The 72,089-nt window shown below is 31.8% G+C and overlaps 4 protein-coding genes and 1 pseudogene across 4 annotated transcripts in view; all 5 read left to right on the forward strand.

Annotated features, from left to right (window-relative positions):
- Positions 1 to 15,247: 15,247 nt before the first annotated feature.
- On the forward strand, positions 15,248 to 18,259 carry LOC128166010 (multiple epidermal growth factor-like domains protein 10). Its single transcript, XM_052830929.1, has 7 exons — positions 15,248 to 15,314; positions 15,504 to 15,746; positions 15,860 to 15,994; positions 16,089 to 16,229; positions 16,383 to 16,523; positions 16,657 to 16,797; positions 18,002 to 18,259. Exons 1-7 carry the CDS (start codon positions 15,248 to 15,250, stop codon positions 18,136 to 18,138), a joined length of 1,005 nt encoding a protein of 334 aa, XP_052686889.1. The 3' UTR covers positions 18,139 to 18,259.
- Positions 18,260 to 18,549: 290 nt separating this feature from the next.
- Positions 18,550 to 34,418, forward strand: LOC128164410 (receptor-type tyrosine-protein phosphatase alpha-like). Its single transcript, XM_052828206.1, has 18 exons — positions 18,550 to 18,660; positions 19,128 to 19,210; positions 19,308 to 19,459; positions 19,557 to 19,644; positions 19,753 to 19,817; positions 19,919 to 19,955; positions 21,319 to 21,416; positions 21,583 to 21,711; positions 22,885 to 23,033; positions 23,131 to 23,266; positions 23,528 to 23,686; positions 24,887 to 24,980; positions 25,190 to 25,251; positions 25,519 to 25,653; positions 25,822 to 25,941; positions 26,044 to 26,195; positions 26,359 to 26,494; positions 32,319 to 34,418. The coding sequence occupies exons 2-18, from the start codon at positions 19,174 to 19,176 to the stop codon at positions 32,388 to 32,390; spliced, it is 1,821 nt and encodes a 606-aa protein (XP_052684166.1). The 5' UTR covers positions 18,550 to 18,660; positions 19,128 to 19,173; the 3' UTR covers positions 32,391 to 34,418.
- Positions 34,419 to 40,134: 5,716 nt separating this feature from the next.
- Positions 40,135 to 41,028, forward strand: LOC128166011 (uncharacterized). The gene has a single exon (XM_052830930.1). It carries the CDS (start codon positions 40,135 to 40,137, stop codon positions 41,026 to 41,028), a length of 894 nt encoding a protein of 297 aa, XP_052686890.1.
- Positions 41,029 to 45,602: 4,574 nt separating this feature from the next.
- On the forward strand, positions 45,603 to 55,874 carry LOC128166012 (receptor-type tyrosine-protein phosphatase alpha-like; annotated as a pseudogene).
- Positions 55,875 to 64,469: 8,595 nt separating this feature from the next.
- The window catches only part of LOC128164411 (multiple epidermal growth factor-like domains protein 10), a 12,390-nt gene continuing 4,770 nt past the window's right edge, over positions 64,470 to 72,089 (forward strand). The window contains exons 1-6 of the mRNA XM_052828208.1: positions 64,470 to 64,617; positions 68,684 to 68,905; positions 69,163 to 69,405; positions 69,524 to 69,661; positions 69,748 to 69,888; positions 70,758 to 70,898. Of these exons, the coding sequence (XP_052684168.1) occupies positions 64,554 to 64,617; positions 68,684 to 68,905; positions 69,163 to 69,405; positions 69,524 to 69,661; positions 69,748 to 69,888; positions 70,758 to 70,898 (949 nt within the window). The 5' untranslated portion in view covers positions 64,470 to 64,553. The remainder of the gene's footprint in view (positions 64,618 to 68,683; positions 68,906 to 69,162; positions 69,406 to 69,523; positions 69,662 to 69,747; positions 69,889 to 70,757; positions 70,899 to 72,089) is intronic.

Raw genomic sequence — 72,089 nt, forward strand, 5'->3', positions numbered from 1 at the left:
CGTTTCCGGACAAAGGCACCGAAATGGTCCGTAGCAAATAATCCAGGATAGAAATCTTTAAAATTGACACTTTCAATGTTGTCCTTTGATTTTTGTATTTTAGTTTTATTCCAATTGTACCACTTGAACTATACAGTTTTAAAAATTGCTAATTTTTACTCATGTTTTTGCTTCGTAAGTTTTTAGTTTGAAATATTTTTCTAAATGCATATTGAATAAAAGTTGTGCATAAATAAAAGGGCTTTCATTTGAGACCAGAAGAAAGGGGCTGGCCCCTAAATTAGGGATCGAGGTACCCGGAAAGTCTTTGCTGTATAACTAGAAAACGATACATGCAACGATAATGATGTCGCTGGAAAAGTTGTTCTTCAGTATCTTATCAGTCTAATTGTAATATAGTATTGCTTGGATATTGCCTAATATGAGAGTTAAAAGCTTCACATGAAGACATGCATACCCCATTCCATTTTGCTTATAGGGAATACATGTAGCTTCCTGTGCGTAATAGTGTTTTAAGGTAGCAGTCCTTACTTTTTCTTGTCTAAAAATATCCCTAACTTATCACAGACACGCCTCTATTTGTTTAACGAAAGATCTAACTCTCAATACTCTGCAGCCAGAGAGTTAAATTTATACATAGAAAATAGGCATGAACTAATTTTCAAGATTTCAAATTGATTTTCTAAAGCCCTAATTGGTCAGGAGTTAAGGTAGTGTGAAAATGACCTCCTATCAATATCTGTAAGACCCTGACAAGTGTAAGGAGAAGGGGGGGTTGTTTTATGAAGACTGATTGACAATCCTTTCTTGACTTGAAGCTGTAACGGAAGACCTCCTCGTTGCTTGCAACGAGTTCGGCACTAGTTTTACATCTATTTTCTTCAACTGTTTCCATTAACTTAATGCAGTTCTGAAACAAGTGAAAGTGATATTATCCTCACTATTGGTGCTATCGTTCATACAATCGAGATATAGATATCACAATTCTATTATTAAAGCAAAACTCGGGCAATATTGTTGTTAACATTAAAACAAACAATTCCAGGTTTAAAACAAAATTAAACTTCTTTGTGTTTATAATGAAGTAGCAACAGGGAAAGAAAAACAGATTGTTAACGATATGATAATACGTTTCTATAATATGTAAATCCATCCATTAAATATTTTGAAAAAAAAATATGAAAAGATGTGCAATTTATTAAGGAATTCTAGTAAAAAAAAATCTTGTTTTCACTGTTGAAAATTCGATACTTTGTCAACCTCATCTGTTAATCTATTAAAATTATACGGGTATTATACAATTTTTATTTCTAAAATATTCAAACAATGCAGAATTATAATATTTAAAAAACGGAGAAAATATTATGTTCTATCATCAATATTGAACTTGCAATGTGTCTGATACCCCCTTAAGAATATCGTCTATTCTTTTTTTAATTTTTGAAAGTACAAATAATGCAGGCACGTAATGCTAGACAACTTATAATTTTGAAGAAATTCAAATCGTATTTGAAGGCTTTTTAAGGAAGAGGAGTCGGCGATGATCCTATTGTGCAGGATACTTAGTTATACATGTAGTACTCTTTTTTTTAAAGAAAAAGAAAAAAGATCAATAGTTCCTACAAACAGAAGGATGGATTACAAGTTTAAACAATAAGTCATTTAGGATACTATTTTTTTAAACAACAAATTAAAAAATTTGCATGAAATATCTAAGAAGAAACTTTTAAGTTTACTTTTTGCATACTGACATCACAAGCTAAGGGTGCAAAGAAATATTTATCACATCAAGCCCCTATAGTTGCGTATTGCTTCAGAATATGTAAATCCATGGCCAATGATTCTAAATTGCAATTGCAACATCACATTAAAATCTATCAAAAATGGCATTTGGCATAAATTTAAAATCACTTCACTCATAGGTACCAACACTACAGAAATAATAATATATTCTCCTACTTTATAATACATATAAGTTTGTTAATCTCTACTCTTTTTTCTTCCCCGTCCTTTCTTTTTACCTTTTTTGTGTGTGTCTTTTTTTGCATTTTCAAATAGGGGAAGCAACAGCTCTCTAAATTCCGACGCTCGTCGCATCGCCGACATCAAAGACATGCCGCTGAAGTGCCCCTGCAGTTCGACCGCATTAGAGTTCGCTGGGTCGCTTTGCCGGCATCAAAGAAATGCCGCCATCTCAATGACTGTATGCACACAACATTAAGCAATGCACCCACGTTATTATACTCGGCTTAAAAAGGAGGACTGCTTAGTATTTAATCCCATATATAGATACACACATGCATGTATACATGCGTTTATTAACATAGTTTGCTTATATATTGATTTCCTGAACAGTATAAAACATGTAATTTCTCTCTCTCTCTCTCTCTCTCTCTCTCTCTCTCTCTCTCTCTCTCTCTCTCAAGTACAAATGTTTTAGCATTTGAATAAGAACTAGTACAGGTAACATGCAGTAAATTGGATAGAAGCTAAATGTACATTAGCGTCCAAAAATTATACATATTTTGTATCAAGTTACGGGATAATGTCTATGGATTCAAATAATTTGAAATTCATTGTTTAATGATTGTCTTCTTACTGATTGGAAGTCAACGCTAAAAAGTCATTTTTATTAAAGATGGTGTACTTTTTCCTTTTTTTGTGCATGTCTATATACTGATACAAATCTGTTGCCTGTCGGGATTATGAAAAACCTCCGAAGTTTATACACGTAACTATACAAACGAACGGGTGACTGCAACAAGGTTTAAAAACTGACCACCCGTTTATGAGTGTTTGAGCCTAAGAATATATAGATGTAAAAAAAAATCAACAGTTACATCTTTCAAACAACGCTTATACATTGTTCTAACATATGTATTTTATTTAGAAATTGTGTAATATGTGATATTTAGAATTTAATATTCTACGTTTAATATAGAAGTCCCCGACCGACCCCCCCCCTCCCCCTCCCAATTCATAAAATCGTTTAGTTTTTAGGGCCCGATTTTACTTTATCTTTGATCTTGGGCCTTTAATTTCAACTAAATACCATTCTAGATTACTGTACTAATTACCAGACCCATTCGTTCATTAATAACAGAGCTATGAAGTTTTTGGCATTTGAGTTTCAATTGTCGTGTTTGACATGTACTTTTAAAATTCTAACTCCCAAGCCCTTCACTCAATCCTAATGAAAATTCGTGAAAATGAACCTCGGACCCCATTCTTTTTGTCTGTGAAATATGCAGCGGATTAAACAATTAAGACAAAATTCCTGAAATTAAACGGCGCTTAATGCCTATACGTGGAAATGAAATTTACACATTACACCCACCGACCCCCCCCCCCCCCCCTTTCCTATTCACAAAATCATTTAGTTTTTCTGGCCTGATTTTACTGGATCTGTCATCTTGAACCTTAATTTTCAACCTAGTTCAAGTCCAGATTACTGTACTAATGACCAGACCTATTCGTTCATTTTTAAGAGAGATATGAATTTTTGGGCATTCGAGTTTCGATTGGCGTGCTTGACATGTACTGTAGAAAAAATTCTAACTCCCGAGCCCCTTACTCAATCCTAATGAAATTTTGTATAAATGTAACTGGGACCCCATTCTTATTGTCTGCCAAATATGCAGCGGATTGAACAATTAAGAAGAAATTCCTGAGATCAAACGGCGAGTATAGCCTGTACGGAGACTTAAAATTTACACAGTACAAGGGATGTAAGCAGCTGCGTATTATTTCGGTTGCATGTATATTTCTTGGTTTCTGTTTAGTCTGTATCTACGATAGTGTGTGAACTACTTATGAATGTTAGAACTGTGGAAATTACTGTCATCAAATTTTTACCAAATAAATTTACATGTTACTGATTTCGTTATTTCTACATTTATAAAGATTTTATCAATCCTCCTGAAATAAAACAGTCAAACATAATAGTAAACGACACGAGAAAGCATTCTCAACACTGAAATACATGGGTAAAATGCATCAGTCATTGTTTTAGGACTTCCCCTAATTGTTGTTAACCGAATCCGAGATCCACACCTCAACATTCTATTTTCGATTTATTTAAGACGAAAATCAAGCTCGGGTCTTTTCACCCCCCTCCAGACACAAACACGCATCAATATTTCAAATGACCTCGCACTGTTACCAAACCTGAATAGCCAGACATCTTACACGTTTTTTTCATCTCATACAAAAACTCAGCTCCTCTGCCGGGCGGAAACGCCCCAAATTCAAAGACAAATTCGGGAATCATTTCGCGTCAGCCATGTTTTGAGACACCTGCAAAGGCTGTGTGTTCTAATCTCGCCGAACCTAAGATTTGTTTTTTCTCTCTATTTCTTTCTCTCCTTTTTATTTAATTTTCTAACTAAAATATTCAACATAAAAGGGTTGTTGGATTGTAATACAAGTTGAAAAACACTCTTCAATTAAGACTTAGACAAAAACAGTCTTTTATTATTAGGGTCTTCCGTCTTCAGCGGAAGGCCCTTCTATTCTTATTGTTATTAGGGTCTTCAGTTTACAAAGGCAGACCCTCTTTTTTTTCTTCGGTTTCTTTTTATTACAGGTCATTAGACCTGTTATTAGGTCAAAAGACTTCTTATTCAATATGAAATAAAATAGGGCTGGTCCTTTAAATAAGGGATCCAACGGGGTGTATAAATCCTTCATCCATCGCTCTTTTAGATCACATCTGCATTTCCTGATATGTTTCGTTGATGAAGATAAAAGGCAAGATCATCTCCTCTTCTAAAAATCGGACGGAAGACCTCCTCGTTGCTCGCAACGAGATCGTTTCTAGTTTAATATACCTTTGCATATTTTGTTTGGGTTTTATCTCATTTTCTTTCATTTAGATAGTCGTATGACTCGCAATACAAAAGTACAGAAAAATGTTGAAAAACCATAAAAAAAACACCATATCTCAAAGTTTTGATCATCAGCCATATATAGATTTTATGCCAGCAAAATAAGATCAAAATAAGTAGTTCAATACTATAAATGTTTTAGTGTTATCATCATTCAGTTTTTTGTTACATTGAATCAAAGACTGGTATGAATTTGAAAACTGATAGAGAAAATTCAAAATGGAATATTTTTATAAAATGTTATTAAAAAATTAATGCTATGTATCAATTTAACAACACTGCCATTTATGAACTGTATTTCTTTTTTAAAGAGTTAAATTATTTATAATATTTTCAAATATAGTATATAGTATTTTTCAAAATAATATTCATTGGCCTTTAACTCAAAATTTAGGTCATCGACCTACTTTTTTGCAAGTGAAAAAAAACCACTACAATAAAAGGGCTATATCATACATTTCTTTTAAGTTCAAGCTTGAAGTTTTAGACGTTTAAGTAGTTAGCCCAGAAGGAAGCACCTCGGCTTTTTAGCTCACCTGAGCTGAAAGCTCAAGTGAGGTATTCTGATCACATTTTGTCTATCGTCCGTCTATCTGTTTTTCTGTCTGTCCGTCAGTTTGTCTGCCTGCCTGTTTGTCTGTCTGTCTGTCTGTAAACGTTTCACATTTTCAACATCTACTCCAGAACCACTGGGCCAATTTCAACCAAACTTGACACAAAGCACCCTTAGACTTTGGGGATTCAAAGACCACGCTCTTTTGCAAAGAGAGATAATTAGGAATTATAAAAAAAAATTCAAGAAATCTTCAGAAATCTTCTTCTAACGAACCATTAGGCCAGGAAAGCTGAAACTTTTGTGAAAGCATCATCAGGTAGTCTAGATTCAAAGTTGTGAAAATCATGACCCTCGGGGGTAGGGTGGGGCCACAATGGGGTCAACTTTTTACATAGGAATATATATAGTAAATCTTTAAAAATCTCTATATGGCAAGGAAAGTTGAAACTTATGTGGAAGCATTCTTAGTTGGCGTTAATTCAAGATTGTGAAAATCATGACCCTCGGGGGAAGGGTGGGGCCTTAATGGGGGTCAGATGTTTACATAAGAATATTTAGAGTAAATCTTGAAAAATCTTTTTCTCAAGAACCATTAGGCAAGGAAAGCTGAAACTTGAATAGAAGCATCCTCAGGAAGTGTAGATGCAAGGTTGTGAAAATCATTACTCCTGATGGTAGGGTGGAGCCACAATGGGGGGTTGAATATCTATGTAGGAATATAGAGTAAATCTTGTAAATCTTCTTCTCAAGAACCATTTGGCCAGGAAAGCTGAGACTTGTGTGATAGCATCCCCAGGTAATGTAGATTCAAAGTTTTTGTGAAAACTATGAACCCCTGGGCTAGGGTGAGGCCACAATGGGGGTTGCATATTTACATATGAATATATAGAGTAAATCTTTAAAAATATTCTTCCGTGGGCCTCTTGTTACTTAAACTCTATCCAACATTCTCGAACTCTCTCGTATTTGTATTGTAAATTGTATATTAAAGGTTCTTAGAATTCATATGGTGAATACAGGGGAAAGCCCAGTTCGTTACACTCGCTCACGTAAATGCTAAACAAAACTTAAAACAACACAAAAGTTCAACAAGTTGTATTTAGTTTGTAATAATGGACATGGTATTCAAATGTTACTTTCGAATTTCTGAGACAACAACGTGATAACGTGCGGAAGTTCCGGCACGGACGGATCGTTGTAATTTTGTTTACAAAATCTTTGTCGACGTGCGGAAATCCAACATAGTTAGACCAACATCACACATTCCAAACCTCTATTGTGCTATTGTGCTATTGTGCTGGGTTCCAGAAAGGCCCCCTCCCATAAAAAAAACTCTTAAAGTTTTAACGTCCAGGTTCCAACACAATTTGCCCAACTACACTCTTCAGGTCTTAAACTATTCCTTAGGACAGGCATTGTTATTTTTCGATAACAGAGAGATAGTTATAACATGACAGAAAAATAACATTCACATGCACATAAAGCTGTAAAGATAAGTTCAAACATCTATTGTCCAGCAATTATTTAGTTGTCGAGATTTAGTGAAGTAGATTTCTGATTCAAAGTCGGTGTTATTAACCTGTATGTCCCAAAAAGCGTCTTTTCTTTGAAAAATGTTCTTTAGTAGTTGGTACATTTTTAAATGTATAATACAGTTAAGTTTAGAAATCATTGATTTTACTTTTAATGTAACACAACCTAAAATAAATCTACATTTTAGTATGAGACGGGTCAAAATCCTCACTTTCTTGAATGTCAATGTGTTTTATTTTTTATCTCTCTTAGACACTACAATGTGTTTTATCTTTTATCTCTCTTAGACACTATTAAACGATTTGAAATAATTACAAATTAAATTATTCATTTCTTTAATGTCTACTAATTGTTATGATCTTCATATCAAAACAAGGGTTTGAATTCAAATGTTTTGAGCATAAGAATACATTCAATATTAATTAAATCAGCTTTCAAGTTGGATTTACATAACAGATAGCGGGAATTCAATCATACCGCAAGTATAAAAAAAAAATCTATTATTAGTTAAAAAAAGTATACGTATTTCGGATTTTCTCATTAATATGTACACTGAAGTATGTATCATCAGATATGTAAATTTTTGTCACAAAACGATATTCTTATAATGAACCTAATTCTAATGCATAGAGACCTAATACTCCTTTTCTCGAATTTTTTGCTTTCAAATTACTGCGAATCAAGTAAGTGAGTTGATTGTAATATTGTCATAAATAATGTCGTTTAATTGTTCAACTCTGGAACGAATCTCAGTGAAATGCTTGTTTCATTAAAATGTACAATCGCTTTATTAGTTTAAAATAGAGATAATTTGTGATTATTGTTAAAATATTGGCACATATAAAACTGAACCAGGTTTCAGTACTCTCAATACTTTGATTCATTAAAGGTGGTAATGAGTATGCGGATGCGTAATAGTTTTGGTTACATGACATTAAGCGTCTGTATGCTTACCGCTTAAAAACTAACATATAAGGCGCATCGTGTACCTTACGCAGTGTTCTCACTTTTTAACAAATTCTCCCCCTCTCTCTGATGCACCTTTCCATCACAAAAGATGGTACAATGTAGCATAACAGTATTTTAGCTCTAAACCAATGTTACTAGTACCCATAGTGACTGTAACCTGTCATAAGTACATCAAAGTTTATAAATCATTCATAATCAAGCATTGTAACAAATGTCACAAAGGTTACTGGTTACATATAGAAACGGGTAAAAGTCAGGACTAATTTCTGGCCATATATATGACAGAGATATGTTGGTTTTAAAATTGTAGACAGAAAGCAAACGATGGTGACCAATATTTTATGTAAAATGAGTGTTGGTCTTCAATCAGCTTATTCTTAAGATCACAAGCTCGTGCGATTTAGTTAATGACTTGAAGAAAAAAACAGAGGAATAACTGAAGGTTGTTCCTACGATTCTAAGAAGGTTTTCAAGTTACGAGACCATTGGTGTCGAAAAGGAGAAAGACCGGGAGTTATTTTGCCGTAAAAATATCATTGTAGAAAAAAATAGTATCTTTGCCATTATTATCAGCACATTTACGGACTAGATTAATTGTCTTGAGCATCGAGAGAGTGCCGTAAAACGAGCTACAAACTGGTATGGATTAAAACATTTTTGTAGTCGGAAATGTTTAAAATCATTAAAAAATCGAAAATAATATTTTATAGTTCTAACCCTCTCCGTCATGTAGATTACATTATAAAAATGATTAAATATTTCTGAAATAATGGGTATATCAACAGTTACATGAAAATTATTACGGTGCAGATGATTCTTTAATTAAAACATCTCTAAAATAATCGATAAGGAGTTTTGAAAACGTGCATTAAAAATACGTTATCATTTTAATATGTGAAATGAAAACAATACATCAGACATGGCCAGTATAGAATGACTCTCAGTGTTAGGTGGCCGTCTTATTGTCTAATAGCATACAGGTAAAAATCTCCGATCACCTTGTTCAACGGTAGGTCACACCGCCGTGGTTTAAACATGGCTGCAGCGAGGACCGCGATGAATTAACCGCGATGGTGTAACGCGGAAAGGATTAAATAACCGCGGGGGGAGCGTGGTCAAACACGGGATCCGCGTTGATGGTACTGTACGTCACATTAATTCTCGGTGAAATATTGTTATGGATCAAAATAACCATAGATTCCACCAGAGATCAATCACAAAGAGTAAACTTTAAACTTAATTTATATATATATATATATATATATATATATATATATATATATATATATATATATATATATATATATATATATATATATGTGTGTGTGTGTGTGTGTGTGTGTGTGTGTGTGTGTGTGTGTGTGTGTGTGTGTGTTTACAAAAAAATATTAATCTAGCAAATTCTAGAAATTATATGTATAAGAAATTACATGAATTACCTGGACACTCAAGAATTTTCTAGAATGAATAACTGACCACTTTAGAATAGTCCAGAATATTCTATTATACAAATCTACTATATATAAAACATTATCTATTGTTTAAGGATGACGTTTACTCAGAACGAAAAAAAAATCCGCTAATGATAATGAAAAAACATATATTGTGTGTTATAGACCTTTGCTTGCATTGTTATTTTTCACTTTCAGAAAAGTAGTTCAATGACCTACTTTTTGAGTTAATGGCCATTGAATATTTATTGAAAAATCAAGAAAAATCCCATAAAATTTTACACTACGATTGAGATTTTCTTAATTATAAAAATATTACTAATAATTAAACACTTTAAAAAATAAGATACAGTTTATGAATGGAAGTGGCACAAAAAAAGTACACAACATTAAGATTTGAGCATCAATTTAAAAAAAAAATTCAGTTCGAATTTCCTCTATCAGTTTTCAAATCCCTACCCATTTTTGATTCAATTTTACAAAAAGTTGAATGACGATAATACAAAAACATTTATGATATTGAACTACTTATATTGACCTTTTTCTGTTGGCATAAAATTTATATGAGGTCAATGATCAACATTTGAAGATTTGATGTCTTTGGTCGTTTTTAAGCATTTTTCAATATTTTTATTATTTGTGCCATAAGTTTATTTTAATGAATAAGTGAGGTAAAACCAACGGAAAACATGCAAAATTACGTAGACTTAAATATCAAATCCTAACTTTTAATATTAGACTACTGCCAAAAAACTTTTAGCAGAATACAAAATCTGCAAAATTTAGTCCGAATTTCCTCTGTTTGGCTAAAAGTCAATTTTGGTTTGAGCATAATTCCATAATAACGTAAAACTATTGAATGTTTTGTCAATAATAATTCATTTCATAAACACATTTTGTGTTTAGAACAAATTTTACTCATTACATTGAACTTTTTAACAATCGGAATTTGAGAACTCAAACCCTGAGTAAATTACACCCTTAAGGATTTTTCTCTAATTATGTTTAATAGTGAATATTTATGGTCATATCGAATTTAAAATCAATCAAAAATTAAAGTAGTCTTTGAGAACGTCGTTGAGTTCAATGAATAATTCCAAAGCTTCATAGGGATGAACTGGGATTTGAACACAGGTTTTTGTTAAGTTCACAGGTTCTTCGAACTCTCTTTGCTACATATTTCTTCTTTCCATACAAATTAAAACAAACGTTAATATCTTCAGCATTGTTTAAAGTGTTTTAAAGTCTGGCCCGTCTGTCAGTTTAAGCCCAAAATACAAGACATCTGCTTGGTTTTCCAGTAGGCAGTTCAGCATATCGTCTCTGTGGCCGAATTCCATGATAATTCATGTCATTCGCTATTCTATCCAAAATCAGTTTACATGACGTCCATGAAGAAAATTGCAGACACTCTTTCACAATAGGATTGTCTAAGTCGAACATTCCAATATCCCCGATATCTATGAATAAATTAATCCACAAATAAATCCAAGCTTCTTAAGAACTCCTCACCACGCTTCTATTCTTTGGTCGAACGTGCTTTTTCCATACATAAAACGTTTAACACATTGCAGCCATAGAATCATTTGAATAGAATTGAAGAAGAGGTTTCAAGCAACTAACACTTTTATTTTCTGTTCCCCTATCAACTCGTAAAACTCTTGAAACAAATTTTACATGATGCATACAATTAAGATAAAATTTGACAATAACATCTAGACTGTTATTGGTAAATGCAGCATAATTCTAACCACGTAATTTGTCTACTGTATTACTATATTATAAAGTATATCATCATATATTATTATAGTTCTGTAATTCACAAATAATATACGTAATATGTTATTATTCGAATACATGATTATAGTTATATAAGTATAGCATCCTATCTTATTATACAAATTTATGTAACATGACGTATTATACAAGAAGAGGGTATTATACATAGGCTATGCCTCCAATCCCATTGAATTTATTCAATAAAATATGTTTAAATTTAAAAATTCGTCTACTGTACCTAAAAAGTAACAAATAAATAAAAATTAACACTGATTAAGAAGTAAGTCAATATGTTCTTCCTGGGCTCATAACAATTAAGAAGTAAGCCAATGTCCTCCCAGGGCTTCCGTACGTAGGTACTCTACACTGAGTCATGTATCGCATACTTTTTATAACCTTTGTAACCTTTTAAACGATGAACTCATGTATAGTTTTATAAAAGACCCTTTAAAATTGTACGTAAGCGATGTGTCATGCTCGGGCAAGAGACTCAAAGCCTGCATTCCAAAACCTTTAGTCCTAAATGAGGTTAAATAATTCAGGCACAGTAAAATCCTAATTGAAAATATATAAACATATTATCAACAATTTGTCATATTTGGCGATCCTGTGTCTGCAGTGAAGGCCCTGATAGTGCTTTTTAATAAACTGCTTGTGAAACAACGATTGGACTAAAGGAGATCAAGAAGGTGGAAAGCTTATAAAACGTACAAATTTTGGACAGTCTGAATAAAACCACCCCCTTTCTCCTTGTACTTGCCAGGGTCTAACAGTTTCCACTGGTCGCCTTCACGCGATCTCTACATTTGCATACGATCTAAATACACCCCAACCAATCACAAACATGCTTTTATCTGTTTTACGAGAAGTGTATCTCTTCAAAACTGGAGCTTCCATAGAAAACAAGATTGAATTATTTTTAGGGTCTTCAGCGGAAGACCCTTCTATTATTGTAATGTTTCTTTTTCACTTTTTTTTAATTCTTTTTTTTTTCTTTACAATTTTTGTGCAGAAGATTTCTCGGAGATGGGTGGTCCGATTTTTGTCAAATTTTCAGCATCGATCTATTATCATCTAAACTTGATACGCTTTTTTTTATTTTGTAAAAATCACTTCCGGTTCGGACTTATCCGCCATTTTGTCATTTTTTAAAAAGTTCTTGTCCACACATTTTCTCAAAAGCGAGCAAAGATAGGAAGCTGAAATTTTCAGGAATGATAGATAACATGAACATCTAGCCTCACGAGGAAAATCATTGTCCGGAAATTCCGAGTACGGAAGCTAGCTGGGGTCAAAATATAGGACACATTTTTGACGAATACTCCTTGTCCACACATTTCCTCAAAAACGAGCAAAGATAGGAAGCTGAAATTTTCAGGAATGATAGATGACATAAACATCTAGCCTCACGAGGAAAATTATTGTCCGGAAACTTCGAGTACGGAAGCTAGCTGGGGTCAAAATATAGGACACGTTTTTTACGAATTCTCCTTGTCCACGCATTTCCTCAAAAACAAGCAAAGATAAGAAGCTGATATTTTCATAAATGATAGATGACATGAACATCTAGCCTTACGAGGAAAACCATTGTCCAGAAATTCCGAGTACGGAAGTTAAATTTTAAAACTCAATGGATGTGTAAAAATAACCTCAGACTAATTTTAAAACATATTATCTAAGTTGCACTTTAATTCTGCGTCTAATAAAATCGTTTTCAAAATGTGGGATGAAATTTAATTTTTGTGAAAATTTTAAATTTAATTAAATCGTAATAAAATGACCTCAGACTAATTTTAAAACTTAATATCTAAGTTGCGCTTACAATTTTGTGTCCAATGAAGTCTTTCTCGAATAAATAAGATGAAATTTAATTTTTTTTAAATTTAAAATTTAATTAAATCGTAATAAAATGATCTCAGACTATTTTTAAAACATGATATCCAGGTTGTGCTTACAATTCTGCGTCTGATGACATTTTTTTCGAATTGATCGAATGAATTTTAAATTTTTAAAAAATTTTAAACTCATTTAAATCGCGTTAAAATGACCTCAGACTAATTTTAAAACATGATATCTAAGTCGTGCTTAGAATTCTGCGTCTACTGAATTGATTGGATGGTTTTTAAATTTTTTGAAAATTTTAAATTTAATAAAATCGTGTTTAAATTACCTCAGACTAATTTTTAAACATAATATCTAAGTTGCGCTTAGAATTCTGCGTCTAATGACATCTTTCTCGAATTAATTGAATGAATTTTCAATTTTTTGAAAATTTTAAATTTAATTAAATCATGTTAAAATGAGCTGAGACTAATTTAAAAACAAAATATTTAAGTTACGCTTACAATTCTGCGTCTGATGACATCTTTTTTGAATTGATCGAATGAATTTTAAATTTTTCAAAAAATTTAAACTCATTTAAATCGCGTTACAATGACCTCAGACTAATTTTAAAACATGATATCTAAGTTGTGCTTAGAATTCTGCGTCCATTGACATCCTTCTCAAATTGATTGGATGAATTTAAAAATTTTCAAAAATTTTAATTTTATTTAAATCGCGTTAAAATGACCTCAGACTAGTTTTAAAACATGATTACTAAGTTGCGCTTACAATTCTGCGTCTAATGACATCTTTGTTGAATTGATTGGATGGTTTTTAAATTTTTTGAACATTTTAAATTTAATTAAATCGTGTTTAAATTACCTCAGACTAATTTTTAAACATAATATCTAAGTTGCGCATAGAATTCTGCGTCTAATGACATCTTTGTCAAATTGATTGGATGATTTTTTAATTTTATGAAAATTTAAAATTTAATTAAATCGTGTTTAAATGACATCAGACTAATTTTTAAACATAATATCTAAGTTGCGCTTTGAATTCTGCGTCTAATGACATCTTTCTTGAAATGATTGGATGAATTTTAAATTTTCAAAAAAATTTAAATTTAATTAAATCGTGTTTAAATTACATCAGAATAATTTTTAAACATGATATCTAAGTTGCGCTTAGAATTCTGCGTCTAACGACATCTTTCTCGAAATGATTGGATGAATTTTAAATTTTTTGAAAATTTAAAAAAAAATTTAGATCATGTGAAAATAAATTATTGAACGGAAGACCCACTCGTTGCTCGCAACGAGATCGAATCTAGTTTCTATCTATATTTCCTAAGCAGTGAAAACCCTTCCCTGATTGGTCAGAAGTAAAGGTCGTGTGAAGATGACCTTCTATGCATACCTGTCAGACCCTGAGGAGTGTAAGGAGAAAGGGAAAGGTTTTAATCAGACTGACAATTGGATCTTGTTCACTCTTTAATGTATTGATTTCTGACACATATATTCCACCATAAAATACTATAAGTTTTACTTCCTGCTGTATAATCACACTAGGAATGTTGTTTTAATAGGCTTTTAAGGTGTCCAAACATGTTAACTGCTCGATTTATATTGATATTAAATGTATTTATTGTAATACGGAGCTATGGTAAGGCATTTATTGTCATTTTAATCAACAACTGTAAGCAAGTTTTTCTTAGTATAATTGCCAAACATTCATACCTCTTGAATGCATTCTGATACGTTCTCTTATGCAGATTTTAACATTTCGTTGTATAATTTTAAAATGTTGGTCTATACCTGTTTAAGACTTGAATAATTAATGTATGGCGGCAGGGCCTTCTTTTTATATTTTAATATTTCATTTCCTTCTATGTGTACAAAAAAGTATGATGCAAAGTCATACAGCAAATAAGAGTTTGGCTACTATTGCTATATTCTTATGTATAAAAAAATATATTGTTTCTTATAACATCAAACGCATTTTGATAACATCAAAATAATGAGGTATGTGTTAAAAATGTCCATTAATAAGAAATACATAAACAGATGATTTATCTGCAAATAAGAGTGCTGCCCAGTATAGAATTTTTGAGTCCTGTCCTACATGTGTGGCAACAGATGCATTGGACAGAAACATGGGCACATGTATGCGAACTATAATGGGATTAACATCACCAGATAAATTCACATATTGGTACGTAGACCTTGGAGATATAGGCATTGTGTACAATGTCAGGATACAGTTCAGGGACTATGGAGAGGAATATGGTAAACAGACGTTTTTCTTGGTTATTGTGTAAGATTTTATAGACATGTAATTAATAGTTTTAAATGTTAACAACATTATACCAATTGAATTCCGAACTTGTTCCAACACATAACGCATTTTAGGTTTACGGAAGTGAAAAAATAACAATTTTTTTCTACAAATATTTAATACTCATTTTAATCACAAGCCTCACAGTAACATCTTTATATTATGTAGTCCTCAGACAGAGAGGACGCTTCGCTGGGTTTTCCTTGTATGTGTCCAACACAACTGACAGAAATGACGGGTTTCTATGTTATAACAACGGACCGGAGTTACCTCCCTTGGATTTCAACACAAACTGTTTAACATATGGACAATATGTTATCTTTTACAATGAAAGAGTAAATGGAACAACCTATCCTCTAGGTTATGAAATAAATTCGGTTTTTACAGAGCTGTGCGAAGTAACTGTGACAGGTATTTTATCAATATTTAGAACTGTTAGTAATATATTTTTGATAATTTAATTGCATTTGATTCAATTTCTGTGTTCTAATATGATCAGCATTAATTATCTGTTTAAAAAAAAGGTTGTTCCTCTTCTGGTGTTTACGGAAAGAACTGTGAAGCCTGTCCATACAACTGTCAGGGACATAGATGTGACATCATCAATGGAACTTGTTTTATTTGTACACCTGGGTGGTTAGGACCACACTGTGACAAAGGTAATTTGAAAAAAAAAATAGTAAACCTTCTTAAAATACTATCAATGAAGCTCTGCACAATTTTTTATTGATGTACCTTACCTTTATAAAAAAGCGTGTCCTGCCGGGTATTATGGTCTAAAGTGTGAGTCAAAGTGTGTTGGACATTGTAAAGACAGCAAGACTTGTAATCACACCAATGGTTTGTGTAACAACGGATGTGATGATGGTTGGACTGGACTAAACTGTACAAAAGGTTGTCAGAATATTAATAATAATTATAATGTTTTTAAGTCAACGAAACCTTTTATTTAATGAGAAAGAGTATACAAGTCTAATTTCTTCATTCATGGCATATGCTTATATGTGTTTATTAAATATAAAAAAAAAATTATTTTAAAAATTACAGAATGTCCATCAAAAACCTATGGACCAGACTGTGTGCATAATTGTAGTGGACAGTGTTTACGTGACGTTGCATGTAACATAACAACCGGAAAGTGTGATACTGGCTGCGATTTTGGGTACACTGGAGAATTTTGTGAAACAGGTTTGATAATTAAGATCAAATGAAGACTGAAATATGCGCTTATCTTGACAGCTGATTATTTTGATTCTTCGTTGCAAATCATATGATATACGTGTTATCATTATCAATATCAATGCTAACAAAATGTTTACAGAATGTCCTTTTGGAACCTATGGACCAGACTGTGTGCATAACTGTAGTGGGAATTGTTTAGGTGCCGTTGCATGTAATAGAACGACCGGAACGTGTGACACTGGTTGCGATTTTGGGTACACTGGAGAATTGTGTGAAACAGGTTTGATAAACTGCAGATAAAATTATAGCTATTTCATAAATTATTTTTTTTGCTAAAAAGATAAGCCTCTATAATAAATACATGTATCTTAATCATAAAAAGTATTATGAACTAGTATTGACAATTTTATAGAAATTTATGACAATGTACACGTTTGGTTTCAAAAGACACATTTGTTATCTTAAAACGCCAATTGTTAAAACAATAAAATTTCTAGCTATATTAATAACTACATAAAAGGGAGATGCGCCAAAGAAGTAAGATCCCAAACGTTTGGATGTGAAGCCAAATGCCAGTTTTACCTTTTTTGTTCTTCCATGAGGTAGTAAATATGAATATCTATAACGAGTACAATGTTATTCATCTTTTTTTCCAATATGCTGTAAATGTTTTAAAACGATTTTGAAGCAGGTATCATAGGGCCCATAGTTAAAAGATTAAATGTGTAAACAATGCATATAAATTTTGAGTCACAACCAAAGTAACTACATCTGCAGTACAAAATAATTCAACACTTTATGTTAAGTAAGAGTGGTGGCTTTGTTCCAATTAATTTTCAAATTTTTGCAAATGCGTGTTTCCAATGAGTACTAAATTCGCATCAAATATGGGTTTATGTGTACATTACATCAGACGATCGTGTTGTCATTGCAACATTTTGATTAGCAATAAGTACTCTTCTTAACTTCTTTAGGGACAGTTTAATTAATTATGTTCTTCTATTTAAAGGAATGTAACAATTACTCAATTATACAGACCTTTATGTGTTTTCAACTTTACTAAAATAAAACTCTTTCTAATCATTTGTGAATTTATTTGAAAAATATCTATATTGGTAGATACAGAATCTTTCATGCATAAAAGCATGCTAAAATATTTTTATAAGCTGATTTTAATGGACCATTATCTTTAGACTTAAATCACGCATCATAACGACAGAGAAGTTTTTTAATACACCTAACGGATAATGCATAACAAAATAATTGCATTATATCATGAGATCTCAAAATGATGTCTGTATATTTTCCTCAAATAGCATGAACGTAATACGTGAGCAATTAAAAAAAAGACAAAGTCAAGGGCTAAATTTAGTCTTGTATTATGAATAGTACACTTGGTACCTCTTATTTATCTTTTATCGTATAAAACGTAAACATTGATTTCCAAAGAAACTTCTTAATGTACCTTTTACATTATGTGGTAGGTTGTTCTGACGGTGTATATGGAGTGAATTGTAGTAACAAATGCAGTAAGGGTTGTACAGACGAAAACTGTGACATGAACTGTATCAATGGGTGTAGATCTTCAAATGAAGGATTAAAATGTGATGAAAACAGTTAAGTAAAGTAAATGATTTTGTGCATTAAAAAATGGATACAAAAAACCTTTGTTCATGAATTGTTGATTCTGCAAAAATAAACTTCATTCTTCTTATTATATAGCACTTGTATCGAAAGTTTTTTGTCAAATCTCCTCCTCTAAATCTATATTTTTATGATTAAATGATCTAAATATAATTGAATTATTGAATGCTATCAATATTCAAGTACTTTATTTATAAACAAATGCCATCCCGCTGATTATTTTCAAATTATTTCCTTAAATTTGCATTAAATGATTATTGATTAAAAGATAGTATTCAGCTGAAAAAAAATGTTTAAAAGTTTTAAATAATTAGTCATGGGAAATTCAATTTTATTGATTTTTATCCTGTCATATACCGATTTCTCGTTTTTTCTTTAAAAAAATCATTTTTTTTGAAAAATCAGAATCAGCTGACCCGCATTTTGAGGCAGTTACAGGAGCAGTTGGAGCTTGTGTTTTCCTCTTAGTTTTTGTTGCTATCATATTGTTTATATTGAGGTAAATATTCTTCAAACTTGCATATTCTATCATTGAATATAGACAATTTTAACCAGGGGTTTTATCTTATTATAATTCGGCAGTGTTTGTCGTCGATGTTGTGGTCATACTGTACTCAAAATTAATTTTGTATGAACCCTGAATCAGTTTTGATCAACAGTGGCTCAAAGTAATAAATTGAAGATTACCTTTACTCTGAGCCGGAGTTCAAAGTTCATTATCCGATGTAATAAAATGTAATGAGAAAATACTGCATACAAGGGTATTTTCCCTGTATACGTTAACAATTTTTGATTTTGACATCCATGCACGTTTTGTTTATTCGAGGGAGGTATGCAAATACAAAAACAGATTGTATTTTACAATTTGAACCTTTTTTAAAAAAAATGTTTGTTGCAGTACGATGGCAATTACATCATTTTGAGTATGTATAATATTGTGTATATAGTTTTGGATTTACATCATAGGCAGAGACGAAATAAAAGTAAAAAAACTGATGAAAGGGAGGAAACAATGGGATTTTCAACCATGGATGAAAACTTGATTAAAAGTAGCTATATATGAATTTGCAATGATTTATTTCTATATAAAACTTTAAAAACATTCTGGCATTTAAGAAAATGTCAAAATGTTTAATAAATCTACAGGTAAGAGAAAGACAGCTGATAAGACTGGAATCCAAAATGACGTTTTAAAATCTGATACAAAAGAAAGAAGTGAAGGTCTGATATCAAACTTAACTGGTTTGACAAAATGTCTTTCTGAAATCAAAAGTACCAAGATGGAAGAAGAATATAAGGTATGTTGAACAAAATATCGTAAATATCCAGCAGATGGATTTGACAGAACCGTAGAAAAAAGCCAGATAAATTAATTTATTAAATTCATTTAAACAGGCGATTCCAAAAGGAGAGTTACACTCATGCATTGAAGGGAAAAGACAGGAAAATAAATCCAAAAATAGATATACAACAATATTTCCATGTAAGATTTACTGATGACCGATTGATAAAGAAAATTTTCTTTTATTATAATCAGATAGATAGTAATATGGTTTAATTTATTAACTGTTCGATTATTTATTATTTACAGATGATCACTCTCGTGTTATTATCAATACAGTCGAGTCGAACTACATAAATGCCAACTATATCGAGGTTAGTTAACGTGTATCATCGTAACATTTGCTACATTTTTTAACATCATTACGGTAACCGTTTGTATAAAACATTGATATTTACCTGTGTCTTTATAACAGGATGTATTTGGAAAGAAAAAGTACATAGCAACACAAGGTAAATGATTCCTAAAACTAGAAACGTATATGCCCTGTCATACTTTTTTATTTTTATTTAAGATTTTTAGCTCACCTGAACCGAAGGTTCAAGTGAGCTTTTCTGATCACTTGTTGTCTGTTGTCCGTCAGTCTGTCCCTCCGTATGTAAACGTTTCACATTTTTTACTTCTTCTCTAAAACCACGGGCTTACATTTAACCAAACTTAATACAAAGCATTTTTATGGAAAGGGGATTTTAAAATATTAAAAAAGGGCGTAACCCTCTTTAAAACGGAGATAATCTTTAAACAGTGAGTATAAGGTGTGTGTCTTTAAAAAATCTTCTTCTCAAGAACCACTGCACCAGAAATGTCAATACTTACACAAGGTCTTGTATGTATAATGAAGATTTCAAAATGTAAAACTCGTCTAAGTCTATTTACGCTTAAAAAATACAATTATAAATACTGATCATTTATATCGCTGATTAGCATTACTGATCCAGGGGGCCCCTTGCACCCCAGGTGATGTATATATAGAGAGCCTCTGCGGAGGTATTATCTCGCATGCAAATGTACTGTTTAATAAATGCATATAAAAAAAAATGTAAAACTCGTGACCCTCGGACTAGAACTGGGGCCCCAGTCAGGGTTCAAAGTTAAACAAAGCATTCTTGCGGAAAGTGTTTAAAAATCTTTTTCTCATGAACCACTGCACCAAAAATGGCAGTATTTACACAAAAGCTTGTCTATATAGTAAAGATTCGAAATCGTAAAAATTTTTACCCTCAGACAAAACCTGGGGCCCCAGGTGGGGTTCAAATTTAACATAGAAACACGTAGGAAGAATGTTTAAAAAGTGTCCTTTCAAGAACCACTGCACCAGAAATGCCATTTATTTATATTAAAGATTGCTTATATAGTGAAGATTTCAAAATATAAAAATTGTTACCCTCGGACCAAAACTGTAGCCCCAGGCGGGGTTCAAAGTTTAACAAAGAAATACATAGGAAAATGTTTGAAAATTTTCATCTCTAGAACCACAGCACCAAAAATGATAATATGATCACCAGACTAATACTTGGCCCCAAGAGTGGTTTAAAGTTTTACGTAGAAATAATATAAGATATATTATTGAAATTTTCTTTTTGAGAACTACAAAGCTACAGTTTTTTGAGACTACTATGCAAGCATCTTAAGATTGTGTAGATTCTAAATTGTTATAGCCAACCATAAAACACCGACCAATACTGGGGCCCCAGAAAGGGGTTCAAATTTTAAAATAAATATCATATGCTATGAAATAGAATGTCACAAGGAACTGTTGTTCAGGTGAGCATTTTGGCCCATGGCCTCTTGTTTTGAATATCGATGCATTAATAGGTCCAAAGGATAGTACAATTGCTCAATTCTGGAGAATGGTCTGGCAAGAAAACGCAAGAATCATCGTTTGTCTTACAAATATTAGTGAAGCCAAGACTGTATGTTTAAATTTTTATTTTCTTCATGTTTAAAACAAATAATAGAGATTTCTTTTCGGTTTGTTGTCATGAAAATTTAAAGAGTTCATTGTATTAATTGTTACATTGCATTGCCTTAATGCAGCTATTGATCTACATTATAAGTGCTTTGTAATTGTTACCTTAGAAAAAATGTGCTAAGTATTGGCCGGACCTTAACGATAAACACATGGAAGGGGACATCAGCGTGCGCTGCTATAAAGAGCAACCCTATGCAGAAAATGTCGTCAGGCATCTTCGAATAAAAAACATTTCAGTAAGCTGAACAACTTTATTTGATACTTTCTATAATTATAAATTAAGACTATGCCGAGCTCATTTAGTTTCATTTTAAAAAGAACATATTAATGTCAAACTTAAGGAAATGCCCATGATTTCATTTTTCCATTAATCAAATAGAAACACTTTGATTTCTCTTGTTTTGATTCATATAACCTCTCGGTTTTCAAAAAGAATAACAACATTTGCAAATTGTACATAGGTTTTGATTTGCAAATCTCCCTCGATTAACTTATGGATGAAAATTAAATCAACCAAGACATAATCCTTAAAAGTTAGAAAAACTTATTTGCATCAGGGAATAGAGTTAGAAAAACAACAATACTTAAAAATAATGCATGGTTCTAAATTCAAAAATAAGTGTAAAGATCAAGTCTTTTTTACCACAAATTTTTATCTAGTTACAGCGATCAGAGATAAGGTAAAAGATAAAATAATAAAGTAACGAATGTTGGCGCATGTGTTTAGCTGATTTGTATCCTGGACGTTTCTATACTATTTGATGCATGGTGATATATTCTGGGCGCTTCCTCAGTACATCATGGTTATTATAATTGCTAATTATTCAAATATATATCACTTCAAATTCATAAGATAGGACAAGAGAGAAAAAAAACTCTGAGAAAAATTTAGCGTAACCTTAATACATTTATAAAACTGTTTAAGAAACAAATAAAAATAGTTCTATTAAATGCATGATAAATTCAAGTTCTAATATTTTGAGACCTTGATTGTATGATAAAATGAATTGCTCGACTTTTTACAAGCATTGGTTAAATTGTTTTAGAATTAACCCTTCGCTTGTTAGGACAGCATGTCTAATTCTTGTTTACAAATATAACGATGAAATTTTTATTATTAAAAAGTGTATGGCAGATGAACAACTTTTATCATGAAGTTATCGAAATTATCACCATATGGAGGGTAACGGATTTTAAGAAAGCTGCTCAAGAAAAAAAAAAAACAAAATGTTGTTTATTTGTACATTTGTTGTATTGGTTTGCAAAAAAATTGTTTCACATTTTATTTTAGATTTGATACCGTAAAATATTGGTTATACATGTACTTGAGTCAATGATTGAAATTGTGTTTAGATTGTCAAGTAAAACATTTTAAATTACCATTGTAATTTAACATTTCAAATTTTCAGGATAAGACAGAGCGAGACGTGTTCATGTTCCACTACACTCAGTGGCCAGATCACGGGGTCCCAGAACCTCTCAGTCTAGTTGTGTTCCATCGTCACTTGATGAAAACTGTAGAGAATCATCCCATGGGATACATTGTGGTACACTGCAGGTAATTTTCTCGTAAAACAGGCAGCTACATGAATATACTTATATGGTTGTTTGTATATGTTATGACCGTGTCCTAATGTATTACTTTATTCAAACAGTGCAGGTATAGGTAGGACTGGAACCTTTATAGCATTAGATGCCTTGTATAAGGAAGGGGAGAGAACTGGAAAAGTGAACGTTCCACAGTATGTAGAGAAGATGAGGAACGCCAGGATGAACATGATACAAGGAGAGGTAAGTCACTTTCAGTCATTTGATATAGGTAAGAATTTGTTGTAGAAAATATTCATTAAAATAAATTGATGGGTTTTAAACATTTAATTGATATATATCATATCTTAATCAATAACCAGTGTATCTGTTTGGTTTAAAGTATAAACTGTATTCCTTTTAAAGAAATAATTGAGATATTAATGATAAAATACCATTATATTAATGTTTTTGAACATATAACATTTTTGCTGAATATTTAAGAATTTGATTTATTCCACCAAGGATCAATACAAGACCGTATATATGGCGTTACTTGAGGCTTTCAGAGGACGACTCCGTGCTGTGCCAGTAGATTTTTTTCTAAAGGAATTTCAGGATCATTCTTGCTACTTAGATTATGGAGACGTTTCCAAACATTCGCCGTTTGTCTTAGAGTTTGAGGTACATGTTTTTTTGAAATAAAAGTAATTTGACAGTCCGTATCATAGAACTGGTTCTTTGCTCACCTGAACTAAAAGTTTTGAGCACCTTAAAGAGACAGTACGGCGCATCTTATCAAAAACCCGACTTGAAAAAAATTTCCAATCGGGTTTGGTATTTTTGTACTACTCATGAATGTATAAACTTTCAGAAAATTACAAAGTTCTTCGTGCAATAAATCTTATTATATCATTAAAATTAATAATCATGTATAACCTATCACATAAATACATTGCAACGTGTTCGGGGTTCAGCCTTCTATACTATTACGCATGCGTATTTACTGTAAACAAAACACATGCAGGGCTCGCGAAGAATCTCCTGGACAGGTTTGTTGATAAAAATACGTCTTTTTTACTGCTCACAGGTAAAACCTGTTCAAAGTTTTTAAAATAACCACAATTATTATTTTGTAAGCATGTATTTATCGTGTTTATCATAGGAGTTGCTACAACCTAAATCTATTTTTATAAATGAGGCCCCTTGAGGGTTATATGACATATATATGTCTATTCATTTTAAAATGAACCTGAATTGGTAAACCATTTATAAATTATCGAGTAAGAAAGGATGTGTTTCATTTAGGGAATCGCTTTAACCTCGTTTTCCATGATGACCGTAGTGGAACGACGATCTTGTAGTGTTTAACACGCGTCAATTACTTTCAATCAAAGTCCACGTGGTACAAATAAACGATATAAGATTATTTCGGTTTGTACGACCCTTGAATTTCCGGAAGCTCATAATTACGTTAATTAAGTATGTGAAAGGGTTTTCGTGTATTTCAACTATTACAATCAACGTTATTTCTTATTTCCTAACTATACAATAAGTAAATCTGAAGTTATTCACACATGTGTTTTCAGCTGTACTGTCTCTTTAATCATTCATATGGTTTTTTTTTCTCCCAAAACAGTTTCATAATTTTGACTTATTTGCATTAACCACGCAGCAAATTTGATTCAAGACATTCATTTTGTCATTTTAGAGGAGGTTGTTATTTGGTATGTGCTTATTGTTTTGTTTTTGGAAGACAAGATATGTTTAATTTATTCTAAATCAATGTATAGCCAATTTAAAATTGGTTGTTGATTGTTGACAAACTTATGCTAACTAACCCACTTTTAAATTGCGTTTCTAACACTACTGCATCCCTTTTAGGAACTGTTGTCCTTTAGAAAAGTGTATACACATGGTGATTATAAATCTGGAATGTCGAACATAGCAGCAAACTATGTTCCAAGTGTCTTACCAGGTAAATTGTCTGCTTATACTGTATGCATGTTGTGTGAAGCTTATGGCAAGCAATAAATACATGTTTAACTCTTTTTAACTGTTTTCAACTATCTTTACACTTGTTCAATGTGGGTGTGATCTTTATATCTATGGGTGATCTTATCTATATAATATGTTTGTTGAGGGTCACTTCGCACTAAGTATTTTGCTTGTTTCATATGAATGCAGTTGAGAGATACCTTTGTCCATTAACAACAGAAAATATATACTACAACGCAGTCTGTTTACAGGTAAAGAAATATACAATTATTATTGATAGTTAAAATATATGAGACCTGCATTTAGACTGGAAAATTAAATCTGGCTTTACCAGCTTTGGTGTCAATTTACTTAAATTTCTATATTACAATTACTATATTGTATCTCTCATATCTAAACAATGGCAACCAGATTTTTTGAACCGAATATTAATATAGAAATATAATGCATGATGTCTTTAAACATTATTTGCTTATCTATGGATTGATTTGTATGCCTCAAAAATCATTGAATTGCAGTCGTTTACCCGATGTGACCGATTCATCAGTGCCCAATTCCCTCTACCGGACTATACAGAACACTTCCTGACCCTTGTGAAGACTTACTATACATGTACCATCGTATCGCTGTATCCTCTAGGGGAAGTCAAATCGGTACAGTCTTGCATTCGTTTGCCTAAACTGCATGTATTAACACAAAGAATAATGCTATTTTTATTAAGGTTAATTAATAGCAATCGTTATTTAATTCATGTTCAGATCTATCCTGCTAGTATACTAGTATGCAGTAATAAAAAGAACATTTTAGATCTTATCTTGCAGACTTCTCTCTGGCTACCAACAAAGAATGAACAAAAAACCGTTGGACTTTTTACCATCAAATTGGCTGAGAGTACACAGGCAAAATATGTGGCCAAGACTAACATTACACTACAGCAAAAGGTTTCTCGCACTACGTACTCAGTTATACAATATACATACAAATATAAATAAATTCTGAACAAATGAATATAATATTGCAAAAACCTTGTCAACTATTTACAGGGAGGCAGCAGCATGCGAGTTGCTGTACTGGAGTGTAAAGGGTGGGAAGATGAGTATGACAGCAAGAGTAGAAGAATACTGATTGACCTTGTTCAAGAAGCCAAAATAGAGGAAAGGACCCATCCTACTGGGAGAATACTTGTCCTCTCCAGGTTTGATTTATTCAAGCATACGCTCTTTGATTAGCAACAAATCCCCAAACAGTGATTCGATTCTGTCTTAATCTGTTTTGATAAATACTAGTAGAAGAGTTGATTCGTCAAACTTAATGCAGATCAGAGTAGCAAATATGAAATAATGTAAGTTTGTTAACAGCGATGGTGCTAAACGGTGTGGTCCATTCTGTGCTGTATTTAACGCCCTGGAACAAATGATGATGGATGAAGAAGTGGACTTATTTACCATCACACGACAGCTTCAGACTCGGAGACCAGAGTTTTTGTCTAGTCTGGTAACATAAAACTGTTTTTATACATTGTAGCTGTCGTGATTATTCCATTTTTTATGTTCAGAAAACCGGTGATGCTATTAATGTTTGTATTACATATTTGATGGCTGAAATCGATCATTACAGTTAATGTCACACCAAAGGTTTTTATAATTAGTAATTAACATAGTGTTTTGATATTTAAATTGTATCAAGAAAGCAGCATCTGTGTATGAACAAGATGTATAATTTGTTTATTAAGGTTTTCCGCTCTCAGCGGAAAACCTTACTATTATTCTGAAAAATTTTCAAATTTCTTATTATTTTTTTTTTCTTCTAGACGCCAACTTTGATCCTTAATATCTCGCTCGTTTGTTCACTGATTGTATTGAAATTTTCAGGACTGATAACATGCCGCGTGATGTTGTCGTTGCATATTTTAGTTGAGGAAAATCCATATCCGGTTTTGAGTTATTCCCCTTTTAGTAAAATTTAACGACTTCTTTTGTCCAGGGGGGTTTAGCTATAACGATGACTGGCAGAGTCTCAAAGATGGGCTGGTTTAGAAGCTAATACATTGAATTTGTGCGAGATATATTTCATTTATTATTTAAATGCAAATAAAAGGGGTGGTATAGATGTTGAAACAAAGGTAAGAAAAAAATTCAAAAAAATTCGCGTATTTTCCGTGTTAGTTTTCTACCTGATAAAAATTTGTTATAACATGTATCTTAAAAGTTGTTGGTCTTATCCAGACCTTTCATTCGGTATACCGAAAAAGGGGCTGGCCCATATAATTAGGGAGTTAGAGGCGTCCAAAGTTTCTTGTCAATAACTTAAAAAGGAATAAAAAATTTTAATGCATTATTGAAGCAAAGTTGTAAAGAAATTAATTTTGAATCCTTCCATGGTATTCAATTTAATGTTTTCGTAATTTATAGTCAGTATTTGCAGAAACAATTGTTGTCAGTTCGGTCCATTTTTGTGGGGGTGCGCACGTTTATGAGGTTATGAAAGGACTTCTTGTAATGCACTAACTGATAAATGTAGCGCGCAAAAATAATTCCACATAAAATTCCCAAATGTTTTTATTCATATGTACATTTTCATTTCATAAAGATGAACCTCTCTGACCTTATTTTTGTTGTTTGTTTCATAACTGTGCCCCTGTCTATATTTAGATGCATTACGAGACTCAGGTAACCGATCGATAGGAGAGTCGCTCGCTGTATTCATGGCCGTCGCCTAGACGACAGTGCATGTGCTTGTAGAGCTGGACGTTCACGTTTAACGCCCCACTGTGTTACTTTGAATTGTTTCAATACTGGGAGATGTGTTAATAAAATGGTTCCAATACATGGTAATTAAACTCAAATTTTCTACAATACGTATACACGGCCGTCTTATAAAGCACAATGTGTATTACTGACATGACAAATGTACGCGAACGCGGGATTGCTCCCGATAGAACATTTCTTTTAAAGCAAAAAAAAATACTGATTTGCAATGGACATAATATAATTATCATCGTGGAGATGATTTTAAAAAGTGAATGTAATATTCGTATACGATAATATTTGAATCCTAAGCCGCTAGTTTTAAGTTACTATTATTAGGGATAATAATTATGACTTGCCCCGCGTTTCGCGTTTTTTACTTGCAAAACATCTACAAACGAAAATACCAAACAACCTTCAGCAGCAACTTATAAATTATTTATTCCATACACAATTCTAAAGAGGTAATTTAATAAATTTTATAAATGCTTTATACTTGTACTCGCTATCTTCCATGGAAAAAAGTGGCATGGAAAAAATGTTGTTCAATGTTCATCAAATACGCTGTAGCCTTAGCAATCGAAAATAATTAACAAACTGTATATTGATAGATTGACATATCAACAAACATTCAGACCTGCAATGTGTTTTTTTACAAGTTCTATTAAATGTAGACCTAATGACTGAATTATTTACCGTTTTCCGTCTGCGTTATTTTGAATCACGTGTGTACGTTATGTGTAGCCATATAGATGAACACTTTAAGTGTTTAATTTTTAAAAGAAATTGTGTACATGCAGAGCAATGCAATGCTAGGACAATTAAATTTCAACAATGTATATGGTGAGGCCGGTCGGACTGATACTGGTTCTGCTTGTTCTACAAATAGCGAATGTAAGACGAAGTATTGGGGGTGTTATATTTTAAACAAATATAAGTATTGCTTTCTTAAAAGCTTGCATTACTCAACTTAGTATTTTATCGGAAGCATTCTTAGTTACCTTAGCTGCATATATGTACCAATGCCAATGAACTTTATTCTCAATAAACTGTGTTTACAGTGTAGAGAAGATATATACAAAAATTACATTGTGAAGGAGGATTAGTACATGTACACGCTCGGTCTGTATTCCGGAAAAATTGACTACCATCCGAAATTTTTCATACAAGGTCTACACACTTGCAGCTAACATTACCTTTGAAAATACATTTTAGAATTTGCCGCTGTTTATAAATGTTTTAAAAAGACGCGCAGAATCAAGTGGTAATATGTCGTTTGATATGGGATTTATGACGTCTATTTATATTGTTTTCATTAAAATTATTTCAAGCTTGTGGGTGGAATGAAATCAGTTTCACATGTTATATGATATAAAGATGTCCTCTCACCACTTTTTCTCGCAGCAACTATTTTTTAAAAATTTACATACAAAAATTGAATTATCATGGAGTTGCCCCCCCCCCCCCATTGTGGTAGCATGTAAAAAAAATGATATGAAAATCATGAAATTATGGGTGAAATTTTGACAATTTTGAAAAAATCAAAATTCTTCTTTTTTTCTTTTTTTTGCTTGTCAAGATTTGTTGGATGAGTTTGCCCCCCCCCCCACACACACACTTTCAAAAACGATGCTACGTGTCTGGAAATTACTCATTTCTTTATTCCCTTCTTTAATAAACAAAACAAACCAACAAACATAACCGATCCAGATAAATATAATTACATGTATCAAAAATAAACTTCAAAAACAAACTACACATTCATCCATCACCCACAATATTGCCTTTTCGATATTTGTCATCGTTGTAGACCCGTGTAACAATCTGTTAAGTAGGTGCTTGCACGACAAAGAACCCCTTGCTGATCTACATTTTCATTAACGCATACAAAGAAAAAATATATTTTGATTTATTTTTGAATTTCTTTTGATGTAAAAAAAAAAAAAGAGAACAAATTGGTTCTCAGTCTCTCTTTATGCCTGTTTGTTAGCGGTTAATCCAAGTTCATTTCGAATATCCTTTTGTAATTTAAAAAATGCGATGTAATTTTTTTTTATGCAATATTTCGGATAAAGCAATGAACAGTTGTTTCTTGAAATTTTATTAGACCATAAAATTGTAAAATGGTAACATTGAAAATTGTGCCCGATTTCTTTCTTTTTTTTAAGGTAAAACTTTATTGATTTAAAAAATGATTCTTTGAGACAAACAAATTGACATAATCAATAAAAGTTTGACAATCTCTAACTGCAGGACTGTAGCTTTTAGTCTGAAAAAGAATCGGATGGACGACCTAGGACACAGATCGTCCATCCGAATTTCTTGAAAATTGCCATTTCTTTCGTACGCGGACGCAATACTCACCGAGACTAAATGGTTCGTATCTTAAGTTTCAACTGCTTTGAAAGATAATATTGGTTTTCTGATAATTATGAACATGAATAATTAAATAAAAATGGTTAAAACTACAGGAAAATTACCGGCACCGGTCTTCTCCATGCGCGGATCTAGAAGGGGGGGGGGGATCTGGAACCCCCAACCCCCCCCAGAAAAATTTCTTTCAATTACGTGTACATTATAAACTTACCAAATATGCCTCGGACATCCCTTGGCAAACTCAAAAAACCGTCTGACTTTTCAACCCCCACCCCGGAAAAATTTTCTGATCCGCGCATGTTTCCCCTCCTCGGAATACAAAATTATTCTTCAAAACCCCCTTTAAAATTTCCAGGATATCCGCATATATACTAAGAGATTCATTGGCGCTTGCGTTCGATAAACATGCGTGTAAAACGTTTGCCAATGGTCTTTTTACCTTCGTACCGGGCATAACTATGTGAATAAAATGCGGCGAATCAAGCTAGAGACAACGTGTTAAGATCTGTATTTGCTTATAAACATGTAGTATCATCGTGCAAAATGCACTGTTCAATTATGATTTATTTTTTACTTTACTTGTAAAATTCAACATCTGTTTCGAATATTTTTTTCTCACAGTTTATTTCTTACAAAGTTACTTTTTTATTTAGTGATTGACACTTTTCAGACTTTATATGTGATTTCAAAGAGATAGAGTGTCATGTCTCAAGGACTGTTTATCTCTTAAAACAACATTGTGCAATTATCAGATTTTCATTTCTTGGACATCAAAGACTCATTGAGTTTATTTAATTATTTTATATCTGTGAACCTTTCAGTCAGCTTACTTATATCATTACCTGTCAATTTATACTCATTGTTAAGATTCTTATAAATAGTTATGTACAATTGTCAATGCGCAGTCTGGAATACGGCGGCCAGCCCCGGCCACGTCCGACTCTCCCAGAGTCTTGAGTCCGGAGGCTACTACTGGCCATATCCGACTTGTTTGTAACATGTCTGTCTGTTAAATTGTTATAATGTTGCCATCGTTAAGTCTCGTCCAATTAATGTGGAATCCTGTATCAATTGCCTTTTATTTCTCTGGAACTGTATACTGGTGGACCTTCGGGAATACGGCAAACCTACCCTTCGTTTTAGCTTACAGCCCACAGCGCGCCACAACCTTATACCTTATACACTTTACGCCAACATTCCCTCACCCGGTTTGTACTGCACACGACCGATGCAGATCCAGACGAATTCTCTAGCACCGTAAAATCTACGCGGTCACAGAAATATTATACAATTATTTAATGCTTGAGCAGTCAATAGACCAGAATATTTTTCCCGAGGTGCATGGAACAGCTCAGTATGATCTATTGCCCGAGGCCAACGGCCGATGGCAATAGATCATACTGAGCTGTTCCCTGCACCAAGGGAAAAAAATTCTGGTGTATTGACTGTTCAAGCATTAAATAATTGTTTTATTACCTAATTCCTTTTTTTAGTTTTCGGGGATTACAATTTGCATATTGCAGATGGTTTTCGTGCCATTATGCAATATACTAAGATATTTTTTTTCATCTTTTACATGCACAGAACCTGTTGCATGCATTACAACATCTCAATTTAATAGTAGTTTAAACAAAAGAAGGGGGGCTTAAACCCATTAGATTTTAAATAGTCTTTTACATTATTTGAGGCTTTAAAGCTGTTGATTATTTAATACTCCATTTTGATAACATTGAATTTGGTTTCACCAAGTACTAAAAACAACGTCTATGTAAAGGAATATACATTCCCTGAGAACTATCGAAAGGATGTAACATTAACATACCCGCGTTCTGAAATACGTTGCCGGTCCAATAGATTGCAGTCTATTGACCGGCGGTCCAATAGATCGCAGTCTATTGACCAGCGGTCTAATAGATCGCAGTCTATTGACCGGCAGTTCAAAATAGACGCAAATATTTAATTGGTAATAAAACAACAAAATCCGTTTAATTAGGTAATAAAATACTTTGTTTCTCAGTGTTTGTACATCTAATATTGTACTATGGTCAGCTATAAATTTTTTGTAATACGTCACAAGTATGACGCAGCTACGACGGAAAACCTAATCGTTGCTTGCAACGAGCTCGTCTCTAGTTATATTTCTTTTTTTAAAAAGGAGTATAATTGTGTGAACTATTTTGTTGTTGTTTTTTTAGGAGGAATACCAGTTTTGTTTCGACACGATTTCAGACTACCTACAGAATGACACTTTGTATGCAAACATTTAGACTTTTGGAAAACATTTCGGAGTGTTGTTCAACAAAACAATTTTATTTAGTGCTCAGAATCTAGTACATGTATACAACATTCTGGATCAGTCTGTGATGAACAATAGGTTTCCCTCTATTTTATACTACATTAGATTTTTTTCCATTCAAATGAAAATTGTGTTGTGTTTACTAGCAGAATTGTTTTCTATTCATTTATGAAAAATAATATCTGATCATTGAATTAATTTAGATGAACTTAACATTTGTGTTCAACTATTAGACCTTGAATAATTTGAATCAATGAAAATACTTGCTAACTGTGTTATGCTGTAAAGTTTACATATAGAAAGTGTCATCTCATTTACACATTCTTATATTTTTAATTGTTGGCTGTTATATTTTTTGTTGCAGTTGTTTTATTGCATGCTTATTTGTTTGTTTTTTATTGTTGAATTTAGTGAATATTGTTAAAATATCGTCAATTGTTTTCCACGTAATTTCATGTCAAGCAGAACATAAATCCCTACATTTTGCATTAGTACGGACATAGTTTATGTTTGTTGATTATTTCTATCACTTTGATAAAACCATATCTCTATCGGCTTCTACAAATTTATTTATAAAATTATTTTTGTATATTTTTATATTTTGCCTTGTTTTGAGATTTAAAATCTACAGTGTTTTAAAAAAATGTGTTTGATATTTGTAAAATTTGAACCAAATGCTTTTTTATAGTTTATGCAAGAAAACAAATTAGAGCTACATGTAATGAGATACTGGTTTTCATGATAAACCCACGTACCTTGTCTGTATGTTGATTTTCCTACTGAATGGACACTAGATAGTCAGAAAACATATTAAAGCGATATTTAAAATTTAATGTAATTCAAATAATCATCTTGACTATTGCACAGATTAAGTTAAAAAAAAAAAGAACATTGTGCAGTTGAAGTTAATTTTCAAGAACAAGGAGATATCATAAACATTTAAGACAAATAAGTAGAATCAATATATGATGCATAATTTCTAGAATAGAGGTGACCCAAAATGGCTACCCAAAAACACAGGAATGACCCTCTTTAAACTACATTAAAAACTACCTTTCCGCGCAATGTTCTTGTCAACCAAGTCCAATAACGATAAATATAAACAACTGACTGATCGCAGTGCACTTGTCGATGTGACGTTATACTGTACATTTTGACGCATATTTTGTGTAGAGAGAGCCGGATTAGACATATTTTTAACATAGATAAATGCATTTTATAAATGAACAGAGCATAATCTTATAACAATTATTTAACCATCAAATCATATCTATTATGTTTGTTTTGATTCTACATGTGATTAGTTTTTAGAGCATGTATTATTTTGTTTCTAGAGTGTTTAATGTACAAGTTCGATGTGATTGACATTGGGAAGCCTATCTAAATCCGCTTTTTACAAGGGCATACACTAAACAGATCATTACGATCTTTTGGATATAAATTAAGGGAATTATTAATTTATTACAAAGTGATGCTACTTTGATGAAATCTAAAGAATGAATTAATAAATATGTAAAATATTAAGCCAAGCTCATTTTGAAAACAGCCGGAGCTCTTTTCTTTGATATTTAATCTAATATAAGATGAACTCTTTTCAAAGCAGCAGCACTTTTTAGAATCTACCAGAAAAGCAGAATTTGATTATCATTTAAATTTTTAATTCAAATAAGGGTATGTCCTTGTGATATTGAAATTTGTTTATGACCCCCACTAGGTAGAATTATCAACACATGTTACGTGACTATTGATTCAGGGGACCACACTAAGTGTCAAACAAAGTAGCATTTACTATACTGTTTCATTCAATAACACATTTATGTCATGATAAAATTACTTTACATAAATATTATGTAATAATAGATGCATCGTTTTATGAACGTTTAAATCCGTGTTGTAATCTATCCTGTATCCAAGTATATCCTTTGTACCCACTGTACCCTTTCCTTCAGCTCATTTGTTAGACAAAAATAAAGACTTCTTAACCCTTGTATCACTTTTTTAAATTGTTGTAACCTATCTTTCAAATTTTATAATGCCAATTAAACTATCTTAAATAAAGTAGTAAAGGAAAAATTTCATATTTACAGATTTTAGTATGGAACTATATTTTGTTGCGGAAGGTTTTTAAGAAGAAAATGAACATTTATCATAACTCAGTTGTTTTAGAGTGCCGTCCCTTTAGCTTCCTTATTTTCAGTGCAATCAAAATTCCCAGATATTTTTTGCATTAGGATATCTTTATTTTGTTACAAAAAACATAATTTTACATTTTTTCAATTTTTCTATCGACACATATTTGCAAATTTAACTTATATTTCATAAATGTCAAGGAAAAATAAATCCCAATTTTTGCCTAAAATCAGCCAATGTCATGCTATATCTCAAATTTTACATAATAGACCCATACTTTTTGTTTTATTTTCTGAAATTTTAAGATTTTTCTGTCAAATTTATCATAATTTGAGAAAAAGTTTGAGACTTTAAAAAAATTTTCATTATATGTTGAATTGGTAATGGATAAAATGAGCTTTTTATGAAAGGTCAAACTATCAATTAGGTGAGGAAATTGTAACATTTTTCTTGATGATTATTCTAATTATATTTATTTTAAATAGAATAAATTTGTATTTGATGCCAAGGTTCATTCCGATAATAAAATTTAGAGGGAAAAGCGATTTATGTGCAATCTGCAATTTCAGTGCAGAAAGGTCATAATAAATACACCGTAGCGCCAAATGAAGCATATAGACCCCAAAATTTTGTTTTTAATTTTGGTTAAGCTATGTGTGTAGATTTTTAAAAAATACTTTAGAAAAAAAACTTTAAGACTTTTGATAGCAGGACCCAACGTCCTTAATGTTTTCGAACCCATAACAATCGGAAATAATTTTATTAATTAGCATTTTTGACGACTTGTTGTTTCGTATGATGTTATTGTTAACATTTCCCGTACTTTCTGGTCGGCGCGACCGCAAAGTAAACCTGAACAGTGCTGCGTTTAAGGAAGTGATACAAGGGTTTAGAAGTCAATATTTTTGTCGAAGATAAAAAATCAAACAAGTTGCTGTCCTTTAAAAAAGGACTATAATACGTGGACCATTTGCATGTGTTTCCAACGAAAACGTGAAAGCCTTAAGATTATCAGAGATTCCACCGACTCTAGCCCTCTGCTTTTAACCACTAAATTTGTACGTTGTATTACGTATACATGTATGTATAGCCCTGACTTTTTATCTCAGAATTTATGGGATTCATACTTCTAAAATAATTTTGATCTATCTATGAATGAAGTTTGCATGTAAAGTATCAGGCATTCGGTGAATTCTACTATTTGCGCACACATTACGATTCGCACTACTTTGTTAACTATGCAGTGACAGCTTTTTGTAAATTAAAAATGTCATATTTTGATGCATTTTTCTTGAGATTCAAACTTTTATAGTGACATAATTATTCAATCATACTTAAATACTTAAAAAAATTTAATCAGGAAGTTCTCTAACCTCGACTACTATAAATGTAAAGTTAAGTTACATGTATTCGGAAAACAACAAAACACTGCAAATTATGCTATTTGATGCATGTTGTATACGTAGTTTCGGCATAACATTAACTTATTTCATAATACTGATAGTTCATATCACATGCCAATCATTTCTTTGAAAGGAATACTTTAAACTTATGTGTGCATATGGCACGGAATCCCGATCCCGATTCAGATAAACGTGTTAGCCTGGTTCCCTGAGCTACCCATTACGCACAGGAACCAAGCTAGCTCATGCGCAGGCTGAATTTTCCCCATAGCATCCGGTTTATAACCTCGCTTATATATTTTCTGCGTGGACCTCAGGGTCCACGATGTAAATGAACTGACGAAAAGGGTACAGTGGGTACACAGGGTGCACTTGGATACATGATAGGTTACAACACTATAAGAAAGTGATACAAGGGTTTAGAAGTCTATATTTTGTTCTAAGTAAGAATTTAAACAAATGAGTTGTAGGAAAGGGTACAGTAGGTTACAACACTATTCAAGAGGGATTTTATGTATCCCATTCTAATTTATATACAAATATTGTTTTTAGAAAGTATTGTTAAGGTATCCCACTCCTCAATGTCCTTTTATCAAGAATTTCTTGAGAAGTATATCATTGAAATCTGTAGACAAAACACACTTAAAAAATACAAAGATAATGGGTAGTCAGTGTTCATCTATCTGAGTTATGGCCAATTTAATTTGACCTTTTTGCACCTAAAATGCTATTTTAGCCTGATTAGGATTTGTTGTCACTATTTTTTGATAAAGCAAACTTTTTTCTTGAAATATTACTTATAATTATGTGTAATGGTGACACTGAATAGAGGTCTTACGACAAAAATTTGTACCAAGCTGCATAAATTTGTGTGTGACCTTTTTGCACTTAAAATAGACAATTTCTATACTAGTTACAATTTGATTTGAAATAAAAACATTTCGAGTATCAAGAACTCTACAAGAATTATCCAGTTTGCCTAGATATGTATTCAGTATCATTTTGACATAATAAAACACAGGGGTTAGGGATGTCAAATTTTAGATACATGGCTTCAAATGGCAAAATGTCAAAATCTCGATTCAAAAAATTCTATATATTTGCATGATGTCATGCTAAACGTCCATCACTCTCTTAAATTTAGTTTTGTACAAGTCTCACATGACCTACAGAACATGTCACAAACCTATCAAATGTTAAAAATGTGAATAATGAAAAAAGTATAATAAAAGGAAAAATATATATTGAAAATTCATAAAATTGCTTGTTTCTGTCATTCTCGACTAAAAAACCTTTCGAACGAGAAAATAGTTCCCGTAAAAACTTGTTTGTTTCTTGAATTCAAATGGATTTTCTTTATAAATGTTGTGTAATTATGAAATGATAATATATATCTGTGAGGTTTAGATTAATAAAATTATATTCCTTAAAAATATAATGAACATCTACGCAATGAAATCAAAACGTGAGGAGTGAGATACCTTAAGCCAAAGAGGACCAACTTTTTTAAATAAGTTCTCATTGATCATTTATAAATAAACCAGACCAATTTGCCCAGCGGACATTTGAAACAAGAGGTTTTCACTGTTGATTGCATTTTGCAAATGAAATTAAGTAGCTCATGATCATATTTTAGACTTAACTGTCCATTTATAGTTCTGTGTAATTAAAACGCTTGACAAACAAATCTCTATGTAATTAAATAATTAAAAAATAAATGTCAGGAGTTTTATTTTCTTTATTTTTTTATGGGGGGGGGTTGGGTTTTTTTTGTCTTGTTAATCATAATTATTTCCTGATAGAGGGTCTTTACTAGTGATTCCAAAAGTCTACAGAGGTATTGTAATTTGCTTTTACAGCTGATTTAAAGATCACTGCATTCGGTGAGGGTTGTAATGACCCATCTTACATCGCTGCATTATCAGTTATAGTTTTTGGCAGCTTTGTATTAGGCAGTGTGTGCATATTATTCATGTGGTAAGATTTCTATTGCGAATTGTTTCTTTTAAAAATATTTCCAAAGCAAAAATATGACCGACTAATCAAAATTATATTCAATAATTTATATCACTCTTTGCGTCGACTAGTAACTTAAATCACGTAGTGAAAAAGTCGAGTTTGTCGAAAATATTTTTGAAATGAAGCAGACATGTTTACAAAATATTATAGATAAAAAGATTGAGTGGTCGAATTGTTTTATTTCAGGAAATATTACAGACTAGTAAAGAAGGTTCGTTCTTTGCAATATACCTCTATAATAAGGACATCGACGCAAGACAACAATGCAAACACTTGTCAGCAATATGAAGAACTACGTATATCAGACAGTACAAACCACAACATCGAATTTAGAAACTAAAACTAATAGTATTATTAACAATGTCGGACTTTTAAGAAAATTATAATTATTTGATTTAGATGAAATCAATTTTTTTTAATCATATCGCGTTTGTATTTTCAGTGCTCAAATCAAAGAATCGAAAGTAAGATTCCGATTATATTCAAATAATAATATATATTTTAGAGAAGTATTGCAGTGATAATATGAATAATAGTATGTGTTTGTCTAAAACGTGAAATTGTATTTGTAAGATTGTGAGTTTTGAACTTTTTGACAATTTTTTACTTTTTGAACAATATGATAAGTAAATGTTATACAATGATGTCTTCTGCAAATGGTAGTTGCACTCTGTCTACAACATCATTTTGAATCACAATTAAACATTAGTTGGTGCACACGCAATTTAAGAAAGTCGAACAGTATTTATAGGGCGTTAGGGTGGGAATAAAATGCCGTTACTATAACATCCGGAATTAAAAATGTGTTCTGGACTGTCACGTGCTATGAACACTGAGGGACGTGTTTTTCAGGGCTCCTAACGTTTTGACAAATTTTGGATATTTACGCCAGTGATTAACTTCCTGTTTTGACTGGAAGACTTCGCATATAGATAAGTGTATATACGTTTCTCTTGGATACAATACAAATTGAAAATTGTACAATACAAATGGAAAATTATAGAATACAAATTGAAAATTATACAATACAAATGGAAATTATACAATACAAATAAAAATTATACAATACAAATGAAACTTATACAATACAAATGAAACTTATACCATACAAATGGAAAATAATACAATACAAATTGAAAATTATACAATACAAATGAAAGATTATACAATACAAATAGAAAATTATACAATTCAAATGTAATTTATACAATACAAATGGAAAATCATACAATACAAATGGAAAATTATACAATACAAATGAATATTTATATAATACAAATAGAAAAGATCGAATATTGCAACGTTTGACGGGCATACACTAAACAGATCATTTTGATCTTTTTGGATATAAATTAAGGGAATGTTAGATTTATCAAAAAGTGCTGCTGCTTTAATGAAATCTACCGAATGAATTTATAAATATGTAAAATATTAAGTGAAGGTCATATGAATTCGAACCGGAGCTTATTTCTTTGATATTTATTCTAATAAAAGATTAACTTTATACAAAGCATCAGCACTTTTCAGAATCTACCAGAAAAGTAAAAGTTAATTATCATTTGAATTTTTTAATTTAAATAAGGGTATGCCCTTGTAATATGGAAATTTGTTTATGATCTACATTCGGGAGATTTATCAACACATATCACGTGACTATCATTTCAGGGGACCACTCTAAGTGTCATATAAAGTAGCATTTACTGTACTATTTCATTTACTATCACATTTACATGTATATCATGGTAAAATAACTTTACATAAATATTTTGTAATAATAGATGCATCGTTTTATGAACGTTTAAATCCGCTGATATTTTCATAGAAATCCTTAACAGTGCTGCGTTATATATCCAATTATGAGTCTTATTGGTGAGGCCCTACATTGTCTACAGTTTGATCGCAATCTGTGGGGCATTTATTTGAAAAAATTAGAAAGCCGAAACAAACTGTTAACATGACATAGAAATCTACGACGTTTCTGCTTCTTTTTACGACACAAATCCGTATTCTTCGGGGGCAACTTCAGTGTCTCTAAAAATACGCATATGTGATCTTCCATTATCAGTTGACGAATCTGCCGTTCATGAAATGTTAAATAAAGTGAAAGTCAAACTCGCAACCAAAATACTGTACGAAAAGATTCGTCACCCAGTTACAAATAAAATGACTAGGATTCTTAATGGTACACGTTTCATGTATATTGAGCCTCTACCAGCTGGAGAAAGTCTTCCAAAATTCAATTCATGTGCAGGTCTTTGTTGTAAAATATTGCACTTTGGCCAGCCAAAGAACAGCCACATACTTCTATGCACAAACTGTTGGAAAACAGGTCATACAAAATCAATATGTAAGAACTATTCTTGCTGCAAAGTATGTCAGAAGCCTGGTCATTTACCGGGACAAAAAGAATGTCCACACTATGAAATCCAGAAGCATATAGCTCCATTCAGCGGATCACAAGACGTTCTGTCTAATTTTTACCCATGCAAATTGGATATCTACGGCGTCAAACATAAATCCGCCGAACATGCGTTTCAATACACCAAAGCGATTCGTTGTGGTGATTTAGATGCTGCGAGTGAAATAACAGCTGCGGAAGACGCTCTTTCAGCTATGCGACTCGGGAAAAAAATTAAAACGAACGAACAATTGAACGCCACTAAGGAGGCAGTGATGGAAGAAATTATTGAAAATAAAAGCGTGCAAGTAAAACTGTTTCAAGAAAAAATACGATCTGCTAAACAATCTACCACGTTCGTAGAAACCACCTACAACGACGAATGGGGCTCCGGTCTGGATAGGACAGGGACAATCAACACAAAACACGATAAATGGCCTGGTAAGAACACCTTAGGAACGATCATTAAAAAAGTGGCGAAAAAAGTTCGCAAAAGAAAATTAAGTGATAACGCACCGAAAGCACAAAAACAAAGCCGCGAACAAGCAAGGCAACAAAACATCGTTGACATGTTGAAAACATTGCGTGCGGCATCAGACAGTGATGCATCTAGCTGCAATCCCGACTCCGAGAGTTCGGAATCGGAGGGTGAGACCTAGGTTAGGTAATCTGTATTTTAAACTACATATGAAAGTTATTGTTATATGTACTGTAGTTTACATAAGAAAAAATAGTTGAAAAACGAATGAACTAAAAAGAACCTATGTCAATGCATCGATTACTATTACTATTTGTATTTTTTTCTTTTTAATATTTTGAATTATGGTTTTTATATATAAACACATATAACATAAAGTAATACAAAACCTTTGAGAAATGAATGAATTAAATATACTGTCAGTCAATGTAAGAGGATTAAGTTCTAGTGAAAAAAGATATAAGATTTACACATGGTTAAAAGAAAAAAAAGTAGATGTAGCTTTTCTTCAAGAAACTCATTTTATTCAAAAATTTGAAAACAAATATAATTTTTATTTGGATGGATCATCTGTGCATGCATTTTCAAACTCTCAGTTTAGCAGAGGGGTCACTATTCTTTTTCGTAAAGAACTTAATTTGGTAATTCAAAATACCTACCGTTCGGAAGATGGTAGAAAACTTTTAGTAAACGTAAAAATAGATTATAAAAACTTCACGTTTGTAAATATATATGCACCAAATGATGATTCAAAACGTACGGCTTTTTCGAAAGGATGAAAAGATTTATTACACTGTATTCTTTACAAGAAAGCGATCAATATTTATGTGGTGATTTTAATTGTTCCTTTGAAAGAAAAAATGATAAATCGCACAAAAAATTAGCAGAAATTATTACTTATTTAGATCTTGTAGATATTTGGAAACAAAAAAAAATTTAATACAGAGGGATATACTTGGTGTGATTCGGAAAACAACCCAAAAAGCAGAATTGATTTCATATTTATAAGTAAATTAGCCTCTGAATTAGTGGAAAAAAATTCAAGTTAAACGCATTCCAGGTACTCATAGTAAAGGAAATAGAATGAGCGATCACCGTTTTTTGAAAATAATTGTTAAAATTGATAAATTAGAAAGAGGCCCAGGGTATTGGAAACTAAATGCACCACATCTTGAAAACGATGAGTATAGAGAAGGAATAAAAAATATTTTTAAAGATCTTGACAGTTCACTAGATGCTTTTTCTAAATGGGAAACTTTTAAACTCAAAGTACGCGACTTCTCAATAAACTTCGCAAAAAAGTTATCAAACAATATAAAATCAAAAAAACAAAATTTGGAAAAGAAAATCGATGAAATAGAAACTCTACCAAGTGAAAAGATTAATATGAAAGAAAAACGTGATCTTGAATCAGAACTTGATAAACTACAAAACGAAATTGCAAAAGGCGCGCAAATAAGATCAAAAGAGAGATGGATAAATGAAGGTGAAACAAGAATTCCTTTTAAAGGAATGATCGGCAATAATGATATATAGATAGCTAGAAGCAATCAACATGATCAGTTTGATGTAAAATAATTAAAAAATACTGTATTTTATCAAAATATAGAGTATTCTGAATCTGTACACCATAATTTCATCATTATAAACCGTCAACAAATTAAACTTTGAAATAAATTTGGGGAAAGCCGTACGTAAATTCGTTGTCTTGTTTTATATTTTTAACGTAGTTATTAAATATTAATGTATCTTCTTCTTCTTCTTCAGAATACTAGGTAGAGCTCTTCAAAGAGCATTAACACGTATACACAGAAAGAGTTGAATTAAAATAATTTAAATGCGACTGAAAAACATTGAATGCCATCATAACTTGCTATTGAGGTCGCATTATAACGTAACCTTGTTTATAAATCAAGCCGTCTTCCTAGCTATTATTATGCAACATCAATAGATCGAGGTCAGTTTATGGAGCATCTTCTTATGATCGAGGTCAGTTCATCGAGGTCAACTGCATTACTGAATGAATCTTTCGAACGAAATTCTTACGCGTGAGACAAAATGTGCATTCTTGAATTAACAGGTCGAATTCTATTTAATGTATGTTTGCATCTATTAAGGTAAACGAATGGAAATAAAATTGAGTAAAATGTTATCTAAATACTAAACCAAAGCTTCAAGTTTTATAAGAACTACTTATGCAAGCAGAACGTGTGCGCACGTGGAAGCATTTGCCGGATGCCCCATAATGACACAATAGTGATCGGCCGAAGCTGATCACAAAAAAATACAAGCTATTTCCTAGGACTAGAAAAGAAAAATCAAACTAACAATACCATTTGAGAATTAAAAGATGTTAATAACAAAATAATCAAAACAAACTCAGAAATTATCAAAGAAATATGCAATTTTTACGAAAATCTGTACACGACGAAATCTATCGATTGCAATAAAATCTCTAATTATATTAATGACATTAAATGCCCAACCCATAATGAACAAGATAAGCTAATATGTGATGCTTTACCAACTTTAGACGAGTGCAAAGAAGCGGTGTTTAATGTGAAAAACAACAAATCACCTGGTTTAGACGGACTGCCCTGTGAATTTTATAAAAAAAATTTGGGAGTATATTTCACCAATATTTTTCGATTTACTCATAAGCGTATATGAAAAAAAGAGCTAAGTTATACTCAACGATTAGCACTAATCACAGTTCTATTTAAAAGTGGCGACAGAAAAAGTCTAAAAAACTATAGACCTTTAAGTTTAACTAATACTGATTACACAATTATAGCATTCATATTTGCTAGACGATTACAAAAGGTTATTAATAAATTAATCGGAAACGAGCTATCGGCTTACATTAAGGGTCCTTATATTGGCGTTAATGCGAGATTAATATTGTACAGAAAATAATAAAGATGGAATTCTATTATTTCTAGACTTTGAAAAAGCTTTCGACTCTGTTGAGTGGAATTTTCTCTTTAATGTCTTAAAAAAATTAACTTTGGGGATAATTTCATAAACTGGGTTAAGATTTTGTATACAAATCCAGTCTTTAAAGTGAAAAATAATGGATGGATATCCAAGTCATGTAAAATGTCAAGAGGAATAAGACAGGGATGTCCAATTTCAGCAATGCTTTACATTTTTATAGCAGAAATTTTAGCTTTACAATTAAAAAAACAATAATACATGAAATTATAGAAGGAGTAAAAGTAACAAACAGTGCAGTGCGATGCTTAGGAATTCACATCGGTCATGATAAAAATAAATGTAATGGGTTAAATTGGATGAAAACTTACAACGACATGGAAAAACTTTTTGAGTCATGGAAAAAGAGAAAACTAACTATATTTGGCAAATAATTGTTGTTAATAATTTAGCTGTGTCAAAATTAATTTACATTGCATCTATTCTCCCATTTCCCGAAAAGGATTTTATTAAGAAAGTCAATAGAACCATTTTCAATTTTATTTGGAACAAACATGACAGAATTAAACGAAATACGTTAATAGGAAAAATAGAAGAAGGCGGGATCGGTGTAATAGACATAGAACTCAGGTTAAAAGCACTGAAAGCATCTTGGGTTAATAGATTATCAGAGTCATGTTTAATTAATGAGGTCATTAAGCTTATTTGAAAAGGGTCAACCTTAATTTGAACTACATATTATCAACGACTGAGAAAATATAGAAGATTTTACAGTTATTAATCATATTCCTTAATTTTATCAAGAAATATTTTGTTGTTTTAATGGTTGTAAAAAAACAAAAAAAAAACATTCTTAACATGTCAAACGTAATATTTGTACAGCAACCCCTATGGAACAACGAACTGCTTAAGTATAAAGGCAAAACGTTGTGTTTTTTAAGATGGATAAAAAGTGGTATATTATATGTAAAAGATCTTTTCAAGAAAGATGGCAAAATGAAAACACTAAATGAATTATCTGATATTTTGTTGAATGAATGTAATTGGCTATGTGAATATAATATTTTACGAAACGTAATGAGACAACAATGTGTGAATTTTGATATGACATGTAGTCAATACACATCAAGTAATGTTGAGAAAAGTTATACATTTCATTTAGGATGGCATACAATAACAGACAAAAAATGTAAATTCTTTTATGAAAATTTGTTGACTACAAAGTTCCAAAAACCCATTTATAAATCCTATTATATAACATGTTTAACGTTCAAAAAGAAAACTGGAAAAGAATAAACATTAAAAACATATATGATAAGAACATATGCGAATTTAATTACAAATTATTGAATAATATATTAAGTTGCAATTTATTTTTACATCAATGTAAGTTAGGACCAAGCAAATGTTGTGATTATTGTCAAGACACAACAGAGTACGTTGAACATCTTTTTTTTTGAATGTGACAATGTCAAAGAAATATGGTCAAAACTGTGTACGACTTTGCATTTTGATATTATGTGGAAACATGTAATCATAGGCTTCTATTATGAAAATAACCTCAAGGTACAATTTTTGAATAATATTATATTTTATGTTGCTTATAAAATTTACAAATTTAAGATGTTATGTAGATTTGAAGAAAAAAAATGAAACCTCTCAAAGTCTAATCGATTATGTAAAGAATTACTTAATAAGAGATATGAATTACATTACAATGTACTTAAAATCATCGAAATATTTATCAAAACTTAAAACATTAATAAATATATTGTGATTACTATTGTATACCCTAGACACTTAGGGTCTGCCTATGTGTATATGTGCTTCACCCGGGGACCATGTGATGGTCTGTATGTAGATGTGTTTGTCCTCCGGGTTAGCCAGGGTATTACATGTACATTTACTTAATATATTTCTACCTTTTACTAAGATAGCTTACTATGTACCAGTTTTTTCATATTTTTGTACACAATTTGTGTGTGTGTGTGCACAAGTATATTAGACGCAAATATTGTGAGTCATAGTTATGCTTATCTATAGATTATCGACGTACATGTATCTCTTAATACATATTACATAAACAATTATATACCAAAAATAAAAACGTTATTTCTATGTATGAATATTTATATGTATAAACATGTATTGATATACATGTTTTAAGACAAATAGTTAGATACCTTTAAATGTTTTCTCAATGAAAACTTGTACATTATCTGTAGCATTAATATGAAAAATTAAGGAATTATACAAGATGTCTGTACGCTAATAATTGAAATTTTTGAAGTTTTTGTATATTTGTTTACTCTTGTGAATAATGATCATAATGAAAAAAAAACTAATCCTTTTCTGCATATGGAAAACACAGACATGTATGTAATCTGTACATCTAAGACCCATCTAATCGAAGAGCTGGGTAAAACTAGTTCCCGCTAATGAGACCTGCAGACCTGTGTTGTGTACGTAACTTCAGACAAAGATCAGTTATTTGTAATATGCATGTATTTTTATGACCTATTCTTCAAATCCACTTGCACTATTTTATTAGGTAAATAACAGCTTTAAGGTCGTGCAGGACACCTGCATATTGTGATGTATACTTCCTATTGAGATAAACAATAAAGTTTATTAAATATTAATTAAATATTTACCCCCCAAATAATGTTACCTTACATTGAAGCGCAACGGGTTAGAGCATTTACATGTCTGTAAGACCATTGGGGTCCAAGGTGTTTTTTTGGTAATTTTACAATTGATATTTAAATGAATTTTCATGGGAAGGGGGGGGGGGGTCTGGACCCCTCACTCCCACCCCTTCTCTAAATCTGTGCACACGATGATGTACATGTAGGCACACAGAAGCAAATCTAAAACCGGCAACTGCCACGGGGAATTTAATTTTTAATTTTGTTTGTAATAATTATATACATGTAGACCGTTATATACTTTCTATGACATAAAATGTTAAAATTATTGATTAACTGAAAATTCACTGCAAACAGTTCAACCCCAAATTGCACATACAGTGCTGCTTATGTGTATTATGATATGGGAAGGGATCTCATCCTTCAGTTATGAAAATTATAATTTTTAAATGTATAACCGGAGCTTGCATGTGGACTTCATTTTTAATTAAACTGGTACAAAACAGTGTTATTTAGGGGCAAACACTTGGTGCGGGTATTACTGTACTGTCTAATGACAGCATCTAGTTTTAGTTAAAAGTATGATGCAAAAATACTGTTTACACAATTCATGAAAAAGTTTTTTGATAAACATTTCGAAAATGATAGTATGTGAAGTGATTGTGGTTCTTTTAAAATCAAAATAAAAAGAGATAATAATTTTTTCAAAGCGTGTTCACCTGGAACATATGGAAATAACTGTAAACAGAATTGTTCTGCTGTTTGCAATGAAAGTCCATGTCACTATGTCGATGGATCATGTTTTTGCAAAGATGGGCAGAATGGAGATTACTGTAATAATAGTAAGTGATACCCTTTCTGAAGTTTTTGAAGTTGATTTCTTATGTTAATGATTAACATTGTATTCATACATTGGTAGCTGAACGTAAGCGAGCCGACAAAAATGGAAACCATAATGCACAATTTAATTCTGAAACTACAGAGACAGTTGGAAATAAAACAACTACATCATCCAAAACCTCTGTACACATAAAAACTTTAACAAAACATTTCAATGGAATCAAGAATACAAAGTTGGATGAAGAATATAAAGTATGTTGAATGTATCATTTAAAGTATCTAATTTTGTCATTTGATTAAAAATATCGATCTGGTTAGCATTATCAGTGTATTTGATGATCAAAATCTTGATAACCATTTATAATACACTTATACAGGCAATTCCAAGAGGAGAGTTACATCCATGCATTGAAGGGAAGAGACAAGAAAATTTATCAAAGAATAAATACACTACAATATTTCCTTGTAGGTGAACACTAATAGATAATTAAACAAAATCTGTGATCATTTTGTTTTAAATCAAATCTCTTTTTTATCAGTTGATTCATACATATATTCGTGTTCATCGAGAAATTTAGATACACTGTAGATAAGCACCAACCTAGAAGTCGCTAGAAAGAGATGTATGCATTATGTTAAATTAAAATAGTAATGTATTACAAAGTTTTTATAGAAACTGAATACCCAAGAAAATATAAATTTTGAGGCAAGCGAAAAAATCCCCAATTAACTTTATGGCATATAATTTAACATTTTATCATTGAGTACTTTTGGATAACTTTTCTTTCTTTAAACTTAAAAAATAATGTTGAACATCTTTTGCATGACAACTCCTTAATTAGATTAAATCTATTAAATTCTGCATTCAAAGATGACCACTCCCGTGTTGTTCTCGACACCTTGGCGAATGAATCGGACTACATTAACGCCAACTATATTGAGGTCAGTTGACATTTGAAAAAACCAATGAAAAACAGTTTAAATAGAGCCATTTTTTTTCAATGATAAACACATGCATCTAATTTTGTCATTGCTAACTATAAAGTTTATCGCGTGTTATTGCTCCCAAATTATTTTTTGTTTCATTAAATTTTAATATCATTAAACAGGATGTCTTTGGAAAGAAATCTTACATAGCAACACAAGGTAATATTCACTTGTTGTCTGTAACTATAATAAAAACATAAACTATTAATTGCATCAAATTTGATGATATGAACTTAAGTACTTCATTTAATTTTTTATCAGGGCCTAAAAAGAGTACAATCGTTGATTTCTGGAGAATGGTGTGGCAAGAAAACACACGAATCATTGTTTGTTTCACAAATACTAACGAGGCCAATTCTGTATGTTTTTCAACTTTTCTTGATACCATTTACAAAAAAAAATTCTTTATATGATCACATTATGCATATGTAACGTGAGTGTTGAAATGTTGCAAAATGTTGCAAACTTATTCGCTCTATTTCAGAAAAAAATTGCAAAGTACTGGCCAGACCATAACGATACAAAAAAGAATGGCAACATTACCATTCGGTGCCAAAGAGAGAGAATATATGCCGAGCATTTCATAAGACACCTAAGAATACACACCAGTTTTGTAAGTTATTTAAAATATTGGTGTTTGATACCTTACTTAAGATGATGTAATCTACTTTTATACCATTTTGTTGAAATATAATGCAAATAAAATCCAAGGTGTAGTTCCGAAGGTGAATTCTCTATGTTGGACTCTAAGATTTTTATTTCGAGTAGAAAAAAGAAACCTGCAAAATGCATTTGGATTTCAACATAATTCTGAACGAAGACTGAAAAACTTAAAACCATGTCGTGAGACATTAAGGAATAATCTCTATTCCGGTAAAATGTCGCAACATAAAAACTGGAGTAATAACAATATCATAGTATAAACATAATGTACAAACACTATTCAACTAAATATATTAATACTATTAATCTTTCTTAATGGATTTGTAACTAACTGGATATACATGCATGAACTGACCTTTTTTTTCAATTTAAGTGGCCGCTTTTATGTGTTTTTTTTTAAATTCTAAGGATAAGACTGAGCGAGACGTGTTCATGTTCCACTACACACAGTGGCCGGATCACGGGGTCCCAGAACCACTCAGTCTAGTGGTGTTCCATCGTCACGTGATGAAAACTGCAGAGGAACACCCTCAGGGATGCATCGTTGTCAACTGCAGGTTCTCTCTCTCTCTCTCTCTCTCTCTCTCTCTCTCTCTCTCTCTCTGGTCCAAAGTAAAGCATTACCGTAATGTACGTTTGGCAGTGGAGGAACGGGCATAACTGGAACCTTTATAGCACTAGATGCGTTGTATAAGGAAGGAGATAAAACTGGAAAAGTGAACGTTCTTATGTATGTTGAGAGGATGAGAAATGCGAGGATGAACATGATCCAAGCAGAGGTAAGATTGCATTGTCATGAAAAAGTTTTACATATATTTTTGATAACGTTACAAAGTTGCTGGAATTAACATACCATATATCATTCAGGATACAAATTGATAAAAGGAAATTAAAAGAAAAAACAAGTTCTGACCAATTTGATTTTAAATTCTTTTTGTAATCGTACATTAGGAATTTTATTTCTTCGCCATCATCTTTTTGAAATAGTTTAAAATTAAGCAAAGTTGTCTATTTATAGTCGCTGTTTCTCTATTTATATATTATCAAAATCACATATACAATATTTGCGCCATGAATATTCAATATATTTTAAAAAACATTTGTAAAGTGTGATTTAAAATTCGATAACTGTGTAGTAATTAGACGTCAAATTTGCTATTCATATTCTTTCTCCAACATTTAAATCAACAGTAATTTGATTTAAAAATGCTGATGCTCTTTAATACTCAAAAAAACGTAGTACCAAGTATTTCTTTGTTACTGTTTTTTTAGTAGTTTTATTATCTTTTTTTCTGTCGTATTCTTAGGATCAGTACAAACTAGTGTACCTGACGTTACAAGAATCTTTTAGAGGAAGACCACGTTCTATATTATCAACAAAATTTCTACAAGAATTTCAGGATTCCTGTGGTATCAAAGGTACTGGCAACACGTATCCCATTATGGTGGAGTTTGAGGTATTTTAGTGTATAATCATTCTAAAAAAATTTCTCTTATTGTTTAGCGAAATTAAAATAAGTAATCAATGCTGAATGAAATTTACCATTCCCATTACTTTATTCATTGTAATACCACCAATATTTATGTATTTAATGCATTACTTAGGAACTTTTGTCTGTAAGAAAAGAATACACACAAGAAGATTATAAATCAGGGCGTTTAAACATATCGGCGAATTATGTGCCTAGTGTCTTACCAGGTATTTTTGTATTCATTATAATCTCATGAAGATTTCAAAATAAAGAATGTAATTCGAAAATTGTTCTTAAGATGTTTTACGTTCAAAGCATATAACGAGTTGGGCTTATAATAAAACCTTTTTACATAATACTTTGAAACTCAATCGTAATACATATTCTACTATTTTTAAGACAAAGGCTGGTGCTTAGATTGGTATAATTTTATTTACCAAAAAATAGATAATGGTTTTTTTGTTTACAAACATACTTGATTGTAAAGGTTATTTAAAAAAAATTATTTTTACAACACAGTTGAATGCTACCTTTGTCCGTTAACCAACACGAAAAATAAAAACACCTATTACAACGCAGTCTCTGTACAGGTATACTTTTTCTAAGCAACGTTCTGACTTATTATGCGTGTAGTGTTAAATAATTAAAAATGCTAAGATTGTTTAATTTTTCATGTTTATTTATAAGAAATTATCTTGGCTTAAAGAGACAGTATGTGCATCTTATTAAAAGAACCGACTTGAAAAAATATTTCCAAACGGGTTCGATATTTTTTGTACTACTAAAAAATGTATACACTTTCAGAAAATTACTAATTTCTCCATTAATAAATAAATTCAATTATTTCATTAAGATTAATAATTATTTTTGGTCCAAAAATATATACATTACAACGTGTTACGGGGTTCCACCTTCTATATTATTACACATGCGTATTTACTGTCAAGATTCTCTTGGACAGGTTTATTGTTAAAAAAAATATGTTTTTATATTTCTCCCATGCAATAATTGTTCAAAGATTTTCAAATAGTTTTAATTATTATTTTAGTTTACATTTTGCGTTCTTTTTAAAGATTTTATCACAGGAGTTGCTACAAACTAAATTCACTTAGTAAATGAGTCAACTCGAGGGAAGGGTCATTTGACATATTTATGTCGGTTCATAATAAAATAAACTAGAATCGGTAATCCATAAAGGAAGCGATTATGTGTTAGGTTTAAAGACTTCCTTTTACCTCGTATACCATGGTGACCGAAGTCGGGCGAAGATCTTGTAGTTTTCAGCAAGTGTCAATTACCGTCAATCAATATCCTCGCGGTACAAATAAACGGTATAAGATTAATTCGGTTTGTACGACCCTTCAAATTCCAGAAGCTCATAGTTTCATAAATAAAGGAGTGGAAAAGATTATTATCTTGGTGAATGATTGTAAATATTGATTGTACTACCTTTCTTCCAATATTTTGTTTCAGTCGTTTACAATAACCGACCGATTTATCAGTGCCCAATATCCTCTCCCTGACTACACAGAAGACTTCCTGAGACTTGTGGAAGCTTACTACACTCCTACCATTGTATCCCTGTGTCTTTTAATGGAGGTGGAATCGGTAAAGATTTTGACTATATATACGAAGTGAAAAAATATACTATACTGTAGGAACCTTCCAAAATATATTTTCACTTTTGAAGTGATATTCTGGATGATATGGAAGTTAAAGGTAATAGGTACATGTACATGTAATTTCCTTTTTATTTTAAGACTTCTCTCTGGCTTCCAACAAAGCATGAAAGCAAAACGGTGGGGTCATTTATCACAGCCATATCTGAGAAATCAAAGACTAAATCCATAGCCAGGACTAACATTACGTTGCAGCACAAGGTTTAAACTGTTTATCTATCTAACAATGTACACAAAAGTTCAAGTAAACGTATGATAATACGCAAGTCCCTGTGTTACTCTGTTACTTTTGCAGGGAGGTGGAAGCATGCCAGTTTCTATACTTGAGTGTAGACAGTGGAAAGAGAATGAAATCGAAAATGCCAGCATATTAGTTGACCTAATACAAGATACAAAGAAGGAAGAAATGGCTTATCCTGATGGAAGAATTTTAGTTCTCTCTAGGTTACATAGTGACGCTGTTTATATTCAGCTAAATGTTATAGCTAAAAATTGTGATTTAAATTATTTGAAATTTTTTACAAATCTAAATCAAAATTAATAAGATCTAAATTAATAATACCAAAGATTTCTTTACCTTTATTAAGCCAAGTATTAATTAATGCATGTAAACTAACATATAAGAGTACAGATTTGAAGATTATTTGTCTGTGTGTTAACAGTGATGGTGCTAAACGGTGTGGTCCATTCTGTGCTGTATTTAACGCCCTGGAACAGATGATGATGGATGAAGAAGTGGATTTATTCACCATCACACGACAGCTTCAGACTCGGAGACCGGAGTTTTTATCAAGTCTGGTATGAATTATCGTAAACAGGCGTACATTTGTAAAAGTTTATATTAACGTTATTTCTCGTAATTCTTCACATTCATTTTATATATATATATATATATATATATATATATATATATATATATATATATATATATATATATATATCTTTTACGTCTTTCATTGTAATATACTCAGTATTCAGTGTGAGTGCATTCTTTAAGATTTTTCAGTACCCAAGACGATAAAATAGATAAGAATCCATATTTCTAATTGTATTTTTTTCAAGAGATACAATTTCGTAAATCTGTTACATTATTCTCATAACGGTACATAATCGGAATTTCTCTGTTTATGAGCGGAGTTATCTTCTTTGCAATAAACCCTCGCTTCCGTTCATCCTAGATGAATCGGTTCAAAACTTGACTTGACGGCGAAAATCAGTCCCAAATACCAAATGTATTTATATGGGCTAGGCATGAAGATATTCAGTGATGAGAATTACCGGGGTATGACATGAGGTCATCGTTTTACTGGCAGTTGTAGTCTGATAGTATATAGCAACAAATATTCACCGGGAGTGCCTCTCGGCTAGGAAACGCAGTTCGCAACAGTGTGTTCCCGTTTTGCACACATTTGATAATTGGGTAAAGAACAATAGGTGTGAATTGTGTTGTGATAGCAATTATAGTCTGCTTTCAGTCAAAGATTTTACCTGGATTTTTTCTTGTGTTTTATCATTCATTCATCAGCGCCATGAAACAAGAAGAATATAGATATTTTGTTGTGTTTTAGACTAATAACTAATGACTATCACCATTAATTTCATTTCATAAAATAACTTGAGATCATTAATTTTTTAGTCTTAAATTTCCGCTCACTGATAAGAAAACTAAGGATTAGATGATTTAACTTTTACATTTTTGCCCATTTACTTTAAACTCGATGAATTGATGAAAAATTGTTGGTCCCGGGCCAATTGGAAGCTGATTCAGTGGATAATTATATGATAATGGGGAAAACTACACGGACAGTCATGTGGGATACTCCGTGTCTCTTTTTACAACTTACATTGTAGCTGCAAAATATGTAAAACGCATGTTTATAATTGGTTGTTTGGTATCAACAGAAAGATTATTATGAAAAGAAACAGACCTTTATACAAAATATTTTAATCTTCGAAGTAGCAGCCTTGACAGTAGATCTTATGATCGACTTCACCGCTTTAGTATATTGCGGGTCACTTTTCTTGTCTACATTTGATAGGTTTTGTGAAAAAATATTTTCAGTTTTTGAAGCATATAAAATTGCCTATTTATCATCATATCATCATACATTAATTTGTCTAATAGTATTTTCTTCGATTATTCAAGCCACAGCATAAATGAAAAATTATTTCTATAATTAGCAGCGTTTTCACTAGACACATTTCCTCCATTTATGTAAGCAAAAGCAATAAATAAATATTAATATATGATATTTTCTCTTCAAACTTGTAGCGTGTACATTTACTTCCTTAAGGCAGGAAGTTAAACAAAATCACTATATATACAACATTATACAAAAATCTGTTTTGTTTAAAGAAATTAATGAACATGTTCATGACCAAATCGATGTTTAAAATTCAATTCCAGAACATGGATGTCAATATTATGTAAATGTGCTTTTATGCAAGTTATATTGTAACATAAAATAAATGTAAATATCAATTGCGAGTAGATATGTTTTATTTATTTCATTGTCAATTGCCCTTACAGGAATTGTGATATAGACTATAGCAATTAAGCAATTATCTCACCTGGTCAAATTCCCGTTTCGCACACATTTTTTCGATACCTAATTTTCAAATGTGTGCAAAACGGGAACAAACCGTTCGCAACATTGTTGCATTTTATATATAGGGAGGTTTTAAACTTCGGCGAATTTTTGTTTTAGATATTTATGTGCATTGAAGGATATTTCAATAAAAAGAGAGTTAAGTTCCGGGGTCTATACTTAAGAGTGGGGGTGTAAATGGGTGAGGGGAGTTGTCCTGTCCTTAAGCACCTGTGTCCTAAATAGCATATATGTAAAAAAAATCAATATGGCATAGCATGTATATTATATATTGTTGAAATAAACAGATCAAAGATACTTTGTCACACATTAAGTGATGTAACGCATTCGTAATAAATTTTTTCTTTATTTTTCAAGGAGGAATACCAATTGTGTTACAGTGCAGTGGCAGAATATTTACAGAATGAGAGTGTTTATGCAAACGCCTAGATTATGAACTCATGTGTTGTGTAAATTGAAAAACATTATGATAAATCTAGATTCAATACTTAATACACGACAATGATTGTAATATGATGAATTAGAATATGGCTAGAATTTAATATATAAGCTTTAAAGACTGCATATATATGGCTTGTAAAGAACGTATATTTTTTTTTAAAAATCCGTTATATTATGTACGACATGCATGACGATGAACATTAATGAGATAAACATGACTAGAACGTTAAACATAGTTTTTAAAAAAAATTGCTTACTACTTTAAATCCTTAGGAGTGTTTACATATGTACTCGATGTTAAAAAAAGCCTTCTCAGTTTAAGTTTTCTTTACATGATATACATGTATATCAAAACGCTTATGATTTAATAATTAATTGAAATATAATGATTACTTGAGCTTTGTTGATGAACGATTGTCTTAGTCTTTCGTTTTTAAATTAAAAGGATACTTATTTATCTTACACAAACTTTCAGCTTATAGTTGAAATTAATAGATCATTTTTTTTTACATTTTAACTTAGCTTATAGTATAATTTACAATACAAAATTTTCTTTTAATAGAATTTTTGTTTGTGCTTGTTTTAGATATTCTATGTTCAAGACCGATTTGAATTGAAGTTAAAATTATATACAAAGAAACCAAAATTTCATCTTGATAATGTGTCAGCAACACTATTTACACATGTATGGGATAACTAATTTACTTGTGGTTTAAAAGGTATTTTTGTATATGTTCAAATACACACTCATGTACCTTACTGAGGTAAATAAAGTTCGGATTTTTGTAGGTGGTCGAGTGGAAACGAAAATACCTATCAAATCTATCTTTATTTTTAAAGTATTTATTTAGAGACCAAAACAACTTATTAAGATAATGAGGACTATTTTTTTTACAAAGGATGAAGATTATAAAACTATGGACAAAGATGAGTGCCATATTTGATGCCACCAAAGAAAAATCACACTCTGCAACACAATACTGCTTCTCCATATTACATCTGTAATGTCATCTTTTCATATCATTTGAGTTATACCATATTTAAATGATTCAAAGTCTTAAACAGTTGTTATAAGTTGAAAATTATTTAACTTATTCCAAAATCTATTATTTTAGGAAAAGGGTCCAATTTTTGTACGTGTATTACGAGATAATAAATTTTGATCGGGGCGTGATCAGATCCAATAAACCCCGAAGAGAACGCCTTGTTCATAATTATCACATAATATTCAAAGAATAATTTCTTATTACTTATATCTATAGAATTCTAATAATTCAACGACTAACTATCAAACTACTTGCATTGATACTTAATTTCATTTGTATGATTAATAGTGGGCCCCATCGTACGTCATTATGTCATTGAAGAAATGTATTGTACTAGGCGTTGCAAATGTGAATCATTGTGATACCAGAAAGACACAGGAAAAACGAGAATATAAATGTAAAACTTAAATGCATTTGCAATTGTGAAATCAAACACGTTAATTAATAAGAAAAAAATTACATTACAAAGGTGTTAGTATTTATACACTTTAATCAGTAAATGAAAATAATTAGTAAAACGTCACATGAATTGGTAAACAAATTGAAAATGGATCATATAGCTTATATACGCCAATATGCTCATAAAATTCCTAATCCTGAAAATATGTTACCTTGTTTTGCCAAAAAGTTAAGTTGCAAAGCGGCATATCTAAATACAAACTTTTTTAAAATATACTTAGTTTAAAGACGTTTTAATGCATATCGATATACTTATCGTTTATTATTTGTAGTGACTTCTAAGTAATAGTATTTACGTGAATTCATTTTTGCTGAAAATATGCCTGCTGTAAATATGATAAGAAAAAAATGTACCTTATAAGATAATAGTACTACGTCGATCATATGTACAAGTTATTTGATATACTTTGTGGAACTCTTTAGAACAAGAGGTGCCTAAGAATCAAAAGTATGGCAAATTAGTTGTATCACTTTTACATGGTGTTGGAGGCAGAGGTTATCACATTTATTTATAAACATTGACATTTGAGAATAGACCCGTAAAGTTCTGTAATTTTTTTTTTAATTACCGGCCAAAATGCCATGTTGACACAATTACTTTGAAATTAATCCCAGTGACAGGATCATACTGCGAATGTACAATGTATGTTAAGTGGTGCAGACACAAGCATTAGATAAATGAATCAGCAACATTGAATAATTCTTGAGAATTTTGAAATAATGCTGATGTTATTGAATGGCATCATAACCATAAATATTTGAATGTCATTTTATTGATTGCAACTAATTATGGCTTATTACACATTCAACCGGATGTTAAAATGTTTATGATAAAAGAGCTAAATAGAGGCTGGTATTTTGCTGGAGATAATAGGCATTGAATTTTCGTTCCCTAAGAAGGATGAAGACAAAAAACATCTCTTGAATAATTCCTTGATACAAGTGGAATTTTTTAAAGGAATAAAGAATCATTTTTTGAGTATTATGAGGTGATAATTTTGGTTGGGGCGTGATCAAATCCAATAAAGCCCGAAGGGCTTTATGATAGATTTGATCACGCCCCGACCGAAATTATCACCTCATTATATTCAAAGAATGTTTCCTTTTTACTAATATTTATATACTTTTAAGCCATTGCACGGTTAAATATGTAAATATAAATAAGCAAATAGTAAACAAGTATTCCTTTTAAAGGAATGATCGGCAATAAAGATATATAGATAGCTAGAAGCAATCAACAAGAGCAGTTTGATATAAAATAGTTAAAAACAAGAGGCCCATGGGGCCACATCGCTCACCTGAGCAACAATGGGCGTTCAAAAGATATTGTGCCATATGGTCCCTCGGTAGAATAACAGAAAATAAATATTGTAAAGTATTCGAATTTTACACTTATTTTTGTATATACGTAATCTTTGACATTGTACCTTCATGACATACTATATTTTACCAGAATAAGAAAATCCTACGCAAGATATAAAACTAAACATTTGGTAGGGGTACACTGTTAAGTTGTTAACTTCCAATTCTCTATATTTTCGTTCTGCACCCCCCCCCCTCCACACTTTGTAAAGCGATCAAAATATATGAGAGCATATACATGTTGGTACATTATTTTCATCAACTACTTACTAGTTATTGTATTTAAAAAAATATATAGTATTTATTGTTTTTTATTTTAAAAAATCCTACATGTATAGATGTGAAAAAGAAAATTGTACCTCAATGTGCTCAATTCCTCAAATTAAAAACATTCAAAATTTTTATTTGTCTTCTCCATTATAATTAAATGACTCTTATTTACTTCGCGTACAAACCAGGATAATTTTCCGCTGTGATATTCTTAGGAATAGCGATAATTACTTTATCCCCGCAACAGAAATGTTTCAGAAATATGGAAACTGTTTTAAAGATGTCGTTTTTATTTACTCGTGTCTGAAAAACTATCAAAAATGATGTAGATTTCACATTATTTATTGTATAAAGAGAGGGCCCAGAGAGTAGGCATATACAGAATATCATTCTTTTATTTTGTTTGTACAATTATTTAACATACTCTAATTCATAGAGAATTTCAAATGTTCAACCAAAATTTCAGCGTCAATCGTAGAATTATAAGCAAGATACAGAGCTCACAGTTCCCCTAGGTTTGAGTCATATTTTGTTCACATGAGTTTATTACATTCAGCTTATGAATTTTAACTTATTATTTCAGCATTTAAAATGGAAAAAAAGAATGGCCTAAGATTTTATATTCTTTTATTCACTCAAGACCAGTTCACTGGTATTTGAGGTTCAAAATCAGTTTATACAAATGTACACAAACACAGTGAAGGATCACATGTACAGTAGGAGTAATAATGACGAAAAAAGGTTAAGTTAACAATACAATAAGATGTTAAAGTTGGTTTCTGATTTTGAAAATTTTCTTAATAAATATTGACAATTTTTTTACTTTTTTAATCTTTAGTTTTTAAGATCTGTGTACAAACATAGAATTGTGAGCAAATCTCTGTATCTTGCTTATAATTTGAAGCTTAACACTCAAATATGGTTAGTAAATAGAAATTGAAAACAATTAAACACAAGAAACATTCACTGTAACAAATAAAGAACACAATTTATTTTTTCGAAATGAATTATATATATACATGTATATATACCTACATATTTCCGTCAGCGATATCAAACTCTATTTAAACTGAATAAACTCGAGAAAATTCCGAGCATCGCAACAAAACCTATTGCATTAATCTACCATTACGCAAAATATAACGCCGATCGAATTACCGATAGAATGAATTGTATTTTCAGTACTTTTTGATACATCAGATTTTGCTTAATTTGCGCAGGTAAACAGTTAACTGTTTGATTTACCGAAGTCTCTGTTTGATTTGATACGTAAAAATCACGAAATACAGACGATAGTTCCCAGGTTACAAAGCAGAAATAATGAAAACGAGACGAAAATCAGAACAAGCTAACACTAACGTCATGTGTGAAAACTGTTAACGCATTGAAATATTTAGCCTCAATTTACTTCACAAAATCGGCAACAATATATTCTGCATGTTTTAAAAATTTCCCTTCATACGCGAACTGTTGCACAACAAGCAAATTCATCATAGTCAGATCGACCCTTTTTCGTATAATGTCATGTCTGCTTTAAGCAAAGAACCTCGTTTTAGAAGTATGGAATACGAGTCTTGGTAAAATGGGTATGCAAACCCGGGCCGTGGCAAAATAAAAGCCAAGGCAGATCGACAATCGTCAATTCCAAATACGCATTATTTTGCAGCAATATTTACAGCGAATACAAATATACTGGTCCATCAAATATCCTGAAATTTTAAGGAGATTGGCAGATTAATAACTGCCAATCTTTGTTTTGCCCAGGCCAAGTCTTGCCTACCCATTTTACCGGATGCCGAACCCAAAGCTATTAAACTGATTGAAACACGCCTTTTCTTTATTATTATTTTCGTAATAACTCAGATTTGAAACAGATTTAGCACTTAATTTTTGCAATTTATATTTTCCTCCCCATAAGGATAATTTATGCTAAACTACGTTGAATTGGAATCAGTAGCTCTTGAGAAGAAGATTTTTAAAAATGCACCCCCTTTTTCTACAGTTTCAAGGTTTTCTCCGCTTTGAATACAGATCGGACTTTTATTTTTGCAATTGATATTCGCCCTCCCATAAGGATGCTTTGTGCCAAATTTGGTTGAAATTGGATAAGCGGTTTTAGAGAAGAAGTTCAAAATGTAAAAAGTTTACAGACGGACGGACAGACAGACGGACAGACGGACAGACGGACGACGGACAAAATGTGATCAGAATAGCTCACTTGAGCTTTCAAGCTAAAAATAACTGTATTTTAACAAAATATATAATATTTTTAATCTGTACACCATATATAATTTCATCATTATCAACCGTTAACAAATTTTGATTAATTTTGAAATAAATTTGGGGAAAGCCGTTCGTAAACTCCTTGTCTAGTTTGATATTTTTAACGTAATTATTAAATGTTAATGTATCTTCTTCTTCTTCTTCTTCTTCTTCAGAATACTGAGTAGGGCTCTTCACGTAACACGTATACAACGAAAGAGTTTTATCAAAATAATTTAATGCGACTGAAACACATTGAATGCCATCATAATTTGCTATTGAAGTCGCATTATAACATAACCTTGTTTATAAATCAAGCCGTCTTCCTAGCTACAATTATTATGCAACATCAGTAGATCGAGGTCATGGAGCATCTTCTTATGATCGAGGTCAGCTCATCGAGGTCATGAATCTTTCGATCGAATTCTTACGCGTGAGACAAAATGTGCATTCTTGAATTAACAGGTCGAACTGTATTTAATGTATGTTTGCATCTCTTAAGGTAAATGAATTGAAATAAAACTGAGTAAAATGTTATATAAATACTAAACCAAAGCTTCAAGTTTTCATAAGAACTTCTTACGCAAGCGGAATATGTGCGCATGTGGAAGCATTTGCCGTATGCCTCATAGTGGCACAACAGTGATCGGTCGAAGCCGATCACAAAAATAGTACAAAATCGATACGTAGTGTTATCATAGGCAAAGACACAGGAAAATGTAAATATATTCAGATAACAAACTTTTCTTTTGCACTTTCACGTGCTTAATTTCTATTCATTCAACGATGAAATAGTTTTGTTATACATGTACAATTAGATATAAATTAATCAACTTACTTTTATTACTTTGATTGATTTATGTCGACGTAAGATCTTGACTAAGAGGATCTAAAAAATAAAACATCAAAAATAAGTAACAAAATCTAAGATTTGACAGACAAAACTGTATGCATTACTATTTAGGCATGAAACCCGCATGAATCACCAAAACAATTTTTTTTTGTTTATATTTACTATCTTTTGAAAATAAATAAATTGATCGTACAAAATAAGTAAAAGTAACGTAATAATTGTCACTGTACTTCAGTTTGTTAGATAAAAGAAATAGACAAGTCCTCACACATTGGATTTTGAGTCTGTCATCACCATGCTTATTTTGCGCAGTCTGTGATTTTTCTTAGGTTGCTGAAAGATTTGACAGATGAGTAAACTGGATTAAAAGAAATAGAGGGAACCATACTTAGTGAATGTAAATATAAGATTATTGACACGCTAAAAGACATGATGGGAACATCTGACTTTCTACGCTAAATATCTCTTTGGCTCAAAAGATATTTCTTGAATTCTTGAACTGTATTAAGAATTAATGTTTCTTAAGTGTCATATCATTTTACATATAAATGATCTACTTTTACACTTCGTAAATGGTACACTCTATTTACATTTTAAATATAATGGCATTTTTTTGAATTCAATACTTATGATCTTGCATGCGTCTTAAAAAGTAACATAAATATTTCTATAAGGAAACATGTGAGATAGTGTAGAAGTGTTACAAATTAATAGAATGTAATTATAGACCAACTCACAAGTAAAGATGTATTTGGACATGAAATCTGTTTTTATGTTAAGGTGGTCTAAACGAGTAAAAAAAATTAAAACTATTTAAACATAGTAAGACGAAGAAAAAAACATATCGAAGTTGTGAATGAATATCAATCGCTGTTTCTTACTTTACAGAGGAAATGTATGTTAGCTTTTCTAAATTTCAATTTTTAAACTGTGTTTAATTTGATATTCAGAATACTTGAATTGAATATGAATTATGGTATACGTGTACATAATAGCATTAGATAACTTAGATTACTAAGATTATAGCATACTGTGTATAAACAATTTGAGGATAATATGAAAATACTTTTTTCCGAGTCCTATGAGATTCAGTGTGGAGAGATTAATTGAGTGCCCATATACGATGGTATTATTCAAATCTAGTGTTGAAATATAAATTCTTGCCCATTTATAGTTACTTTTCTTATACATTTCGTAATTTGGTCTGTTCAGTAAATTATCGGGCCTTATACGTCCTTGTGATCGGACATCGAGGAACTTATATGAAACATGATTAAGTACACACAAAACAACGTTATTTTCTTGTTATAAGGATACTTGTTTACTTCTACGTCAGATTATTCGGAGATTGATTATTTATATTTTAATACTGTTGAGGTTGTCAAATAAGGCAAGAAAACATAATTGATGTTGTAATTTTACGCTGCATTGTGCAGCCTAAAATTTAACAGTAACTCCATACCTACGCTGATTTCTAATTGACAAAAATGTGGCGCACATTAATTTTCTTTACCGCTTTGTAAATATATAACATTAATATTAATTTTGTAATGTTTAACTTTGTTTTACAAACAAAATTGACGTTTTAAATATATTTTAAAATAAATTTTCCATTCACAAAACCACTTTAAAATTTATACTCGAATCTGATTGGCTACAGGATGCTGGATAGGATAAGAAAAGTTAGAGTTTCACCCTAGTATTTCTATCATGTATCCTGCAGCTTGTATCGTATCCTATTCTTGTCAACTTTTAGGATAGTAGCACTGTATGTGTTCAGCTGTTGGTGTTTATGGAAGTCATTGTGATACAGCGTGTCGAGAGAACTGTCAGGAAAGTAGATGTAGCATCATAAAAGGAACCTGCTTGGAATGCACGCCTGAATGGAGAACAAAATTGGATCCGTCAAGTGCAACTTAACAGAGGCGTAATCAACTTTTAAAATTGTCATGGCAGGGGTTGGGCTATTATGTCAAAGTTTGACAGGGAAAAACAGCCCGGTTGGTTGGTGGCTACATTGAAATTATAAAGCATTTTGCTAGATCAGGTTTGCGTAATATGGGTTTTGTAAAACGTACAGGAATGGAAATCATTAAATCTTTGCCAAGTGATTTTAAAAACACTAAATCAGAACTCATGAGGAAAGTTAAAAATGCGATGAGCGAATTGTCTGCCCCGTATTCTCTGATTATTATTAATTGGGACCAAACTAGCTGAGGGCCAAAACAGTTGCAAGTATTGATGACAAACGTAATATAACGCTTCTTATTGAAAAAACAAATGGGAAACTTTACTCTTCCCGCAAAAAATTTATTCAGGAAAACCCAAGCGTTTTCTTCCTCAGATGGTAAAGTGTCCTAATGCAAAGTCACATTTACTGAAACTCATTTGGTAACGAAGATTTTGGTCTGCAATATGTTGACGAAGTGAATGTGCCATACGTGAACAATATCCGAAAAGAGCTTCCATGAGATCGCATCAATCAGAATGCCGACGCTATATTCGATATCTTTGCCGCCCATCGAACAGATTGTTTTGATTTCGAAATTGAAGTGCCGCAACATCCAGCCGCTTTTTGTCTCAGCTGCATATACTAATAAACTGCAAACATGGACGTGGTCGTAATTTAGGAATACAAGGAAATGTTAAAAGAAGACTTTTTATGAGTGGTTCCACCCAAGTTAGGAAATTGCTCGACCATAACGACAGCCAGGAAAATGCCAGTATTGATTCAAGAACATCATCTTCGAAGCCATTATATGCTGATTGGATAATTAACACCCATTCACCCATGTCAGAACGCCCTGGTTAATCAAGAGCAGAGCGTCTTTCAATAACGGAATATATTTATTAGAATTAAACTGAAAATTATCTTAATGAATAAAATTGAGCTGTAAAGTGTTGTGAAAAACAGTAACTGTTGTTTACTTTGGTTGCGTGCCTTTGTATAAAAACTTATCGTGTAAAATATTTATATTACAGGAACGTTAGCGATGTAGCCCAAAGGCCTCTTGTTTGAACAGTTTTTATTTTAAGATCGATCGCTCAAAACATATTGATATATGACCACCACTTACCACCTTACCTACAACTTCAAATTACTTCCTGATCCACGATATATTACAAAATCGTGTAGAAATAACTTTGTTTAAAAACATTCGAATTCACAAAGTTTGATATTATGCTCATAAAAGTTCTGTGGATTAATTGGACATTTTTGAATTTTATTGTAACTCGGGGCTATGGTAAGTGAAAATTAATGTATTCAATATATACTTCTCCATGTAATTATGGTTTCTTTACTTTTGCATTATTTTAAAAAAAAACATGTTAATTATTACATAAGACATTTTCAATTATTAAGAGATATCAATTTGAAAAGGTAGAGAATTGTAGCTACATCAAAACCGGATCAAATATAAATACACTGTGTTACCCTGGGGCCAGTTTCACAAAGCTATCATATGACAAATATTTGTCTTAAGACTAAAATTTGTGATAAGTTTTTATCATAGCTGTTTCACAAACGTGTCTTAACTTATGATAATCTTAAGATTGTTCAAAATCTGAAGACACCCAGATACCTCTCAAGTCAATTTTAAACATGGCGGCGGCCTATGTTTTGATTAAAAATAGGCAACTTATAAGGCGTGAGCGTGTATTCAGGGACAGACTCAACCCATTAGATTATATGGACGATTGTGACATCTTAGAGAAGTTCCGTTTGCCACGACATGTTATCTTTGACTTATGTAATGAGCTCAATGATCGTTTAGATCAACCAGCCAAAAGATCACATGCCCTTCCAACATCATTGCCAGTCATGGTTGCGCTTCGCTTTTATGCAAGTGGAAGTTTTCAAGCTGTATATGCATATCTTCATGGTATAAGTAAAGCAAGTATGTACAGAATTGTTTACGCTGTTACATCTGCTCTAGTTGCCTTAAAGGGGCTTGGACACGATTTGAGATCAAAAATTTTATTTTTATTTTTTATGTATAAAATGGTTAACTGGTGCATTTTAAATCATTGACCAAAATATTGAATTTTAAAGTCAAGTTACAAGCGAGATACAGAGGTAAGAATCGGTTGTTATGTAAACAAAGCACGAGTCTTATAGTTGTTTACAAAACATGTAATGTAGAGAATAAGCATTTATTAGACAGAATGACATGTAAAAAAAATTCAAACTAATTCAATATCTTCATAAATACTACAGTCAACAAAAGAAAATTACATTTGATTGAAACTTACACCAATACAACACATATGGTAAAAGATGACAATATTTGGGTTTTGTTTTCAAAACGAAGAATTATGAACTAGGTATCTTGCTTATAACTAGACATTTGACTTTCATTTGACTTTTGACATAACATTACAAACTTCTATATTTATCAGTATAAACATTGAAAATGGAAAGATAAAATTTGAAAATTTTAAGTCAAATCGTGTCCAAGTCCCTTTCAGTCCTGTCTACATTAAATTTCCTTCTACTGACAGAGATATAAACAATACTATATACAAGAATATATGTAATTTCCCTAATGTGACAGGGGCAATAGACGGGACACATATTCTTATTCAGGCACCTTCAATTCATGAGTATTTGTTTGTTAACAGAAAAAACTTTCATTCAATAAATGTAATGGCAGTTTGCGATTCCAATTTGAAATTTTTGAATTTGGTAGCAAAGTGGCCTGGATCATCTCATGACGCATTTGTGTTCTCAAATTCTGTTTTGTGTCAAATGTTTGAGAATGGCAATATTAACAGAGCTTGTCTAGTTAATGACAGTGCGTACCCGTCAAATAACCACTTACTAACACCCGTCTTGAACCCAAGCAACGCCCATTAGGAGGCATACAATATTAATGATGCCCACGCTAAAACCAGGGTTCCCATCGAGCGAGCGTTTGATGTCCTAGAATGGTAAGTAAATTACAATTTTGAATTACTACAGAAAAAATTAAGATTCTATGGTTTCAAAATTATCATTTTATATTTTTATAGATTTATCTTTCAAACATTCAGCATCATTGATAACCAACAATCAATAAAAGAACACTCGGACACAAAACTAGTAAAAACAAATCGCTAAATTAAATGCTGATACCTACACTGATATCTACACTGATATCTGCACTTGGAATAATGCCCATTTGACATGAGTATAAGTTGTGCTTTTGTTTTTCTAACTTGAGACGCTCTTCTTCAATTTCGAAACGTTTTCGTTCGACTTGCAGTCTGTCTTCCTCAACACGAAGACGCTGTTTTTCTACGACTAGTCTTTGTTGTTCAATCTCCACAAGTGTGCATGTAGAGTTTTCATATCCAATTTCGACTCTTTTCTACTTCTTTCCAACACCTTTCATCAAAATCACTTCGTCATCTACAAAAATGAAAAAAAAAAATTTATACGACAGATGATACAAACAAACAATTGGATGTCTACCCGGTATTTTTTAAAATTTATTTTCATTGTAAAGGCTTTAAAAACAAATGCCTAAAATATTAAACAAAATCACAATTTCAACAAAAGTGTATCATTTGTCCTTAAATCCCCCCCTCTCTCTCTCTCTCTGTATTTACTAAAATAATTTTCAAAAGACAAAAAAGACAATTAACATAGATTTTCTTTAATTGTACGAATTTAACACTATTTGACTTACCATTGTCTGTACTTTCCATAACAGAAGGGGCATCTGTGGGCATGGGGCCGCTGGCTGATGTCGTGGCCTCGTCCAGCACGTTTATCCCCCTGCTGTTGTAATTACTGTCGGACCAATGATTCCTTCAATTCTCTCGTCCATGGGGGTTATGGACACAGTGGATGGTAGAGACCCCCACCAGTTTTTCTATGTTCTCTTTTATTAAGCGCCAGCTTCTTCTTGCTTTCGCTAGACATGAAAGTCCATTCCTTTTTAACATCCTCCCCAGAACCCATGACGTTAGAGCAATTAACTGCATTCACTTGTTCTGCAATATCTTCCCATGTCTTTCTCTTCATACTCTTGTACACTGTTGTACTTTGCTTGGCATATTACAGTTGTTTCCTTTTTCCAACTTCTTCTGTTAAAATAGATAATTCAGAAGCTGAACAATTGGGATTTCTTTTTGCTGTTCCGTGCCATTCTTGGAGAGTTCCACGTTGTAAATGCACGAGGTGTTCGCTGGTCAGTTTTTAAATCACGGCAAATACAATCGAACACTCGATTTTACGGTAGCATGATGGGGCTATATTTTAGGTGTACATAATAAAATGGTATGGCTGTATCAATTATATATGTTGATTCATTTTATTTCAAATTAATAACTGATGCTAATCGTAAATGATAATGTAAATGTTATAATTATAAGAGATAAAAATAATGTTTTTGCACTTATTTTAATTATATACACATATCAAGCAGTAGTTAATATAATTCATTTCAGTTGAATTCATGAAGATTTATTTTCTTCACTGGTTTGTTAAAACATATGGTACATTATAAAGTATCCAGTAATGTTATTAAATAATTATTTATACTACGGATTTCGTAAATAAATTCTTAACTTTATGCAATCGCTCCTATAATAATTATCTTAAGATTATCTTAAGATAAGATTTAAAGTTATGACATCTTTGTGAAACAGCTATGTCATATTTTATGATAACCATAAGTCAAATCTTTTGACAATCTTAAGACATGACTTATGATAAATCTTATGACAGCTTTGTGAAACGGGCCCCAGGGTTGGCAAAAAAAACCCGGGAAATACCATATATATATATGGCGATATATAGCGAAAGCGCTCTGGATTAAATTTGAGAGAAATGGATTATTGTGTTATCGTCTACTGAAAACCTTTCTCTCTCTCTCTCTCTCTCTCTCTCTCTCTCTCTCTCTCTCTCTCTCTCTCTCTCTCTCTCTCTCTCTCTCTCTCTCTCTCTCTTTATACAAAAAATTTGGAGTCCCAAAAGCTAGACTGAAACTTGTACTCTAGCTGCTATAAAAGTTCTTGGGAATAGATGGTCTGGTGAATTTAAGACTCAAAATACTGACAGTGAAATAACAAAGCATGCTAAAGTGTGGTTTTTTGCTTCATTTTAATATCTAATTATAATATTATAATATTACTTCCATTATTATGTTACATTGATTTAAAATCTAAAATTCTTCAACATTAAGCAAAGTCAGATTTAATTAAATTATTAAAATCTTATTTCTAGCGTTATTTCTTCAAGTTTTCAATGATACGTGTATTAACAGCTCTGATGTTTTGGGGGTTTACAGTGATGTAATAAGTGTGTTGATTGATTCTTTACAGATGATTTATCAGCGAATAAGGTCGCACAACAATACACAACGTTTAGTGCTTGCCAATCGTGTGTTGCTAGTATAGCTGTCGATAGAGACATACAAACCTGTACCAGGATGGAAGAAATAGGATCCACCTCGTTGGATAAGAGTACCTGGTGGTATGTAGACCTTGGAGGTATATACAATCTGTACAATATCAGGATACAGTTCAAGGACTATGGAGGGTATAGTAAGTACTTAAAAAAATAGTATGTATTATAATTAGAACATAGTCTTTATAATGTTTAACCTTATATACATATGGAAACAAAAATGTACTTGCATGATTTCCGATTGCTCTTTACACCATTCATGTTGTTTACCAGATACATTACACAACAGGCAATCCTAAATTAACGAGTGTTAAACATCATCAACGAGTGTTAAACATTATTTAATGTTGATTTTTTAAAACTCACTTCCTTCCTTCATTTTTTAATTTAACAGCCATGAGACAGAGGGGTCGTTTTGCCGGGTTTTTCTTGTATGTGTCAAACACAACTGATCGACATATGGGACACCTGTGTTACAAGGACGGACCAGAGTTACCTCCCCTGGATTTCAACACAAACTGTATAACACATGGACGTTACGTTATCTTTTACAATGAAAGACTACCTGGAAAAATCTATCCTATGGGTTATGAAAACACCAATGTTTTTACAGAGCTGTGTGAAGTAATAGTAACAGGTATTTTATCAGATTTTTCAGCTGGTGTACATACTTTCAATAAACATTAAGGAGTTTTATATCTTTTTTCTTCACTTTCGATATAGTATTATTATCCACACTAATAACACTTTAAAAGGTTGTTCCTCGTCTGGTGTTTATGGAGGAAACTGTGATCAAGTCTGCCCAGAGACTTGTCAATATCGTAGATGTGACATCATCAATGGGACCTGTTTAGGATGTACACCAGGGTGGTTAGGAGCACGCTGTAACAAAGGTACATTGTAAAAAAAAGCCAAAACGAATGAACATGTTGAAGCTCTGTATATTTGATTATCAATACATATTTGGTTTTTTACGAAGCTTGTCCTGTCGGATATTACGGTCTACTGTGTGAATCAAAGTGTGTTGGACATTGTAAAGACAGCGCCGGTTGTAATCACACTAGTGGTTTGTGTGACAAAGGATGCGATGATGGTTGGACTGGATGGAGTTGTACCAAAGGTCAGAATATTCTTCATTAACGAACATTGTAAATTTTTAACTAAAGTTTTTAATTTTAAATATAATGTATGTATAACACTGTACTGGATTATTATACCAGTGTCAGGGCGGCATGTTTCGATTTTGCATGTATCGAAAAAATTCAAATATGCCATTGAATAGACCATTGCTTAAAGGGTTATGATAACCATCTTAGATATTCATGTACCTCTCTTGTCAGGTGAGGTATTTTCCTTTAAAATACAATTCTAACTTAAAAATAATTTTTGCGATAGAAAAAAATCTCCATAATTACGATAATTGGAATTTCCTAACGGAATAAAAGAACTACCTATAGGAATTTAAACTCCAGTGGAATTTGAACAAAACCCTCTATAGGATTTAAAAATCCGATGAAAAATCTTATTTTTCTAAAAAAAAATCTACCTGTTTGAATTAAATTTCTACAGGAAATACTTTTCTTCCATAGGAAATACATTTCCTGTAGGATTTTTAGAAATCCCATAGGACTTTCAATATATCATGAAGGAAAATTCTCCTATGGTAATTATTATTTTCCAATGTGATATAATTTTTAAAGGTATAAACCTCACCTGTCAGGTGAGACACACTAAAAACAAAAGTGGTTATATAATCTCTAGACAGTGGTCTATCATTTGGTATGAATGTTCTTTTTTTTACGAAAGTGAATCTTAAATGTTTCCACTTTGGCACTGGCATAATTATGCGGGGGATGTTGTAAATATTTTAATTGCTCAAACATTTTTAGTTATATCAATAATGACTTTTTATTTTCGATCATTAATTGCAAAGCATATGCTTAAACGTTTTATCATAGTCGAAATCAAATGAAAACAAAATATTTTAAGAATGTCCAATAGGGACGTTTGGACCAGACTGTGTGTATAAATGCAGTGGGAATTGTTTTGGTGACGTTGCATGTAACAGAACAACCGGAATGTGTGACACTGGCTGCGATATTGGATATACTGGAGTTTTGTGTGACACAGGTATGATAAAATTAAATATAGACTTAAAAAGGCTTTAATCTTAGCGGGATTATTTTTAGCTCACCTGAGCTGAAAGCTCAAATGAGCTTTTCTGATCACATTTTGTCTGTCGTCCGTCTGTTCGTTCATCCGTCAGTCCGTAAACTTTTCCCATTTTCAACATCTTCTCAAGAACTACTGGGCCAATTCAACCAAACTTGGCACAAATCATTTTTAGGCAAAGGGAATTCAAGGGGAGATAATTAGAAAATAATGAAAAAATTTGAGATATTTTCAAAAATCTTCTTCTCAATAACCATTAAGCCAGGAAAGCTGAAACTTATGTGGAAGCATTATCAGGTAGTGTAGATTCAAAGTTGTGAAAATCATGATCCCCGAGGGTAAGATGGGGCCACTATAGGGGTTCGAGGTTTAACATACGAATATATAGAGTAAATCATTAAAAATCTTCTTCTCAGAAACTAATCAGCCAGAAAAGCTGAAACTTGTGTGGAAGCATTCTCAGGAAGTGTAGATTCAAAGTTGTGAAATCCATGACCCCAAGGGGTAGGGTGGGGCCGCATTGGGGGTGTTAAAGTTTAACATAGGAATATATAGAGTAAATCTTTAAAAATCTTCTTCTCAGAAACTTATCAGCCAGGAAAGTTTAAACTTGTGTGGAAGAATCCTCAGGTAATGTAGATTCGAAATTATGAAAATCATGATCCCTGGGGGTAGGGTGGGCCACAATGGAGGGTCAAATTTTTACATAGGAATATATAGAGTAAATCTTTAAAAATCTTCTTCTCAAAAGCTAATTAGGCAGGAAAGCTAAATCTTGGGCGGAGGTATTCTCAGGTAGTGTAGATTCAAAGTTGTGAAAATATGACACCTCCCGGAGTAGGGTTTGGTCCACAATTGGGGGGGGGGCAAGTTTTACATAAGAATATGAAGAGTTAATCTTTGAAAATCTTCTTCTCAGAAACTAACCAGCCAGATGATTCTTTATAATTGTTAGACTTTGGCCCAGGACAATTCATCGGCCTCACAGGAAGATTCAGAGTTGGATGTAGGTTTATATTCCATATATAAACAATTGTTAAGGATCTTTTTGAGAACTGCAATACTTAACATGTGATATGACTATGAAATCATCCTGTTAGAAAAAGGACTAATGATTATAAACATAAGAATATCCAGGGGGGAAATGGA

This window comes from Crassostrea angulata, chromosome 10, assembly GCF_025612915.1.
Source record: "Crassostrea angulata isolate pt1a10 chromosome 10, ASM2561291v2, whole genome shotgun sequence".
NCBI lineage: Eukaryota > Metazoa > Mollusca > Bivalvia > Ostreida > Ostreidae > Magallana > Magallana angulata.

Excerpts from the sequence above, each read along its gene's own strand:
- LOC128166010 (XM_052830929.1), top strand. The coding sequence starts at position 15,248 with ATGTCAGGATACAGTTCAGGGACTATGGAGAGGAATATGGTAAACAGA. Across the intron at positions 16,230-16,382 it reads TGGACTAAACTGTACAAAAG|AATGTCCATCAAAAACCTAT; the intron begins GTTGTCAGAATA and ends TAAAAATTACAG. Across the intron at positions 16,798-18,001 it reads TGGAGAATTGTGTGAAACAG|GTTGTTCTGACGGTGTATAT; the intron begins GTTTGATAAACT and ends ATTATGTGGTAG.
- LOC128164410 (XM_052828206.1), top strand. The coding sequence starts at position 19,174 with ATGGGATTTTCAACCATGGATGAAAACTTGATTAAAA. Across the intron at positions 19,460-19,556 it reads AGATGGAAGAAGAATATAAG|GCGATTCCAAAAGGAGAGTT; the intron begins GTATGTTGAACA and ends TCATTTAAACAG. Across the intron at positions 25,942-26,043 it reads ACATTACACTACAGCAAAAG|GGAGGCAGCAGCATGCGAGT; the intron begins GTTTCTCGCACT and ends AACTATTTACAG.
- LOC128166011 (XM_052830930.1), top strand. The coding sequence starts at position 40,135 with ATGACTAGGATTCTTAATGGTACACGTTTCATGTATATTGAGCCTCTA.